This window comes from Amblyomma americanum, chromosome 10 (assembly GCF_052857255.1).
Source record: "Amblyomma americanum isolate KBUSLIRL-KWMA chromosome 10, ASM5285725v1, whole genome shotgun sequence".
Taxonomy (NCBI): domain Eukaryota; kingdom Metazoa; phylum Arthropoda; class Arachnida; order Ixodida; family Ixodidae; genus Amblyomma; species Amblyomma americanum.
Window position 1 is genome coordinate 32,347,949 of NC_135506.1, and position 70,449 is coordinate 32,418,397.

At 47.7% G+C, this 70,449-nt stretch overlaps 7 protein-coding genes across 7 annotated transcripts; all 7 read left to right on the forward strand.

Annotated features, from left to right (window-relative positions):
- Window positions 1–8,278: 8,278 nt before the first annotated feature.
- Window positions 8,279–33,032, forward strand: LOC144108829 (calcium-activated chloride channel regulator 1-like). The gene is made up of 14 exons (XM_077642013.1): window positions 8,279–8,528; window positions 11,342–11,504; window positions 13,778–14,075; window positions 15,060–15,166; window positions 15,710–15,883; window positions 16,967–17,088; window positions 18,336–18,450; window positions 19,627–19,854; window positions 21,288–21,587; window positions 22,956–23,177; window positions 24,841–25,117; window positions 26,811–26,972; window positions 28,816–29,127; window positions 31,257–33,032. The coding sequence occupies exons 2-14, from the start codon at window positions 11,343–11,345 to the stop codon at window positions 31,691–31,693; spliced, it is 2,916 nt and encodes a 971-aa protein (XP_077498139.1). The 5' UTR covers window positions 8,279–8,528; window position 11,342; the 3' UTR covers window positions 31,694–33,032.
- A 998-nt stretch (window positions 33,033–34,030) lies between these two features.
- Window positions 34,031–35,188, forward strand: LOC144108138 (kelch domain-containing protein 3-like). Its single transcript, XM_077641416.1, has one exon. The coding sequence runs from the start codon at window positions 34,031–34,033 to the stop codon at window positions 35,186–35,188; it is 1,158 nt and encodes a 385-aa protein (XP_077497542.1).
- Window positions 35,189–40,547: 5,359 nt separating this feature from the next.
- Window positions 40,548–41,705, forward strand: LOC144108140 (kelch domain-containing protein 3-like). The gene has a single exon (XM_077641417.1). The coding sequence runs from the start codon at window positions 40,548–40,550 to the stop codon at window positions 41,703–41,705; it is 1,158 nt and encodes a 385-aa protein (XP_077497543.1).
- Window positions 41,706–46,082: 4,377 nt separating this feature from the next.
- Window positions 46,083–47,240, forward strand: LOC144108141 (kelch domain-containing protein 3-like). The gene has a single exon (XM_077641418.1). The coding sequence runs from the start codon at window positions 46,083–46,085 to the stop codon at window positions 47,238–47,240; it is 1,158 nt and encodes a 385-aa protein (XP_077497544.1).
- A 4,373-nt stretch (window positions 47,241–51,613) lies between these two features.
- LOC144108142 (kelch domain-containing protein 3-like) lies at window positions 51,614–52,771 on the forward strand. The gene has a single exon (XM_077641419.1). It carries the CDS (start codon window positions 51,614–51,616, stop codon window positions 52,769–52,771), a length of 1,158 nt encoding a protein of 385 aa, XP_077497545.1.
- A 7,566-nt stretch (window positions 52,772–60,337) lies between these two features.
- Window positions 60,338–61,495, forward strand: LOC144108143 (kelch domain-containing protein 3-like). Its single transcript, XM_077641421.1, has one exon. It carries the CDS (start codon window positions 60,338–60,340, stop codon window positions 61,493–61,495), a length of 1,158 nt encoding a protein of 385 aa, XP_077497547.1.
- A 5,987-nt stretch (window positions 61,496–67,482) lies between these two features.
- Window positions 67,483–68,610, forward strand: LOC144108144 (kelch domain-containing protein 3-like). The gene has a single exon (XM_077641422.1). The coding sequence runs from the start codon at window positions 67,483–67,485 to the stop codon at window positions 68,608–68,610; it is 1,128 nt and encodes a 375-aa protein (XP_077497548.1).
- Window positions 68,611–70,449: the final 1,839 nt, after the last annotated feature.

The following is a 70,449-nucleotide window of genomic DNA, read 5'->3' on the forward strand; positions in this document are numbered from 1 at the left end:
CTTTCTGGAACTAGCACCGATAACAACAGCACGCTCCCCTATAGGCTATCTTTAGATGACTCCATAACTGGTCCACATTGTTCGTTATCAGACTTCCCTTCCCTCGAAGACGATCTGTGGCTTGCATCGGTGATACTTACACATGCGTGTGCCGCTTAACTGTGTATCTAGTGCTGATAAATAATGTCATATGCATTGATTCAAATTAACATTAACTGATATAATGTTGTGTACACTCGAATAAAGGCCGCACTTTTTTTTTTTGGTGCTGGGTTCGATCAACAGTAACTGATATAATGATGTATACAGTCGAATAAAGGCCGCACTTATTTTTTTGGTGCGGGATTCGATCCCCGGTGCCGCTAAGTACCCATCAGCTTTCTAAAGGGCTAACGGGTTGATTCGTACTGCACTGCGCCCGAACCTGCACATAGAAGTTCCCTACTGTGTACCTGATCCATAGATCAATGCCCAGCAAAGCGATGTGCAAGCTGTCCATCGCGTTGTCGCTTCTCTGTCGTAAGACGCAGCATCGGAGTCGTTTTATTTTAGTGTGCGAGTAGATGTAGCAGTTCACGACAATTACCTACGACATATATCAGCCGTGCAATTGTTGTAATCTTAATGGGGAAAACTGTGTTCTGAGGATGGACAGTTTGTGCAGCAGTATACAAGTGCAGAGTAAACGACCGAATTGAACTGCCGGTGTGCATCGCATTGAGCCCATTTAAATGTCAGTGACTGGTTAGTCAGATGAAGGAACCGGTTGGTAACAGCCGTGGCTGACAATGCAGAACGCATATTTTGAGGCTGTAGCCTCATCCTCATTTCCGGAGCGGTTTTTGCGTAACTAAAACTTGCTTTGTTCCAAGTGAATAAGCAGAGCAGAAATAACTAAGTTAACACAGCATCAAAGATAGCAGAGATAACACTGCGATAACTGCATTGAGCAAATAATACGGTAGTCAACTAAAGTCTCCGCACGATGAAAGACTCCTAAACTTTTCGTTTTCTTCCGGGTTGAAAAAGCGGGCGCAATTACCGTGCTGCACCTCTGTGTACAGTCGCACTCACATTTACTTGCAACAAGCGAGATTTGGTCAGAGATTCCTTCGCGGAGCATTGGGAGCCTGCGTGGTGGTAGTCTAAATCGTCGCATGTGGCACTGAGTCGAAAGAATTGAGCTTTTTACACTGAGCATCGGGACAAATTCAACTGCTATGCAGTGCGAATCGCACTACGGTTACCGCTGGTACGTTGCAGGCTGTACTGAGCGTAGCTGTACATGGGCCTTGGCAACTGAAATTAAATTATCCACACAGACCACACCCGCCGCGGTGGCTCAGTGGCTAAGGCGCTCGTCTACTGATCCGGAGTTCCCGGGTTCGAACCCGACCGCGGCGGCTGCGTTTTTATGGAGGAAATACGCTAAGGCGCCCGTGTGCTGTGCGATGTCAGTGCACGTTAAATATCCCCAGGCGGTCGAAATTATTCCGGAGCCCTCCACTACGGCACCTCTCTCTTCTTTCACTCCCTGCTTTATCCCTCCCCTTACGGCGCGGTTCAGGTGTCCAACGATATATGAGACAGATGCTGCGCCATTTCTTTTCCCCAAAAACCAATTATTATTATTATTATTATTATTATTATTATTATTATTATTATTATTATTATTATTATTATTATTATTATTATTATTATTACACAGACCACACTTTCGGGAGCACAAACATGGTGGCTCATGAACCTGAAGCAGCATCCCCATTGACCAACAGGCAGGTGAGAGAGTACTTGAACGATGTGCTGGATGTACCTGATGTACTTGAACGATGTACATGAACGCTGGCTCTACGGAGCCGCTCACATCGGAGTAAGTCCCAAAACGCTATTGTTTTTAGCGAAAATTAACGACACAGTAAACATTGCTTTCCTGGGAAGCTGCGCAATCGTATTAAATTCAGCACCGTTTTCGAGGAACCTGCAACCGATCTCGCGTGCCAAGCTATTTCGATGATGCTTTGAAAAGAGCTGAGTGAAAGAATGGATTTTGGAAGAAGGGAGCTAAAAGCGTGACGTCACCACGCTGCGCTTTCGCTTGACCATTCTTTGGTGATGAGCAACGTGAAAATTGGAGTTACACGGACAATTGAGCTAGTTGGTACATCTTTGAAAACTTTCGAAAGCGCTGCGACAGGACAGGACAAGCGCTTGTCCTTCGTGTCTTTCTCTTTGTGTCCCTTGTCGCAAAGGACAAGCGCTTGTCTTTCGTGTCTTTCTCTTTGTGTCCTCTGTCGCAGCGCTTTCGAAAGTTTCCAAACGTGAAAATTGCGAACGCGATTACCTTTCCCGATTGCGACAAGAAGAAGCAGTTATTGTAGTCGTCAGTAGGCTATTCCCACGCACCGCTATAAGATGAATACGGTGACGGTAGTGCTTGTGACTCAACCAGAGGCCGAGAAAAACCCACAGAACGCGCACGTTGCGATCCACAGTTATGCTATTTTCAGCCTGACTTCCGGTAACGTGTGAGCACAACCGCTATCTTCTACGCGTGTCTGCAAGGTCGCGCGGAAGAAATGTGCTCCGTATATCTCTACAGCTCTGTGGGCCGACGGCGATTGTGCTAACCCTTGCGGGGCCTGCTCGTTATGAAGCCATAATGCGTTGGACAACCCGTACAGCTCGCTTCAGCCAATCAGAGGGCTGAAATGACGAGGTTAGTCGCACGTAGGAAGAGTTTGCAATTTGCCCGGAGCCCTGGTTATTGTCTCGTTGTTGAGAGAAAACTGGCGCCAACCAATACTTTATTTTTGCCCAACTTTTTCTCTCAACTATCTCAAGAACCCAACCAGATAGAGTTCCGTCGAAGATGATTTCGTTCAAATTACTGTCTCGTTGGTTGGCCAACAAGCGGTTGCTTTGACCTTGACAATAGATATGACCCTGAACTTTTTTAAAACCTTGGAAGGTGTCTGGTTGGTAGACTTTGTTTCCCAAAGTTGGAAACGTCGGCACTGCAGTGCTTGAAAACAGTCTACTGACTTTTATGGACCATATTTTTTTTTATGTCAATGGAAGGCATATTATACAAATAAACGAATACCCGGCTGTAAAAGAAAAAAAGAATTCACGCCATCGGGGGGGGGGGGGGGGGGGAGCTTTTAATCGCAGAAGCCCAGCGTTGGCTGCAAATTCCGGCGCATTAGCAGAAGCTGGTGGCCGGCCAAAGGGTGAAGGGGGGGGGGGGGGGGCTCCATTGGTCCCACAAGGTCCTTGAAGAGTTGCGGATGGGAGGTTGGGGGGGGGGGGGGGGCAAGGGGGGGGGGGGGTACATGCGGTGGCTTTCACGGCACCCGCGTACATACTCTGCGTATGCAAACTGCACACCTTACAAACCTGCCCCTGCCCTGCAGTCTGCATCGAACCGCTAACTGTCCCCGCGGCAAATTGGCTCTTTTGCTCGCAGGGGAGAGCGGATTAATTGGAGGGCCCCGAAGTTTTAACATCGGCTCTGGCCTGACTTTCTTTAGAGTTTAAAGTATAAATTCCTGTCAAAACCTCGAGTTCTGCCCACGCTCTTGTCATCATCGAGGAATATCTGCAAGAATAAGCCAATTTCTTTAATACTCCCCTACGGTTGTAGACTGTCTCTTTAAGTGGAGAGGGCAGAGGGCCTGGAATCCTGGAGGCCTGGAATCGAACAGGCCTGGACGCGAAACAGGGAGATCGGGTGCTTAGAGATGAATTTGGTGGGTTTATTTAAGGCAGGGATTCTGAGTACGACTTCACTAACACGTGCCTTTGCGCTTGATTAGCGATAGATTCTCGCATACTTGAATCGTCGCCCCACCAGGGTCAAGGGACCCACATCGGTTAGAGGCTTGGAGCCACTTTTCATGAGGAGACTACTTGAGGCGCCTGTTTCTGTTTTTCGCGATTCATAACATCGAGATACTGGACTTGCCACGTCATCTCATCTTTGCTTTAAAACCGACATGAAAAACAGTGCTACTTCAAGAACACTGCTATTAAATTTGCCCAAATTATAAAGTAGTCAGTGAAAAAAAATAATTACCTCACGTTATGCATACTAATGTATACACATACTCAAAAGCTAGGAGCAAAATTGTTTTTAGCTCCGCTAAAACGTGCGAAATCGTAATGTCACCAATTCGTAACCGTTAACGTCGCGAGTGCATTTTGTGCGGCTAGCACGGCTCACATGAAATACCACATCGAAGGATTCGAACTAACTTGAAGGGCCTAACACTTGAGAAAAAAATCTCTGGCTATTTTCCTCGCAACATTTTTCAGAGAACGAGAGACGAGGGATTTTTGTGCGCTGTCTGTGTGTAGCACATGCGTACTCCTTTCTCAGCACAGATCGCTCCAAATCAAGCCAAACATTTTGAGCAGAACACCCTGGCTGCTTACAACACCTTGAAATCAAACTTAGCATACAATCTCCACGCAGTAACGAGTACACGACGTGCAAACGGTATGTCGCGAATGCGAGAAATTGGGTAGCAACGGGTTAAGTTGTCGGCAATATCATCGCTAGTCACGTCACGGTTGACCGTTGATGGCTTAATTTTCTTGTTGCCTTTCTTAATAATGCGGAAGCATTACTTTAGTCGGATACAACGTAAGTCTGCAGTGAAGCTCCGCCCACATTCAGGACCACCGCACAGAATTCTTCCACGACACAAAAAAGTAGTCCGTAGTTGAAAGTTTTCTCGTTACGCAAACAAGAAACTGATCACCAGAAAAAAAAAATGATAAGGTCTAGAATTTTGATACCGGGCTCGTTTAATAAAGCCAAAGATTAAAAAGCCAATTTCATTTACTCGTGTGTTTGGCTAGCAGAGTAATACAGGGCGCCGTGGACCGTGGCCCAGTGTTAGCAACTGCTCTTTTTTTTTTTTAAGTTGTATCCTACTATAGGCTATGTTCTGTCCGCAAAATGTGTCTCCGGATGTGACGTCATCAGCTGGTGACGTCATCAGCCATGATCTGAAGAGAGGTTTGGTGAAGTATATAAATTCTATGGTTAAACAATATCGAGTCAGAGTTGTTTGTCATCGGTGATTAGCGTGATTTATTAATTTATGATCACAATTAATGACTACAAATTATTGTTATACCCATTGATGAAACGAATTACCGGTACTGATTAATGATCAAAATAATGAGAGCCGCTAACCGGTATAATTAATGAGGCTAATTAGAGAGACCATTGGACGTCGTAAGAGTGTGACGTCACGCCTACAACCAATCAGAGTACAGCAACAAAAAAGTACACATCGTTGAGTGGCGGAGATCGAAGAGTGGCGGTCGTATCTTAACGGTGTGGGTAAGAAGTAGGTGTAGAAAGGCGTCGACTAGGAGCCACCAACGTCGCGGCAAACGCTAATGCTGTCGCATTTCTCCAATGCAGTCTCTGCAGCGATCCCTAAGTGTTCCCCCTTTTCATCGATGCACGTGCTTTCCTGGTGAAGTACAAGAGATATCACATCGAAGAGGTGACTGTTGTTGTGGCGGGAGCTATAGGTATGCGACACAACGACGGCCCCTCCCGCAGATACAAAAAGAAAGGTCTCGGCATTTCTCTCGCGGACGTTCGCACTGAGTTTATCGCCTTTCTTTAGCTGCACGATACGGCAGCTTTCTTTCCTACAACACTTTTTTTTTTTCGCATCCAGAGGCAGGCTAAATGTCCGGTTTCTTCGTGTTCCTATTCTTTAGCCTGAAGGAAAGAAAAAAAATTCTTTACTCGCCACTCTTTCCAGTGGTCAATAACAAGTGGCAGGGATAGCCTTACCTTCTCCCACCTCCACAGCTGCCCTCATTCTAAGCCACACGTGTATACACTCCATTTGGAGTGTTTGAGAACGAGGCACTTTTCATTTACCGTACAATGCTCCGACAGAGATGCCCCTGGAAAGAGGCCCCGCCGCACAACCACTAGCTGTTGCAGAGAAGCAAGCAACGAGGAAAAGCTCGGAGCATTCTGTAATAGCCAAAGGTCACTAATCGGACGAGGACCCCTGGTCCGGGACAGCGCATAGGAGGCTACCGTCACAGCACTTGTCTTACCTATTTTGACGCGCACTTCTTATCTGGGCTTGCTGCTGCGAGCTGCTGAAATCAAGCTGCCACTTTGGAAGAACCGCCCCTCTGGAAACCCCATACGTGCATCCGCAGCGCAATACCTGCGCGACGCCCGAAGCGCCACCGTCTCAAGGCAGGACGTGGAATAACCAGGGCCGGTATAATACAATTTATTTTTGATTCTAATGCATTTTTTTTATTTTTTTGCTCACTCTGATTGGCTTGAGCCAATGTCGAAAACGGGCCATGGGGTGTGGCGTCTCATAAGCCAATCACAGTGAGCGCAAAAAAACAAAGAAAATTGACGGAAATAAAAGGGAGCCGAAGGAAAGAGAAAAACCCCTCTGACTTCGGACCTGACCTGCGAGGCCGACTCTAGCGACTTCAGCTCGCGAGCTCATTTTCGTGAAATCTGCAAGCCAAGCATAAAAGCTGCACCGAAACCACGCTGACCGAGACTAAAAACAACGGAGACAAAAGACGCTAGACGCTACACACAGCGTCGCCCTATACACTCTTCTTCGACTATCGTTCTGTTCTTGCTTTGCGATCATTTCCTGTGAAGTATGCACAGTCTTAAGGTCAAAGAAAGGCTTTTGGGTTCAGCCACATAACAATGCCATTACGGCACTATTAAAGATTGAATGGACTTGAAATGCTAGCGGAAGGTTTCTTCTTGTAGTAGAGAAACTTTCTGTTTGACTTGTGTTTTGAATGGTCCGCCACACCGAGCATTCTAGGAACATTAATTTGGCTGCTGCTGAACAATATTGCAGTTCTAAACGGAATGACACGGTGCCATGGCATTTCCGCAGTAGGTCAGGTGGTTTTGTGCGGGATTCTTAAAAGACTGTTTTAAGATAAATGTGGTCATATTTGCGAGAAGCAGCATGAAGCATTTTGGTCTCAAAAGAAAGAAGTACAGCCATACTGAACTTCACTGCTTCAATTTATTTAATTTTGTGTTAAATCGTAAAATGAAAGCCATTCAAGCTTGTCAAGCTCTGCTGACAGCTGTTTGCCGAGGCAGCCAACAACGCTGTACGGGATACTGAAAATGAAGTTGATTTTATTAGATCGTGACCACGCGTTATGCATCCGTTTAGGATGCAATCGAATTTCTCGTAATTCGACCGCTTCCCATGGTACGCGCAATTCACAGAACCGTTGACTTCTGAGCTTTGTTGATGCGCAAGCATTGCGTGGTTATGTGTAGTAGAATGGAAAGTTGGGCGAGTTGGTATGCGTTCATTTTGGGTGGAAAAAAAACAGCGCGTGTGGTTTCCTTCTTCTTTGTCTTCCGTCCTTTTCGCGCTGTTTTTTTCCACCCAAAGTGGTTATGTGTGCGGTTTTGTGTCATCACGAGCTTTTGATAACGATAACGTTCGTACGAAATGAGTGACGTGAAAAAGAATGGTTGCATTAGATACAGCATCAAAAACTCTCACGGGGGGAATCATGAAGTGCATGTCCGGTAATTAGTTAATTAATTAGAGACAAAATTGTGCAAAAACTGGGCGGGGCAGGAGCAAAAGTGACGCCAAATTTGAAAACACCGGAAGTGGGCGGAGCTAAAGCGTAGCGCCAAATTTGAAAAACCGGAAGTGTGGACGGAGCATAGCGTGGCGTCAAATTTTAAAACTAAGCGTGGCGCCAAGTTTGAAAACTCAAAACGGGCAATGGTGGAACTTGATTAATTTAGGAAAAGAAGGGCGAGGAGGCGCCAATGCTTACGCATTCCTCCAATGCGGGTGCCGCAGTGATCTAATAATTTTTTAAAGAGTAGTCCCGCTATTTGTAATGCCCCCCCCCCCGCCCCCCCCCCCCCCATCTACAGCGGAGCCAACAATTAATGTTGCTTAACTTGCTGCCAATGAATGACGTTCCGGTGTAACCTCGATGAAGTCACCTTTTTCCACCTCGTGCGATACACTGAGACAATAGGAAGACTTGCCACACTGAGTGGGAGGTGTAGTGAGTAAAGCAGCTGTCTTATCATCTTATTTCTTTTCCAATTCCAAATTAAGCCGATAACTCTGCGCGGCTAACCACGTATTGTACTTGACGCTCCTGGCCTTTCTTCGGCTTCGCTTATCTTATCTGACCCTGGTGAACTGTCGAGCCGTCGCCGCTGCTGCTGCCGCCTGGTGGCGGTGGCCGAAGATTCGAGCACTTTCGCAACGTGCAGTAACTGCGCCGGCATGCGTGCCGTGTGTTTTGCTATCGGATATAAAGTGAACGGCCCGCGCTGTGACACACGGCCAGTGCCAGCCGTGAGAGTGTTTCGGCGTTCATCTGTCGGCGACGCGGGGTGAGCACTGTCCACCGAAGGCGGCTGGAAGAAGACGGAATCGCCAGAGCCGCTGACGAGCCCGGCTAATTCCTCGCATTTTTAGCCAGCTGAACGAAACCATAAGGTAAGCAAACTCGGTTGCACTGCAGTGCCCCACCTGAACGAAGTTTCGTGTAGGTCTCGTCCACAATAACGACGTCACCTGTGAATACTTAAACAGCTTCATTATACTAATAACTCAGTGTAGATCATAAATATGGTCAAATAAGCGCATCAGTCAACCATTATAATAACGCAGACGGGGGCATTATGGCAGGCTAGGCTGACAGGCGCAGCGGCTTGGGGTTTCTAATTCGAGCACGCTGATTGGCAGCAGCAAAAACTATAGGCAGTGCTGACGAAATAGAGAGAAGCCAGGCACAGCGCTAATACGAGATGCGAATATGACGCAACTAAACGCTGACCGACCAAGAATAAGAAAGTTGAATAGGAGAGTTGGCAAAAAAGCCACATGCGTTGATTGCTGCCATCTTTTAACCGTAAAATAATGCCAAGTTGCTACAAGCTCGTTTGATGGGACAGAATTCGTTTTTATTGCAATGAATGCGTTATGCTTGCTGCCTATCTGTGTCCGTCCTCTTTCCCTGTTTAACTGAGAATGCAGGAGTAGGGTCGCAATGCGAAAATCCGGCGTTTTGTTTGTCGCTTCATAGAGTGAAGCTGTAGCAGCAGCGCCGGTCGCTGCAGCATAGGTGGCACGTGCCGTCAACGACAACGATCGATGACGAGGAACATATCCGAGTTGGGCTTGTGCCTCGCGCTAGACTGTTCTGGTTGGCTCAAGGCAGCCTATCGCTCTCTCTCACTGATGCCATTAAACCAGCCATTGTTTCCCTTGTTCCGTTTTAAGACTGGGTGACGCGACACAGCTTCCATCCTCTAAAAGCAGCACACACCAGCGATCTGCCCAGCCAAGTTCACTAGCTAGGGAGCTTCCCACTCATCCAACGCCTCCCTCGATTCACTTCTCTCTCTCTCTCTCTCCCCCCCCTTACTCCTCCGCCTGCCTTTACCCTGCGGAAATATTTTGTCGCGTGTGTTGACCCTCAGAGTAGAAGCATTCGTAAAAGTAAAAGCATCAAAGGAATCATCGAGGGTAAATCCAACTACTTGCGCAGAATTGTCGCAGCGAATGTCTGATCATCCTGTAAATTCTTTTTTTTTCTCATTCTCATAAGGTTTGCTCTGTTGTCAGTACTTTGCGCACTGCAGATGCATGAATCGCCGGTGCATGACTTTGCACTCTACAGGCGAACGCGAGACACGAGTGGGATCGCGTGCCAGGTTCGTCTGGGGCGACCGTAACATTACGTGGAAGCAGATATGCGAAGGCTGAAGAAGGCGGAAGGCCGTGGCGGCTCTTAGGCAGCTCCTTTTACGACCCTCACTGTGCGGTCGCTTGGGCGGCGTTCCGCAGTCCGTTCTTTCTGTTTGGGTATCTCGAGCAAAAGCGAAAGAAGTGGTGGTGGTGGAGGGGGAGGGGGGGCGCACGCGGTAAAGACGCTGCGCATGTGATGACTTTGTGCCTTTTGTTGGCACTCCTGAAGCTGTGCTGCGGTCTTTACGTCTAACCGGCATCTGAGCGCATAACGACATCGCTGAGCCCTTTCCTAACATCCTGAAACAGACTATAAACAAGGAAGCTATTGTGCATGGCAGGGTTTTAACGTATTTAAACTCAGTAATCGTGCGAAAGCATGTGTTTAGCCTAGCTGGCTCAGGTTTTGCTTGGGGGGTCCTCGGCACGTCTGGCGACGATATTAGACTCAGGTAAAGCTCTGATCGAGGTTAAGCTCATCTGATCTGATCTGTTCACGCCCCAGATTGAAGTTGATGATGACGACGATGTGCAATGCACGCGCGAGACTATGTCGCAGTTTAACATGTCACCAAGGGCAACAACAACAGGAGGCGTGTTCGGCTGCGGCTACATATAGCATAGTGCTCTCGAGGCAGTGGCCAGCGAGACTGGTCTCATCAAGTTTCTTATCCAGTGGCGACAGAATTTATCCCATTTATGTATATATTCAAGGTCAAGGCTTCCAGCGGTGAATCGGCTTTTTGCAGCTTTGGTCGTGCAGTAGAACGTTCGTAGGACAGTCGCGTTCTGTGCGACCTTTTCGTGTTTATAGGACCGTGCGGGCTCTGGAAGATACCGCTATGCACTGGCACTTCGGTCGACAACGTCTCTTTCTCGATAGCAGTGTTCTCTTTAGCGTGACGTAGTACGTCTATTACGAAATTAACCTGCTGAAATGTGACACCTTCATAGCGCACAAAAGCGTCTTAAAGGATTTCGATAAGCCTAATTTGAACCCAGTAGGTTCAATTTAGGCTTATAGAAATGGGTTCTGGTTGGCATTGCAGTACTGAAGACCAGTTGAGCAAAAGCGAATGGTCTTGCAGGTGAAAGGGGAAATAATGTTTTGTGTAATACAAATCCTCCGCGACTTAACTGCTAGAATGCCCATCTCCAAGGCAGGAAGGGACGACTTACTGCACAGGTTCGAAACCAGCTGCGTACAGAAGCATTTTTTACAGTAAATGGTGGTTTGAGAAACTTTCAATATATATACTGAACTCACTGTGAAAGAGTAGATATTGGTCCAGCGTTAGCGCAATTTGATGATTCGATGAATTCCTGTTTATCTTGATTAGTTAAGCACTAAGCACAGTGGAAAGGAGCCACTGCTGGCGGCGGCTACGCAACTGAGAAATGCGTGCGACGATTACTTTTTCTCACGTACATCGAATTCGATTACAAAACCCATTCAAAAGCCCCGACTCTGGAATTATACTGATTTCACTATTGTGGGTAAGAGAATAAAAGTTGGAGACTTTTGGAAATGAACCCGGCCTGTTTTTGCCGTTTTGCAGGATGCGGCCGACTGCCCTTCTGCTCGTCGCGGCCGCGTCGCTGTTGTGCAGCTCTCCCAGCCACGGCCTCCGCATCGACCGTGCCATCGGATCCTACGAGGACATCGTGGTCGCCATCCACCCTTCTGTTAAGCCCGATGACCGCATTATCGAGAACATCAAGGTGAGATGTACCTTTTAGCTCGTATACAGCAGTCAACCTCTGTTTGTATGGTCGTAAACGTTGTTTCTTGTCCATCCGAAACAGCCTTCTAAGTCGAAAATAGTGAGTGTTCATAAATGTTTTTGCTGACTACACTTTGGAACTAAATCGTGCCCGCATAGATTCGCGATGTGTGCGTAAAAAAAAGAAACGCGCTGTTTGTAAAAAAGGACGGCGGTGGCTCCGACGCGAGCTCTAGTTCCCAGCGCTGCCGCTAGGGGCACTGCAGCTGCATGCCCTCTCTCTCTCTCCTCTCTCTCCCGCACTTCGCTCCGACACAGCAACCACAGCGGCGCGCACTTACGGAAACGTGGGCTATACTGCTGACGCAGTGAAACCGCTTGTTAGTGCGCGAATTTGAGCACATGACAGTTACTAAAGCGAAAGCTTTACTAGGCTAAGTCGGCGGGGATCGTGTCCGCAAAATATGTCGGCAGCAGTTGTGGGCAACTCAGAAGAGGTAGCGTCAGACGAGTGGTTGTAATCGAAAGAGGCTGATGTGACGATGCTGCCCGAAAAAAAACATTTTTGAGATCGGATGAATAGTTATTTATTAGAGGTATAAATGTCCAAAAAGTGGGTGGGGCAAGAGCAGAGGTGTCGCGAAGTTTGAAAACACCGGAAGTAGGCGGAGCTACAGCGTAGCGCCAAATTTGAAAAAAAAAACAACAGAAGTGTGGACGAACCCAAAGCATGGCGTAAGGTTTGAAAACTCGAACTGGGCAATCATGTGACCTGTGATAAATGATCAATACGTAACCAGGAGATAGAACGGGAAAGAATGATAGAGTAGAGGCAATTAGGTAATTAATGAGAAGCAAAAGGTAATGGACGGGTAAATAGACTGGACGGGTATATAGTGAGTGGGCGGGAACGAAATGCGGCGGAAAATTTGAAAACTCGAAATGGTTACCGGGATCAAACGGGGGTATAATCAGAGTTAATCGATAACCAATCAATCTAGTGAACGAGAAAAGAACCATGGCGCCAAATATGAAAGGCGACCAGTGTCGAGGAGGCGTCAACGCTTTCGGATTCTTCCAATGCGGGTAGCCGCAGGGATCTCTAATTTTTATTTTAGGAGTCCGGTGAGCGAGTCGAATTTCGTAATGTTACCCCAGAACCGCCACCTCCGCCCCGTCTACACACCTCAGCGAACTGTACTGTGTCAAGACACGTCATCCTATCCGGCAGAAACAGCAGGCTCAGTAAGGAACTGTGCTCATCCAAGTTGAGTTGCGACGGCAAAGAGGCACGTGCTTTAAGCCAGTGTTCGAGGCGGCTCACATTCATCAGTATGAAATCTCACTCTTCACTCTGCTTCCGAAAGTCAAAACTAATTATGGCAAACAGTCGCTTTATTTTCAACAATCACTGTGGAGAACTCGCTACCCGCATTCATTAAATCACCCCGTACCGAAGCATATATTGCATAAAAACTAAAAAAAGCTATGTACCGTTTAATTACCTTCAGTTACCACGCCAATGAACTTTGTAAATATTGTGTACGACTTCTATTCCTTGTGTGCTTGCGTATAGTACTGTTCCCTTTTTGTGTTTGTATAATGTGTTTGTAAAATTTAGCCTATTAATCAAGCTGTTTGCTGTGATTATTAATTTCCACTGCACCCGTTGTCCGCTAAGTAGTTGCTTTCTGCCATACGTTTATCTTGCTTCATATATAGAATAATTACAGGAGGTCCCCCTGACAGTTTCCACTTTGGCAACTCCTTCCGTAATAATTAATTTGTGTACCTCTTACCTGTACTCCTTTTTTTTTTGTCAATAAAGCCTTTCAAACTTATTTCTTTTTCAATAAAACCGCTCAGACACACATTTCTGCTTGGGGCTGTGCGTCTGAATATAGACGTGTTCGCGTATAATAATGATTGGTTTTTGGGGACAGTAAATGGCGCAGTATCTGTCTCATATATCGCTGGACACCTGAGCCGCGCCGTAAGGGAAGGGATAAAGGAGGGAGTGAAAGAAGAAAGGAAGAGAGAGGTGCCGTAGTGGACGGCTCCGGAATAATTTCGACCTCCTGGGGCTCTTTAACGTGCACTGACATCGCACAGCACATGGGCGCCTTAGCATTTTTCCTCCATAAAAACGCAGCCGCCGCGGTCGGGTTCGAACCCGGGAACTCCGGATCAGTAGTCGATATACACTGAGCCAGAATCGTCGCTCCTGGTCGTACGTTGTTCTCTAACCTGGGTGTCCCTCGCTTCATCAAGGCCCTGTTCCGATCTGCATCGACGTTCCTCCATCGGGCTACCCGCGGATTGGTGCACTTCGGCAGCGTGACCATCGCCATTCCGGAGACGTGGCCTATGAGGTCCACCGCCAGCAACACCACGGCCAGTCTGTTCCCGGTGGCCGACGTGCATGTGGAGCCCGAGAACCCGCAGTACGGCGACAGGCCGTACACGCTGCAGCCCCGCGGGTGCGGCGAGCGCGGGGAGTACATACACCTGACGCCCCGCTTTCTGGCTGACATGAACGGATCCATCGCTGACACCTACGGGAGTCCAGGTGAGGATTCTAGTTGGAACGAAGATAGGGCCCACATAATGGAGCTCGTAGACTTTGCGGTCTCCGAACAGTTTGCGTCAAAAACTGAGAGGGAGCAATGAGTGTGCAATCGACTCCCATGTGAGCCTTGGAGTAGGCTCTTTTTTGAAGGGGAGAGAGAGAAAGAAGGGTATAGATATCGATGTCACTTCAACGCTCTAAAGAGGGGCATGCAGTCTGAGGGAATGGATTTTACGGAGTGCACGTTAAAGATTTTCAGGTGGTCGAAAATATTCCGGAGCCCTCCACTACAGCACCTCTTTCTTTCTTTCTTCTTTCACTCCCTCCTTTATCCCTAAGGGCCCCTTACGGCGTGGTTCAGGTGTCCAACGGTATATGACACAGATACTGCGCCATTTCCTTTCTCCAAAAATCAATTATTATTATTATTATTATTATTATTAATATTATTATTACGGCTCATATTCTGCGCATTACATTCTGTTCAAATGCCGTCAGGCTATAAAGCAGTTACTTCTCTCATTATGTTTTGAGAATTCAGAGTATACGGCGTATACCGTTGAAAGGTTTCTTCGGAAAATTTTCATGAAATGTTGTTTTGAGCTCTATTTGGCATCCTATCTCGAGCTATGAATTAGCAACAACAGGTATGTCTCCATGGGCGCGCAAGATGCCGCCACTCTCGCGGTATAAATGGTCAAAGATAATGCATGCATGCTTCGGTTATCTTTGATCATAATAGATCGACCGGCGACTGAAAAGTTTTGAATTTGGCTTCCGTCCATACGCGGCCGACGCGGTTAGGTTTACAGCCCACGACTTCATTCTCAATGGCACTAAGCTGTAACTACTGGACCACATTTGCGAGAAGCAGTAAAACAGGGATGACTGTTTGGCCAACTAACGCTTTTGGGTGTGATCCCCGCCACCATCTAACCGGATGGAACACGGGAGTGGGCGTTTAAAAGAAGCTGTTCCTCTCAGCGTACCAGCTGGTGCACGAGTGGGCCCACTACCGGTACGGCGTGTTCGACGAGTACGGAGACCCCGAAAGCCACCGGTACCCGAGCCTATATTGCGAGTTCGGCATGGTGAGACTTTCCACTACTATGTAGTATACTACTGCATTGGACGGTATCAATAATTAGGAGCTATACGGGCTTTCCGGATTTTTCTAGAGACGAATAAAAACTCGTCCTCTGCAAAGGTTTGAACTCGGGACAACAGCAAACTCAACGTAGACGCTTCGTGAACTGAGCTTGGGGTATTGCTGCCAGATTGCATTAAGAAGGCAAGCCACTCAACAGCTTCAAGCGACAATAATGTTAGTCGTTTAGGCTGGACACGTAGCCAGCAATGTTCTTCTGGAGAGGCCGAAGTTAATTTCTTCTAGCTAGGGGGGTGAGGCCCCCTCGGGCTCCCCTGGGATACGTGCCCGGTTTAGGCCGATATCGCTTCAAGGAAGCTTGACAAAATTATAACAATTCATAAATTCAATTATTAATCAAGTGGCTTCAGTGCAACAATTCATGAATTCAATTACTCATCGAGTAGATTCAGTGCCACTGCGGCAAGGGTTACGCATCGGAAAGTTACGCTCCGAATGACGCAGCCCTTTCCGTTCCACCGAATAGGTTCGTGCCAGCACCTGCTCGCAAAGGATCAAGTTCACAGCGTCCACCGACTCGGGCGCACCGTGCCGCATCTACAAGGGCTGCCGCGTCTCGTCCGACTGCAAGACTCGTTTCTCGCAGAACGACAAGAACCCAGTGACGTCGTCCATCATGTTCATGCCGTACCTCAAGGGCGTAAGTGTCGCGCTCAGCGCGGCGCTCCATTTCACTTGTTTTAGAATTGTCCTTTGCGTCTGCGACTTGTTACTGGTTTTTGAAGCGAAAAGTTTCACTACGCTGGGTTATGCAGTCGTCGCGTGGGCCGGAGAATGACCTTGAACTACCTTCAGCCCAACCACGTCAGCCGTGTAGGACCATGTGTGGGTAGTTATGGTGCCGAAGCCTTTACCCCTGACATAGACCCATGACCTTTAGTTGACCTTTGACCTTGAGTTGACCTCTGACTTTTGACATGGGTGACCTTCGGTTTGACCTTTGACCTTAAGAACATCCGATGGGGTGATGTGAAGCCACGTGAGTGATGACATCCGATGCGGGTCTCGTAAGACTATGCGATAGCACGTCCTAGCCACGGGGTCGTGTGGGTATGTATAGAACCGCGACTGTCTTCAGCGTTTAGCGGAGCTGCCTTGGACGAGCCTCAGACGCTTAGCAAGCGTCCTTGCTTTTCGCTGAATTCCAGGGTTAGCCAAGTTAAGTCACTGCCAATTTTTGTTTGGTGTGGTACGCTGGAAATTGTTACATCTTCACTCAGCTGACGGTCCACCCGCGGATGAACAAAGGCTGGACTGATAGCCCTCTTCGAGCAGTTCTGTTTAAAATATCTTGGGTCACCTGGTATTTGAGAGGGACAGCCACAGAACCAGGCGTTGGCCTTGTCTTCCCTTGCGTTCCCGATGCGGTCTAGTCGTCCGAGGCTGTGATAGTTACTGATACCTTGACTTCAAAGAAAAAAGTCTACAGAGCTCCAGGTGGACACTACAGAAACCCCACAGCATGCAGCTTGAGGGCTGTTTTGAAGTAGGCTCGGAATTTTCAATGTCTAGTCCAAGCGCCTTACACCTACTAGTGCCACACGCATTACTATATGCAAGATTGCTGGCGCGACAGATTATGGCACTCACTGATGACACTCGCGACTGGTGGCATCGACTGGTGCTACCTCACTAACCAATCCGTGTCACCAGTCAATATACGGGGGTACGTGCAATACGGGGGTGCGTGCATGTAGCCCCAGTGATCCCCTCGCCTCGACAGGTGACCGAATTCTGTGACCGCGGGGACAAGAAGCACAACGCCTACGCTCCTAACAAGCACAACCACCTCTGCGACCGCAAGTCCACATGGGAAGTGATCAGCGCCAACGACGATTTCAAGGGGTGAGCAGGACGCCTTTGTTTACATTCGTTTCTGGATCAGTGAGGTCACGCTATCCTCTCTTACGTAATAGTGCCGGTCCTTTCTTGCGTGTCTGGTTTCATTGCTCTGAGATTTCTCCAAAGCTTAATATTAAAAATGGCCTGAGCACCCGTTCATTTGTTTATGCCCGTTAGTATCGAAGTTACAAAGGGCATCTAAGCTTGTGCTCTCTGGTACGAGACACCTCAGCACAGGTTCTTTCACAAGTTCTTTCTAAGCACAAGCACAAGTTCAGCACAAGTTCTTTCTAATCGCTGGGAATTCGTATCGGCCTGAAACGAAATAGATAATAAATAAAATACATGGCGTAGGCCCAAATCTGATGTTGCATTGAAAAGCGTTCAGCGTTTATGGGCATTGCGTCAGTGGAAAAAAAAAATTGTTGGATCGCTGTCTGGGCAAATATAAAATGGAGCATGAGGTACTAGTATGTGCCTAAAATCTGGAGCTAACGAGGTAAAAAAAAGACGCTGCTCAGTTAAGCCGTTTATTGATTAAATTATGAAGGAATCAAGGGAAAAAAAAACTGCTACCTCCACATTATGCTAGTTAATGTATCCACATTCAAAAACCAGTATCAAAACTTATGACGCAGTCAACATAAAAAAAAATAAAGGAGACACATAAGCTCCATTCTTAAGTATATGACACGATAGCGTAATGGGTTAATTCCAATATATGCGGAATGTCATTGTCTTCTTTACATTCATAGATCCCTGGGAGTCCTCATACCCCTCCTGGCGCAGTGGTGCAGATCTGTTAAGCGATGCACCACTGCCCTGCGATGGCAGGTGCTCCCAGCGGTGGGCCTTGTGCGGCACAGGTTGATCTTCCCGAGCGACCAATCATTAACTGCCACCTGCCACGGTGGGCAGGTTCTCATGACGTCGCAAGGTCACGTGACCTAGGTGGCCCACCTGCCTCCGAGGTTGCTCTTTAGGCACCACCTGCCAGAGTCATGTTCGTGATTTTTTTGCTCACAACGCCGACAACGGGGCCTTTAACGCGTTAAAGAAACTATTACGAATAGAAATAGAACAAGGATAGAAACAGAATCGGATCAGAATCAAAATTGAAATAGATTGGCAAGTGAAAGAAAGCTGGCGCATTATCTCCGTTTCAATCCGGTTGAACGCCTCCAATTTTTTTATTTGTAACATTTCCGCCATTGCTGTGCTAAGGTTTTGCTGCTGTCTGCTCCTCGCAGGCTGGCTCCAGCTGATCCGGAAAGGGAAATCGAGGTGAAGTTCAAGGAAGTGCAGAAACAAAAAGGCACCGTGGGTCGGGTGATTTTGGCCCTGGATATTTCGGCGAGCATGAACGTAAGTCACCTTCAAGACAAACCGTGAAACAAGTCTGGTCTTTTTTATGTCAGGTAGATGTATAGTACAGCCCCCGTCAAAAGTGTGCAGGCCAAGAGGTTTGCTTCTAAGCTGTTTAGCGGGGCTCCCAGGCACATCTATAGCATTTAAAAGCTTGGGAGGATTGAGGATATGAAGGCATTCCTCTTTGGAGATATTACGGTCGCTGAGTACGCTCAAGGAGGCACGCTGCAGGCCTCGCAAGCGAACCCCTTGGGCCGTATACTTTTGACGGGGGCTGTACTTCCTTTGTACGCCGCGCATGGAGAAGTCACAAAGGATTCGGCCCAACCTTCGTGCTTGCGATTGGTTTCGGAAGCGTTATCATTGACAGAATCCTCGACCTTACGTCACAAGTTATTGTAGATGTCTTTGGGAAATGCTTGCCTGACGTACCTGAAGTAAAGCATTGTCACAAGAAAAGAGGAGGAACGAGGCGGGACGCCTAAGCTGTGCGCACTTGCTCATCGGTCCCACTGCGCTCTGATTGGTTGATGGCACCAACAACGCTGGTGATGTCATGACGAAAACGATGACGCCAAGAGCGTCGACGACGGTAACTACGGGCGCGGCAGATGTGCCGAAGTTTAACTCTAGATAAGCGGTGACGTGACACCCTTTCAAACTTGTGTCGTATAAACCTAAAAAATTGGAGGCCATCTCTGTGGTCCGTAGGATGCTCTGCAACAATAGATTACGCGCATAGAGACAACGCGTTGTTCACTTCGAAGGAGGGGTCCCTCGCTAAGTCTATCAGCACCTTTAATGCGATAGCATTGAAGCTCCATGGTGCTGAAAGGCATCGTCTGTGATAAAATACGCCAATTGGCTGGAGGGATGTGACGTAATCAGCCTATTGGGTGAAGGGAAGTGAGGTCACAAGCCCGGAGGATTCTCATTGGCTAGGGGAAGTGATGTCACCAAATGGGAGCACTTTCATTGGCTGTAAAGAAATGGTGTCACCATACCTAAAGTGACGTCACGTCCGGTAAAGCCATCAACAGAAGCCAATGCTATCGCATTGAGCATAATGGGATTGGGTGCCCCTGTGAATTTCTTCGTTCGACTTTGAATACTTTGCTGACTCACTCGATACCCTAAGAATACCATTTCCACCACGTGTTTTGTGTGTTTCAGGACAACAATCGCTTGGACAACCTCAAGGCAGCGGCCACTCAGTTCATTCAGGCGCTCGTCCCGGACGGACTGGAACTGGGAATAGTCGTGTTCGATGACTACGCCTACGAGAAGTCTCCTCTGGTGCCCGTGAATGCGTCGACGCGGACGATGTTCGCGGATATCGTGAAGCACCTGAATGCCGGGACCATGACATGCATCGGATGCGCTCTGAAGAAGGCGCTCGAGGTGAGGATAGTTGATCGTGTTTGCACAGAAGCTGCCGGGAGTGAGGTAGGAAGAGGAGATTTGCTGAGAGTGGATGATAGTCGCGACGGGAACTGGAGAAGGCCAACTGGGGAATATGTGCGAGATGAATTTGTCCTGTATCGGACGTAACCCTTTGAAGGATGGCGGAGATATTGGCTATAAAAGATTGCGCACCCTGTACACAGACTGCTCCACGTTCTCAAGCCTATCGCAATTACTGAAGAGCACCATCGTCACATTAGCCTTACTAGATGCGCTGCAGGACGAATACCACCTATCCCACTGACCGCAATTTTTTTTATTGTGAACATTACAGCATTAACCAGCGAAAAAAAGGGTAATGCCGAGGACAACAAATTATAGACTGATTAGCTTACTTCCCACAGCTTGTAAGTCAATAAATAAAACAGAATCAGGGCAACGTTAGAATTCAGTCAACCGAAGAAACAGGCAGGATTTCGGTAAGGGCATTGAAAAATCGGACTATAATCACAGCATTAAAAAGCAGAAATTAGCAGAATATATTCAGCCCTTCCATATATACTTTAGAGACTATGCAAAAAACTCACAGGATGGTTACGAGTGTGTAACGCGATGTTCAGCGATAGCTGTTTAGAGGTTTAGTTTTGGGGATATATTCCTGGCGCACTGGTTTTGGCGCACTGGTCCACGTCTAAAGGTCCTTCTTCGAGGGTATTAGATAGCGGGGGTAAGTGTAAAACATGTACAAAGAACATCATTAACAAGCAAGGGAACAATAAACAGGCTAGGTAAAACGTGTAAAAAATAATTAAGCACCAGAGAGTAAATAAAGAAGCGGGCGATAAAAACAATATAATACAAATTATAGGTTGAAAGAAAACGAATAGGCACAACGGAGATGAAAAATACTACAGTGTACGTATTAGGCACGAAAAGAACAGAAGTAATCGCAAACGTACAGCAACTGAAAAAAAACATTAAAAACTACGAACATTTCAAACATTTCAGATGCCAACGTCGCTGCGGATGAGAGCAAGAAATGTGGAGGCGCTAGATTCAATCGCAATGTGCGCTGGTAAATTGTTCTACTCTATGATAGTGCGGGGTATGAATGACTTCACAAATGCAGATGAATGACACGCGATGCGTTTGACTTTGTGCGGATGGTCGAGCCGCGGAAAGAAGGCTGATGGTGATAGGAAAATATCTTCGTTGTTGCTGATGGTGGTTTCAGATGGCACAGGACAGGGCTGCTGAGCAGACATTAGTGAGAGACGCCTTTGTCTCGCAGTTCCCGTAACTGGGCTGACCATAACGATTATGGCGGAGCTGGTCGGCTTAACGTAACCGATGACGATCGGGATGAACTGGCACGAACCGCTTGGTTTCCTCTCCTGCAGTGTCTCAGTGTGGTTCATTGTCTGTCCCAGATGTTCCAAAGCAAGAAGAGCACCGAGGGCTCGGTCATCATCCTCATGACGGACGGGATGGAAAACTCGAGTCCCAACATTGCACAAGTCGCGGATGACTTGGTCTCCTCCCAAGTGGTAGTCAACACGATCGCCTTCGGCACCGATGCAGACAAGAGTCTGGAAGACCTCGCCCTGCGCTCTGGCGGCAGGTCCTTCGCCCTCATGGACGGCCAGTCCAACGTCGCGGCCGCCCTGGAGTCTGCCTTCCTAGACTCGGTCACCGCCTTTCTACAGGATGACGACAGGCGGCGGGTCGTGGTGAGCTGGGTCCTCTTTCTACGACGACAGTCCCGTGGCCTAAACGCTCCCGTGATTTCTCTCCGCTCGCGTCTTTTCACTTGAGGACTTTGGGGTACCCCGACCTGTGTCTAGGCGTCGAGGCACACAAGTTGTCAAGTTGTCTAGGTCACTCCAGTTGACGCTAACAGCAGCGTCTCTAGCAGTCAGACCGAGAACAACTAAGCGAGGAAGGACAACACACTTCTCACCACTCTCCTTTTCTTTGATTCGCGCCTTTCCTCTCCTCGCAACCCCCTCCTTCTCCTTCTTGTAATGCTAAGTGCGCACCAGCAACAGTGTTTCAGTGTGTAGGTGAGGTCTTGGGATCAAAATGGCGTGGCTACCATGACAATCATGCGGAGGCAACATTGACCTGCAGCGAGTGGTGCATCAGAGGCTTAGACCACCCTACGCCTGGTGGAAGCGCGGCTGGCTTGGCTCTTTAGAGCGATTAGCATCGCGAGATGTTTCACAACGGTTACCAAAGCGGTACGCAGCTATTTCAGAAGGATGCCCTGCGTATTATGTTGGAGGTGTCTGACTCTTAACTCCCCGCTAAGTGTGCAACCCAGTTTGAAGCCGGGAATTGCCATATCGAGTAATTGTTAAACATCCCAGATCTACAGCTTAGAACGTAACAATGATTGTATTGAGATCTATTTAGAGAATGCATGACCTTGCGCTCGGGAAAGCGAATGTTTTGCAGGGACGAAGGCATCCTTCACTATCGGTGAACAGTTGCGCATGCTGGATCACTTAATGGAACTTATGTTAAGTTCAGCGCTTTTCTCAGGGGCACTGAAGAAACTAATTGTCTATACACACGCGCAAAGCTGCTGCAGAATTGCATTGCCACCGACAGCCTTTAGAAGCCCTTGTGCATTTTGTCGAGGTTGTCTTTATCCTCATTCTCCGTCCTCTTCATCTTCTTACTCCTCCATATGCAACTGGATAACTTGGCCATCCTATCTTTTCTATCTGCGTGGCTATGGGCGTAGTCGACACAAAGCGTTGCTGTGAACGGTGTTAACGACATCGGCGGTTTTTATGGTTATACGGACGAGCTTGGAATATGATTGCCAGATGGAAACGTGTTTCTGCACAAATGCAGCCGGGAAGTATGGACGGAGAAGTGTGTCGAAATATGGTTTAGAAGCCCTGGAATGCATTTCGGCATTGAAGTAAACTACAGAGAGAGAGAGAGAGACAAAGTTGGATGAGGAGATCAAAGAGAGGAACGATGGTTTGTCGTAGTCGAGGTTTGGTTGAAGAATCGAACTGTTCTACTTTACGTGATTTTAAATTTGGGCTGGAACTGACTTAAGCTTCGCTCTTCCTGTTGCGGAGATCTTCGACCGATCTGTGAAGCTGTCGGACAAGAAGGAGTTCGAGATCCTCGTGGACGCCGACGTGGGCAACCAGACCACCATCGCGGTGCAGTGCAGCGACGCGGCCAACCTCAAGGCGGAGCTGCGCTACCCGGACGGCAAGGCGTGCGACGACTGCCTGGTGGCCGGCCCTGCTGTAGCTGCCAGCTACATAACATTCAAGATCCCCGGAATCGCAACGGTATAGCAACACCAGCCGAGCTAATTACTCGCGATGACTCCAGACCACCTGCCATGGTGTAGACTGTGTCTCGTATTATTTACGTTTTTTGTGCTTTTTGTGATATTGCGTGTGATCTAGACTACTAGTTTCGTTTGTAATTTGTTCCATTAATGTTTGTGTTGTTTCTATTGGTAGTAATATATGCCCCTACTTTCCATAATGCGAGTGCCACGGTGGGGTGGAAGGGGAACAAAGAGTCAATCAATCAATCAATCAATCAATCAATCAAACAATCAATCAAACAAACACAAAAACAAACAAGCAAACAAAATCAAACAAGCAAACAAAAAGACAAACAAAAATCAATCAAACGAACAAGCAAACAAACAAGCAAACAAACACGCAAACAAACAAGCAAACAAACGAACAAGCTAATATTATAATAGTCACGATGACATTTGTAACCAGTGGGGGAACAAGCTTAAAGGAATAATAGTGCAATATACAATAAGATCGTCTTTTCAGATTTAGTTTCATCCGAAGGAATAGTTTGAACTAATGTCTATTAAAAAAGTAAGACGTCTGAGGCCACGCTTTTAACGATGCTCATCTCGATGCTTTTTTTTCCCCTCTTTTCTAATTATCAGACACGCCTTTGGTAGGGGAGGCGTTGAAGGATATTACTTGCTATCAATTTTGACGCCACAGCTTGAACTTACCAATGTCAAATAGGCCGAACATTGAATTTGGAAGTTAATAATTACAAAATGCGCCACGTTTCTGTTGTGGAGCGAGCGGTTCATAAAAAGCAAAATTTTAAGATTATAAAATTTTGGAATTAGAATGATTTCTGCCAGTGAGATGAAGCGAGAATTGTGAAAATTTTTGCTGGGACAAAGTTGCCAGGGCTTGCGTAGGACAAGGGCAACTGGAGATCTTTGTAAACGCCTTTGTCCTGGAGGTAGGCTCAACTTTATTCATATTGAGGATTCTGGAGATTTATTTGCAAATCATAAGCACTATAACCTGGGCTCGCCTTCTTCGTTAATGTGCTGGAGGTAGGCTCAACTTTGTATATACTGAGGATTCTAGAGATTTATTAGCAAATCGTAAGCACTATAATCTGGGCTCGCCTTTTTTGTTTATGTCCTGGAGGTGGGCTCAACTTTGTTCATACTGAGTATTCTAGAGATTTATTAGCAAATCGTAAGCACTATAATCTGGGCTCGCCTTTTTTGTTAATGTCCTGAAGGTGAGCTCAACTTTGTTCATACTGGGGATTCTAGAGATTTATTAGCAAATTGTAAGCACTATAATCTGGACTCGCCTTTTTTGTTAATGTCCTGAAGGTGGGCTCAACTTTGTTCATACTGAGGATTCTAGAGATTTATTAGCAAATTGGAAGCACTATAATTTGGGCTCGCCTTTTTCGTTAATATGCTGGAGGTAGGCTCAACTTTGTTCATACTGAGGATTCTAGAGATTTATTAGCAAATCGTAAGCACTATAATCTGGGCTCGCCTTTTTCGTTAATGTGCTGGAGGTAGGCTTAAATTCGTTCATTCTGAGCATTCTAGAGATCTATTATCAAATCGTAAGCACTATAATCTGGGCTCGCCTTTTTTGTGAATGTGCTTAAAGCATGTGTCCTTTATTATCGGTCGATCTTACTGATCCACAGCCGGGCACCTGGACGCTGGTGGTGACTCGAAGCGTTTCGTACCCCGATGTGGACGTTCACGTGCGTGCCACGTCCCTGGTCAGCGGACAGGACGTGGAGCCCGTGTTCGTGCGCGCCTTCCTCAAGAAGGCCGAGGTGAGCAGCGCGGCCGAGGCGGCCATCTACGCCGAGGTCACCAAGGGCAGTCACGTGGTGCTGCACGCCAGGGTCACGGCCACGGTCATCCCGCCCAAGGGCAACGAAGAGTTCGAAGTGCAACTCTTCGACGATGGCCTCGGTGCGTCTGTGGCTACGCTTGTCTGGTGTTCACGAGCATGGCATGTATTAGTGTGGGTAGAGAAAACGAAAGAAAAATAATGTCGCCCAGCCCGCTCACGAGCATGACACTCGTCTTGTGAGGCACGGGATCGCTTTGCCCTGCTAAGGTAAACAAACATGCTGAAGTCCAACTTTTTCTGGCTCACGCCGCATGCGGCGTACATACAAGTAGAGGGATGAGACACTAGGGTGCCGTTGTGTTCCGTCGCTCTTGCTGAAAGCCGTTGTTTCGTTCTTCTTCTACCCTTGCTGAGTCACTCAGGCGATGAACTGCAAATTGTGATCAATGAGTTAGACAGGCAGATCAGAACGGTGGGTCTAAAAATCAACATGCACAAAACCAAAGTAATGTTCAACAGTCTGGCAAGGGAACAGCAGTTCACAATTCGCAGTGAGGTGCTGGAAGTGGCAGGCAGTGACAGGGCAGGTAGTGACAGCTGATCCGTATCGTGAGAGTGAAGAAACAAGAAGAATAACAATGGGGTGGAGCGCATATGGCAGGTTCTCTCAGATCATGAATGGCAGTTTACCAATTTCCCTCAAGAGGAAAGTGTACAACAGCTTAATCTTACCGGTACTCACCTACGGGGCAGAAACGTGGAGGCTAACGAAAAGGGTTCAGCTTAACTTAAGGACAACGCAGCGAGCCATGGAAAGAAAAATGATAGGTGTAACTTTAAGGGACCGGAAGCGGGCAGAGTGGGTGAGAGAACAAAAGCGGGTTAATGACATCCTAGTCGAAATCAAGAGGAAGAAATGGGCTTGGGAACGGCATGTAATATGAAGGCAAGGTAACCGCTGGTCCTTAAGGGTAACGGAGTGTATTCCAAGAGAATGTAAGCGTAGCAGGGGTCGGCAAGGGGCGTAGTAAGGCTGATGATGGTGATAATCATCATATTGCTTGATAATGATTATATGCGCAGTGAACTGTTATAACAGGGCGTTTCGGCGTCGCAGTACCAGTGATATGCAATCTTGCAAGCGCATGCCATTGCCCTGTGGTTCAGACCAAGAATGAGAAGAGTTAGACTTCCGCAGTGAGGTATTAATTTGTCTTGCGATACTTTTGCGCGGGTGAGTTAATTATAGCTCTCTCATAGACAGTGTGAACAGACGCAGCAAAATACCGACAGTCGTAATCTTCCATTGATTCGATTCTGCATATGCACCGTACTCCGCATTTTGTATAAACCTACAGTAGGATACAATTAAAAAAAAACAGCAATTGTTAACACTAGGCCATGGTTCGCGGCTTCCTGTATTACTTCTCTAACAAGTCACCACAGAAAACGAAATCAACTTTTTAACGTTTGGCTAGATTGAACAAGTCAGGAATAAAAAATAATGGGCCCATAAACTTTTTATTATTAACTTCTTACTTAGGTAACAAGAACAGTTTCACCTACGTACTACTTTGTTATCGCGGAGGAATTCTTTGCGCCAGTCCTGAATGAACGCGGAGCCTCACCGGAGCCTCACGGCGCCGGTCCTGAATGAAAGCGGAGCCTATAGCAGGTATGCCTGCGGAATCCCGACAGTTCAGCAAGAATGCACACCATCCAAAGTAGCACAGACGCGCTCCGCCCACGAAAAGGCTTCTTCACTCCGAATGTAAGCATTTTTTACGAGCGCGCTAATTTTTCTCCTCGCAGGCGCCGATGTGACTGCAAACGACGGGATATACAGCGGCTACTTCACGCAGTTCAACGGTACCGGCCGCTACTCTGTGTCGGCTCGCGTCGTCAGCGCCGACGACTCCGTCATTGTCAAAGGTCGCAAGGCCTCTGGAAGCCTGCCTGCTCTGGATCCGTCAGGTATGTGTGGGAGTACAGCGAAGCCTTACTGAACATGGCAGGAGTTTGCTGAGTTTACTTTGCTTCTAAAGGGTTTTTTTTTATCGCACTACTGAACAGACAGAAGTGATGCACACATCTTGCAGTGCACAGATCCCACAATGTACAGAACGAGCACAGATTTGTGGCAGAGTTATGCAAAGCTTTTAGTGATTTTCGAGGCTAAATATCTCAGCTATTCCGACTTTATGGTTGCCAAGTTCTGCAACATAAGTTCATTAGATGCCTGAAGGCAACGACTTGCAGCGTAAAGGTTGCTCTCACTTATAACGTAGACGGCAATGCTGTTACCATAGAAGGTACGAGATGTATGGGCTGCAGACGCAATTCGCGGCGTGCAGCGCTGGAAGACAATGGACAAGTACAAGGATGGGACGCAACGGTGTCGTCGTGTTCTGTCGTTCTTGCTCAGAGCCGTTGTTTCGTTCTTGTTCTACCCAGCGTTGTTTGTCGTGGCTCATATATTTGTGCGTTGGCGTCGAGCGCTTCACAACAAGCAAAAACCCAGCCCCATATATTCGACGGGCTCAGACAGGAAAAACTGAAAATTGAAAGTTGCTTTTTGCCCCGCCGCGGTGGCTCAGTGGTTAGGGCGCTCGACTACTGATCCGGAGTTCCCGGGTTCGAACCCGATCGCGGCGGCTGCGTTTTTATGGAGGAAAAACTCTAAGGCGCCCGTGTGCTGTGCGATGTCAGTGCACGTTAAAGATCCCCAGGTGGTCGAAATTATTCCGGAGCCCTCCACTACGGCACCTATTCTTCCTTTCTTCTTTCACTCCCTCCTTTATCCCTTCCCTTACGGCGCGGTTCAGGTGTCCAAAGATATATGAGACAGATACTGCGCCATTTCCTTTCCCCAAAAAACCAATTATTATTAAAAGTTGCTTTTGAGGACAGGAAATGAAGCGACAACTGTCTCACTTCTCGGTGGACACATCAACCGCGCCGTGAGATAAGGGAGAAAGGTGGCAATGAAAGAAGGAAGAAAGAAAGAGGCGTCGAAACGGAGGGTTCCGCAATAATTTCTACCACCTGGGGATCTTTAACGTGCACTGACATCGCACAGCACATGAGCGCCTTTGTGTTCCGTCTCCATCTAAACGCGGCCGCATCGGTCGGCTTCGAACCCGGGTACTGCGGGTCAGTAGCCGAGCGCCCTAACCAATGAGCCACCGCGGCTCCCAATCCGGTTCCGGTGCAGCAGCTTTTCTCTTCAGCTGCCGCAAGTAGGAGGCTCCATGGTATCTCTATCTCACCTGGTCCTCAGTACCGTGTACAGGTCACGGAAGCTTCCAGTAGGAAGTCAGGCATTTTAAAGTAAAGTACTGGTTCAGATGGGTGCATAATTAAGTGTTAACTGTTGGGCTAGTTGGTACTGCAGTTGGGACACATTCGTAGAAAAACAGCGCCACGGCTCCAGTCCAAATAAGACACACATAAAGCAGGGCGGAAAGGACCTTTCGTCTTTCGACCTTCGTTTTCCGCCCTTCCTTCTGTGTGTCTCCTTATACCTGGAGCCATGGCGCTGCTGTTTTACGAATATGTTCAAACATCAGAAGGGTGCGTTTACAGCGGCACCAATCGTCTCTCATAAACATAACCAACCTATGGCGTGCAGAAAGCTCCACGTTTTGCTTATTACGTTACCCGTATATAGGGCTGTCGTTTAGAACAACTGAGGGCAGCCAGAGATACGTGAGGTACAAACGCGTTACTGCGTGTCACGTGTGGTCACAGTCGGTCGTTTTACTGCCACGTGAGGAAGATCTGCGAAAGCCTTTCCCGCTGTTTCTTGGTCGTCCAGAAGCCCCCGTGACGAGTGAGGCCCCGGAATCGGCAGACGAGATGGAAGGCATTCCGCTCGACGATTTCGTCTACGTCGATGAAGACATCGAAGTGGCCGAACCGCACATCTTGGCTAGCGAAAAGGCTCCTCACTTCAGTCGCTACGCCGAAGCCGGCTCGTTCCGACTCACCGAAGAAATCGACGAGTCCAGGATTCCGCCGGGTGCCATCGATGACCTGGAGGTCGAGGATGCCTTTGTGGCAGACAACGGAACGCACGTCATCACCTTGGCCTGGACCTGCCCCGGAGCCCATTTGGACTCGGGCAAACGTAAGTTGCAACAGACTCAGTCACTTTCGCGAAATGTGCTAATGAGGACCAAATTTTGTGGGGCGCGAGTTCTAGGAAAAAATGCTCATTAATGCGAAAGCATTTCTAGGCTACGTCGACGGGGTCGTGTCACCAAAAGTGTCCGCAGCGATTGAGACGTTCTCAGCAGAGGTAGCATCAAACGAATGGTTGTGATCGATAGAGAACAATGTAACGATGATGCGCCAAAGTTTTGTTGTCCATAGGATGATTATTCAATTAATTAGAGCCAATAATGTAAAAACATCGAGATAGCGCGGAAATCGATATAGTGAGTGGACGGGAAAACACGCGTGGACGGCAAAATAGTGGAAAAATAGGCAAAGAAGTGAAAATAAAGTTTGAAACTGATTGAAATATGTTTGATGAGTGGTAATTTTTCGAACAAACGTTTGACATAGATTTATTAGTGAATTAATTAGAAGCAAACGTCAATCGACTGAAAGAGGGGAAAGAGAGGCAACGAGTGTCGAGGAGGCGCCAATGCTTTCGCATTCCTTCAATGTGGGTAGCCGCAGTGATCTCTAACGTTTTTGCAGCTCCACTTCGTTACCCATTCGCCTGATATTGTGAAGAGAGGAGGAGCATCTAGGCCCTTAATGCCTACATACATTATCGGGCGATAGGGTAGAGAGGTGGAGCTACAATAAACGTTTCCCCTATAACTGGCGTCCCGGAAGCTCTTGTCCCCAGTAGTACATTGTCTTTCGAAATTTACCTTTCTATAGTATAGTTAGTGTTTGGGTTCTCCAGTTAGAGCTGAAACGTAGCCAATCATCAATCGAGTCGCTTGGCGGAATTCCGGACTGACACATCTTCATTGTCAGGTCGTCCGTCCTAATGCTTCACTACGGGAGTCTCAACGCAAATCCGGTACATTTCATTGGCGCCCTATCGCTTATTTCTCCTTCAATGATAGTGATAACAGTTTATGCTTATATATGACAGAGTCACTAAATAAAATGCCCAAACTGTTCTTCCGAACCCGTTGACCCTTGGAATTTGAATGCCGTTCCTTCGTGAGCGTAAAACGAATACGACTGTTTTTTTTCATTAAATGCCTAATAAATAACATGTTTTGTATTCGAGAGGTTGTATCTCCGTAAGACTAACTTGGAGTGTCATAGCGAGATCCTGTTGTTATTTTGTGACTGCTCTGTCAGAATGAAATGGGCCTTATTCCCTTTACAGTTTCCCCGGTCTGAACGCCTAAAAGAACTATTAATTGTTACGATATTATGTAACCTTATTATCGATGGTAAGTATATGTAACGACTCCGGAGTTTGTTCAGTGTAATGAGCCAAAATGTGGAAAGTGTGAAACCAGGTTTTCCTTTATTTTTCTTTCGTCGGAGTTACATTTTTCTGCCTCTTCGGCCAGGTGAAAATAGTCTTGTAGAATTTTTGCTGCAGTACTAATTTCTTATCCTCATTTACTGCATCCTCAAGAAGAAGAAAATTGTCACAAACAAGGTGTCTTTCCAAAGCAAAAGTATTGTAACCGCTTAGGAGTTTAAAATAAGACGAGAAACACTGAGTCCTTTGCAGAATTTCGGGATCCGTAAACCTTCGAGCATCTAAGCAGAATGCTTTACTTTTTCCGTAGCGAGAGCTCTACTCCTTGGGGTACAACTTCTGATTTCGATGTGGATGAGACAATGACCTTCAATGCCTCACAAGGTCAAACCGAGCTTAACTGCGTTGTGGTATGGCCCAAGCTATGGTAGTATGACCACGCGATCATATCACTATGGCATAGGGTACCTGACCTTCACCCTTGGCCTTGACATTTGTTTTGAGACAGTGGGCACCACATCGGCGATGACCTTCAATGTCTCACAAGTTAAAGCCGAACTTAACTGCTTTTTTGGTATGGCTCAAGCTAAGGTATTATAACCACATGAACATACGACTATCGCCATTGGTACCCGACCTTGACCTTTGATCTTGACGGCGCCTGACCTTTAACCTTGACTCTTGACCTTGAAATTTTATTTGAGACAGTGGAGACAGTGCTTAAAAAGCTTTTACTCGTATGACTACGTTCAAGCCACGTTAAACTCAAGCCGCTTTTGTGTTCACTCATTCAGCGTCGAAAATCGAGCTGAGAGGAAGCACCCACGTGGACGACATCGTGAAGAAATTTGAGGCCGCTGTGGAGGTCACCCAAGACAACGCGACACAGGGCAGCCTGTCTGCAGAAGAGGTGCGTTCGAGGCAGCGACTGCGCTTCTCACTACCGGAACAACTACTCCAGGAGGCCCAGAAAGACTCTACGCACGACTTCTACTTCTCGGCCAGATCCTGGAACGACGACGGACTGTCTTCGCCACCCTCCAACGTGGCGAGGGTTACTTTCGACCGCCCCTCGCACAACTCGCCGAAAGGCGGCGGGACCCCGTGGTGGGTGATCTTCCTCAGCACTCTGGCCGTTATCCTTGTGGTAGGCGGACTCGTCGCGGCGGCGTTTTGGGTCGTGAAGCGGCGTAGGAATAACGGCGGAATGCTAGGTGGAGGCCAGTATTAGGCGAGGTGAGAGAATAGCGTTGTTTCTGGACTCCTTCCTCAAGAGTTCAACCTCCAGAACCTCAACCGTTGAGCTTAAAATGTAGAGAGGACAACTGGTGAGATGACCTTGTTTCGTGGCAAATCAAATCTCACAACACGTTAATTTATCAGTTCTACATTAGAGTACGCTACAAGCGCAGTCTGAGAGGTCATTAGGCGCTGTTGCTGATGGAACCAGTTATTCTCTGTCCTGTCGCCGGCTGAGGGTAACTGTCGAGAATAGCTGAGTATTTCAATCAGGTCACACAACGTATTCCCTCATTTCCTTCATATCCTCAAAGTCTCCACGTGGAGTTTCTGGCTAATAACGATTGAATTTCTGCCTTTGGCTTTTGTGGACCGTAACCAGCGCTGAGAAGAAAGCTGGCTTACTTGAGCAACAGGTAAGGCCAGGTTGAACTCCGTTCATTGAACTGTTAAACGAAATCGCCAAGGTACCAATTTTTCCTGTCTGTGATGAATTTTATTGCTGCTGAGCGACGAGCAATAAACCTGCTTTTGTTTTGTAAGCTGTCTGGCTTTTGACCTTTTGTTATTTTGACCAGAGATCAAAAGCTGCTTTTTACCACATCGCCCGCATACGTCAATGTCATTATAGGCCGTGTGCTGTATGCCTATTCTTCAGTACTACTTTCTGCTGGGCGAGTTGGTTCATGACGCTACTGTAAGTGCATGTAACGCGACAGAAAAAGCGTGGGACAGAGACGATAAGGACAAGTCCGTGTCCGTTTCGTCTCTGTTCCTTATGTTTTCTGTCACCCTACATGCGTGCTGTGTTGGGTTGGGTATTATGGTACATATGCAGCTAAGGCCATCATGCACCAAGCTCAAGGTATCGAATAAGTTTCCTGTAGAATGTTTAAAAATGTGAAATCTTATAAATGGTGTAGATGGCCTAAAAGATATTACTGTCTAGCAATAACACAGGAGAAGAAATTTTGAAATGGCTAACTGTGAAAGCCTTAAAGAAGGACAGGCAGCCTCAGCGGCTATCTTTGGCTGGGGAAGGATGCTGAGGCTCCCAACCAGTAAAATAAAAATCTCAGCCTTCTTCTCAGGAATGTGAAAGTGGCTGAGGTGTATAATGTAGTAAAGGGAGCCAGTGGTTAAAAATTTACTTTTTCGAGTCCGCCTGCTCTTTTTAAAAGCTAAAAAGAGGAGGTATTTAACAATGGCATTATCATCTGAGCGCAATGTTGGATGAAAAGGAATGTATTCATTATAAAATGGAGTAAAGTGCTTCTTTCTTAGTTTTTTCTGGTTTCACACAAGAGAATAAATAAAATGTGGTTAACCGCAAGTTCATCTCCCGATTCTTCGCAAACAGGTTTGTCTTATTTTTTTAGCACGAAGCTGTGCGTAAGGTGCGTGTGACTTATTAGGAGACGGCATAAGATCGCTTCGTTGAGTCGTTCGTTGTCACACATAAGGTATACAGGTCGGCTCAGAAGCACGCGAAAGTTTGTTTCCTCTTGCGCAGAATAAATCCCTACAGCGAGGGGAAAACGTTGGAAAAAAAACCTTAACCCTAACACCCAACTCAACAACACACGTTAAACAGTCGCTTTCTATTTCGTTTTTCATTCTTTTGATTTTGCCCATGGAACCAAAGCATGTCAGGGGCATTACGAAAGCTCATCCTGGTAGGCGTTTTGTTTAGGGAAGAAAATATTGAACGGCAGAGCCAAACTGACAACACACAATATACAGTCTCTTTCTATTTCATTTCTCTTGTTTCTTTTGATTTTGCCCATGGAAGCTACCTATGACAGTTCCTTCGGCGATAGAGACGCTGAATTATCGCTGTCACAAGTTGTTGTTTGTCTCATAAAATGGCACATACCGACAAGGGGGATTGGCCAGAACCAGGCGGTGGCTACCCCTATTGCAAATTGCATGCGGCGAACATGGGATGATCTAAAAAATTTGGGCAGCTCAGTTTTCGTGACAGAGGTGATTGAGGGTGGTAACGGGGGTCTGACATGCTTAAATTTATGCAAGAGAGTGATTACTAGAAAGAAGGAAAACGTGTAGGGTGATCGAGAAGGGAATGCCCAAAATAAAGCGTAAAAGGGGCATTGCGAAAGCTTATGATGGTAGGCGTTTTGTTTCGGGAAGAAAACATTGAACTGCAGAGCAAAAATTCCCATAATATTCCCATTCAAGCGCGAGTGTACGTACATCGAGGGTAATGAAGAAAGTGCTGAAGACAACGAAGAACTCCGTCGCGTGCTGCAGTGGTCTACGGCCAAAAGAAATCTGCGAGCCTTCCCGGGAGGATTTTACAGTGGCGAAGATGTGGACGGTGCGGCTGGGAGGCGTGCCGGAAGGCGCATACTACACGACGGTCTCCATTAATGGCAAGATCTACTCGTTCGACCCAGACCGCGAGGACGTGGACCGCACCACACGCGAGTCCGTCGAAGTCTACGTATTCGACCCTGCGGCCTGCCAGTGGAACCAGCTGCAGACGCAGTCCCTTCCGGACGGGAGCCCCTGGCATAATAATTACAGCCGCACGGTTGTCGCCTACGGTGACAGCGCCTACCTCTGGAGCAGCCGGGATTATCTCGAAGTGGGTAGCGTAGTTTACCGCTTCGACACCAGAACGATGGCATGGAGTGTTCTGGAAGTGTCTGGCCAATGGCCAGAATTGCGGTTCGGCCAAACTGCATGCTTGGTGGGCAGCCGAGTCTACCTCTATGGTGGATGGCCGGTGGATGACCCACCCACGCCGCAGATAGATTTCCTCGACCTGAAGACATTGCGCTGGCATACTGTGCCAACCAGGGGCGAGCTGCCGGAGAACACCGTGTACCATTCGGCGTCCGCCATTGGGGACCGTATGTACGTGTGGGGCGGAGCCCTTGTGCTCTCTGGCCGAGGCACAGCCTACAGCAGCTCTCTGGTGTATCTTGACACGTCCACCTCGACATGGGTGCGGCCCCGCGTCGATGGCTTTCCCCCCGAAGGGCGCGAAGATCACGCCACCTTCGTCTACAACGGAGAGCTGTATGTATTTGGAGGTTTGGACTTCAACCGGGACCGGTACTTTGGCATCATCCACAAGTACAACCCTGAGAGGTCCTCCTGGAGCGTAGTGACGCCGAAGCGGTCAGGCCCGTCGGCCAGGCGGTTCCCGGGCTGCTGCGTGATTGACAATTTGCTTTTCGTCTTCGGTGGTCGAGGATTGAAATCCTACGCAACGGTCGAGCAGTGGATGCAGTCCAGTGCAGAGGAGACTTCTGAACTATGCGAAGAGGCGCTGACGGATATGCACGTGCTAGACTTTTGTCCGACTTTGAAGACTATGTGCCTGATGGCTGTCATAGACGCACGCGTGCATGTCGGCCACCTGCCGCCTGCCATTAAAAAGGAGGTCAGTGCACTCACAAGCTACAGCAGCACTTCGCCGCCATCTCAGCCTGCAGGCTCAAGCTGCGCACCAGACTGACTGGACTCTTTCGATGTGGCCATAGACTGTGGGGACGGTAATCTACGCGACCGCTGGGGCGACGCTACAGCAAGAAAAAAAATCGCTTTCGAGTAATCGGCCCCCTGCTTCGTGCAATGCTTGCACACAAATGCGCGAATGTTCATGTGTCAATGCAGTTCGAATCCAAGTTTCCTTGCTATTATAACTCCGGAGAATAAATGAGAAACGGCTTCTTAAACTAAGGCATCTCTCTATTAAAGTTTACTTCATATCAGGTAATTTTTAGACCATTTCACTAACACAACTCTACCTTTGAGTATGAAGGAAGCAACCAGTGTAGAAACCCCACAAGTATTTCATCAATTTTTTGTCACCGTAAAATCTTCTGGCAATCACGCCTGGCTTAACTTTATCGACTGGAGCGGTTAGGGAATCATAGCGGATTTGAGCCTTGAGCCAGGATGAATTTTCAAACATTTGAGAAAATGGTGTCACTCTTCATTGCAGCCTTATGACATTATCTCCGGCATACAGCCTACGTGCTACACACGTTTATGTGTTAAAAGTTTGTTGTGCCAACTCTCTGCAAGTGCATACAGTTGCGTAGTTGTCAACATAACCCAATATAACCGGTCGTACGCATGACAGTTATTTGCATAAATGCACATAATTGCGATGTGACTTTGGAGAGCTTACCCATTCTGCGCGTGATTATTGGCACTACGAACATTCTTCGTTCCAAAACTACTGTAATTGTTTTCTTCACAGCCCTTGTTGAAGCTCATGCAGGCAGTGAATGTCGCCACCTCTTTCTTATGCGCTTAACCTGGCTGCTATCACAAATGGTGGATGGAATGTTCTGCTTTCGAAAAGAAGGTTGTGACATACCCGGAAATTCTTGAAAAATGCATTTTCAACGAGAAATTATTTATGAACGTGACGCAATTTTTCTTATATCGTAAAATAACGCTACAACAATCAATTTATCCTCCGATGACACATCGGCAGGCTCGAATTTTTTTGCTATCCTCCAAAGCATACCGAATTGATTATATGTGACAGTATTAACTAATCAGTACGAGCGATACTCAAATTTTAGAAGCAATTTTTTTCTGCGCAAAAACAATAAAAATTGCCAAAATATTCCAAAAACTTTGAATTAGAAACAGTATCCATAAAAAAAGGAATCCATTTTATTCAGTCTAAAAGTGGCCGTCAAAAACTTCAAATCTTTATCGGTAGCTTGTCGACAGCTAAAGCCAGAAGAGAATCCGAGCAACACTAACCATATTTTTCACACAGTCCAGGGAAAACTGCAAAGTCTCCAGCGTTACCAAATATTATTTATTTCATGGGGCACAGGGGAAACACTGGCAGTGAAACAACAGCTTCTCTAGCGAAGAAAGCGAAAGATACTGGAGAGGAGGAAAAGCTCCCGATAACTATGCAATTTATAAGAAAGCAACTGAAAATGGAACTTGCACATAAATGAGATAACATCTGGCACAACGAAGGAAAGAATACCTTTGCATTTCAGTGGGTTAAGAGCACTAAGCAAATGCCAGGAACATTTACTACAAATCACCACCAGTCAAAAGCCATCACAGGACACGGGCAATTTGCATTTTTCTTCCAGCGAGTCAACAATAGTGGGGAGCGCAGTTGCCGTTGTGATGCTGAAATACAAGGATTTGATCATTACGCGCAGAATTGCGTCTTAACGGAGCACGAGAGAAAAATATTGACAGGAAAGCTTGGAAAAAACACGCAAAGAGAAAACTGAGATAATAAAATATCAAAAGCTAGTTAAAATGTTACAGGACGTGGTAAAAATATACTGGAGAAATCATACGAAAAACAGTAGCCTGCGTTGACCGCCACTGTCACTCCTGTGGCAGCAAGGCAGAGGGCTAGCGTGCTTCCATGGTGGCAACATAGCAAAAAAAAACAACAAATCTGTTAACAAAACACAATCCGCAGACACCTGCCACACCACATTTGAAGACACCTGGCAGATCACATTTGAAGACAAAACCGAGAGACCACATATTAACACAGAAGGAGGGGTAAGAATGTTACAAATCAAGAAAACCAATCAAGAAGCTTCGGAGGTTTAAGGATTTCCAATAGTGTAGGCAGCAAACATTGACAATTAACCAGGATGTACCTAATGATTAGTAAATTTGCTCACGGAAAAGACATTATGTGAATCAACGATGACTTCGACAACCGAAGAGGAATAACAAGAAGGAACAGACAGACAGAAAAACTTTATTCAGCAAGTGAGTTTCAGACCCAGCTGGGTCGCTGGGCCACTGCGCGGTCCCGCACTGCATCACGTAGGTAATGCCGGGACATGACGTCGGCAGCCCGAGTCACCGCAGCAAGCTGCGATGTCGGTTCTGCAGACATAAGCAGGACCTCCCAGTCCTCCCAGCTCGAGATGGCGTGCTGTCCCTGCGGGGGAGGGTCAGCAGGGCAGCCGAAAAGGATATGGGAGAGTGTGGCGTGGGGGTCACCGCATAGGGAGCATGCAGGGGATGTGCCGCAATAGTGGGATAAAAGCTGAGGGGATGACAGAGAGCGGGTCTGGAGGCGTCTGAAGAGGATCTGTTGGGAGTGCGTAAGAGAGGGGTGGGGAGGAGGGTAAGTCCGATGGTCCAAACGGGGTATTTGCGTGAGCTCCGCAAAGGTGTGCGCCTGCTCCCTCGAGAATCCTGGATCGAGACTGTCCTGAGCCCGGCAAATCAGACCTCGGGCCAATTTATCGGCAGCCTCGTTTCCAGGGTTCCCAGAGTGAGCCGGCACCCACTGAAGCTCTACCCTGCGCGGTAAATTTTGGGCAGGGGTGTTCAACAATTGCCAGGCAGGGGCGTGAATCCTGCCCCTGGCAAAGTTGGACAGAGCCGTTTTGGAGTCGCTGAAGATGTATTGGGCGTCCGAATGTGCAAGGGCTAGGGCGATGGCGGTCTCCTCTGCCTCCTCAGGCGTAGAGCCCGAGGGAAGACGGTGAGTTAGGGGGTGAGGTAGGGTTAGATTGTAGGCAACTGCTACCGCTTCATGCGCTGTACATGCGGCATCTACCCAAACGGCATCGTGGGCTTGCCCATAATACTTATGGAGGGCATTAGCGCGAGCTACGCGGCGAGGGATGTGATATTGGGGATGGACGTTTCGAGGAAGGGGTTTCACAACGAGAGGTGTATGGATGTGTCGAGGGATGGCTATAAGGATTGACTGGTTAGCGGGTATGTTGATGCGAAGGGAGGAGAGTATATGGCGGCCAGTGGCGCTCGTGGCAAGTCTGGGTTCTGTGTCTGAAGGTGCGCGTCAACTAGTTCCTGAATGGTGTTATGCATGCCTAGTGCAAGAAGTTTGGCTATGCTAGTGCTACGAGGTAGGTTTAGGGCTGCCTTAGTCGCAAGGCGGATCATTGTGTTCCCGCGTTCGGGTTCCGTGCGGTTCAATTTGAGACAGGGGGTTGCGTATAGAATGCGGCTAAGCGTAAATGCGTGCACTACTTTCATGTTGTCCGCTTCGTCTAAACCCTTGTTAAGGGAGGACACACGGCGTAGAAGGTGCAACATGGATTGCGTGGAGGCCTTGAGTCTTTTAAGGGTGTGTTCATTTCGTCCAGAATGCTGCAAGTGGAGGCCAAGGATGCGGAGGGCGGGTGTGATGGGGATAGGGGATCCTTTTAGATTGATTTGGATGGGCGAGTTAGCGCTGGATTTTGGCCTAATTAGGAAGAGCGCGGACTTAGATGGGGAACCTTCGAGCCCGATGGATGACGCGTGAGAGGAGATGGTGGTCTGCTGCTAACTGAAGAGTTTCCTCAACTTCCCCGTCAGAGCCATGAGTGGTCCATGTGATAATATCATCAGCGTACAGGGTATGCTTTAGGTGTGGGATTAGAGCCAGTTTGTGAGCTAGGGGGATGAGAGCAACGTTAAAGAAAAGAGGAGAAAGGACCGCCCCTTGAGGGGTTCCGAGCTCTCCCAGTGTATAAGGGGATGTGGTAATCTGCTCTATGTGCAGGGAGGCAGTGCGGCCCGAGAGAAACGCGCGAGCGTAGTTGTAGGTTTTAGGGCCTACCTGTAGAGCCTGCAGTTCCCGTAAGATGGCATCGTGTCGAATTCTGTCAAATGCCTTGGTGAGGTCAACTGCCAGGATAGCTTTACTGTGGTGGGGGATGGTATCATCAAGCACGTCATGCGCAATTTGAAGTAGGGCGTCCTGCGCAGATAGATGCGCATGAAATCCGAGCATACTGTGGGGGAAAAGGTAGTTGTTTTCCATGTACGTTGTTAGCCGAGCAAGAATTATGTGCTCGAAGACCTTGCCTAGACAGGATGTAAGACTCTAGGGTGATAGACTTGTGGGGTTTTGGAATAAAAATAATTTTTCCATGCTTCCACGAGGCAGGAATAATTTTTCCATGCTTCCACAAGCGTGAACACAGCCATTTTTATGTCGTGTTTGGAGCGGCCGAATGAAAGCGCGCCTCGACGCCAGCGTTGGCATTCGTACAGCTCGCGCAGGTTTTAACTGGTACGCATCAAGTCACACTTTCTCTCTCCCTTTCAGTACATTCCAGCCTGCTGCTTAGGAGAATTTTGAGACGAAACAAAGCATTGTTTCCTGGATACCTCGTGCGTTTGTAAACACTTGACACCCCAGGCACATTTGGCGTTTCAGCAGAAGTTGACATTTCTGCGACAAACAGCGGTCTTTATGGAAGTGGGCCGAAGAACATTGTTGCGTGCATCTCAGAGGCATCGTCATCCTTTTGGTGGGTGACGCGGCATTCTCGAAAAACGCCTTGCCTATCTGCCAGCATTTCAATAGCGCATCTCATACTGGTCTTCACCACTTGGCAAAGTATAGATGGCTTTTGAATGCTGTTTGGCAACGTGGTTGAACACATTTTTTCAAAAAGGCGTCATGAAGGGGAACAGAGGAAATGTTAAATACACAGAAGACAGACACGCCGGCGCGCAAACACCTGGCAGCTAATTTAATTTTGCGCAGAATAAGTTACTGCGGCCAAGTGAAGGACACAGAAAAACCTGAAGGCCAACACGTAACTCTTCACAAAACAATGTACAGTCACTTTATATATTTTTTGTTATAATCTTATCATCATATATTGTTTTTGCCAATGCACCCAAGGTATGAAAGTTCGCCAGTAGGGGCACTGGAACATCCCTCACACAGGTGCACGTGCATAAAGGAGAACGAAGAAAGGGTTGAAGAAAACATTACTTGAGGAGAAGAAGAAGAAGAAGAAGAAAACGATCCCGCACGTGCACGTGCACATTCTACGACCGAAAAGAAACCTGCGCATCTTTCCCGGGAGGATTTTACAGTGGCGAAGATGTGGACGGTGCGGCTGGAAGGCGTGCCAGAAGGCGCAAACTACACGGCTGTCTCCATTAATGGCAAGATCTACTCGTTCGACCCCGACCGCGAGGACGTGGACCGCACCACACGCGAGTCCGTCGAAGTCTACGCATTCGACCCTGCGAGCTGCCAGTGGAACCAGCTGCAGACGCAGTCCCTTCCGGACGGGAGCCCCTGGCATAATAATTACAGCCGCACGGTCGTCGCCTACGGAGACTGCGCCTACCTCTGGAGCAGCCGGCATTATATCGACGTGGGTAGCGCAGTTTACCGCTTCGACACCAGAACGATGGCATGGAGTCGTCTGGAAGTGTCTGGCATATGGCCAGAATTTCGGTTCGGCCAAACTGCGTGCTTGGTGGGCAGCCGAGTCTACCTCTATGGTGGATGGCCGGTGGATGGCCCACCCACGCCGCAGATAGATTTCCTCGACCTGAAGACATTGCGCTGGCATACTGTGCCAACCAGAGGCGAGCTTCCGGAGAACACCATGTACCACTCGGCGTCCGCCATTGGGGGCCGTATGTACGTGTGGGGCGGAGCCATTGTCCTCTCTGGCCGAGGCACCGCCTACAGCAGCTCTCTGCTGTATCTGGACACGTCCACCTCGACATGGGTGCGGCCTCGCGTCGATGGCTTTCCCCCCGAAGGGCGCGAAGATCACGCCACCTTCGTCTACAACGGAGAGCTGTATGTATTTGGAGGTTTGGACTTCGACCGGGACCGATACTTTGGCATCATCCACAAGTACAACCCTGAGAGGTCCTCCTGGAGCGTAGTGACGCCGAAGCGATCAGGCCCGCCGGCCAGGCGGTTCCCGGGCTGCTGCGTGATTGACAATTTGCTTTTCGTCTTCGGTGGTCGAGGATTGAAATCCTACGCAACGGTCGAGCAGTGGATGCAGTCTAGTGCAGAGGAGACTTCTGAACTATGCGAAGAGGCGCTGACGGATATGCACGTGCTAGACTTTTGTCCGACTTTGAAGACTATGTGCCTGATGGCTGTCATAGACGCACGCGTGCATGTCGGCCACCTGCCGCCTGCCATTAAAAAGGAGGTCAGTGCACTCACAAGCTACAGCAGCACTTCGCCGTCATCTCAGCCTGCACGCTCAAGCTGCGCACCAGACTGACTGGACTATTTCGATGTGGCCATAGACTGTGGGGACGGTAATCTACGCGACCACTGTGGCGACGGTACAGAAAAAAAATATTACTTTCAAGTAAATTGCCCCCTGCTTCGTGCAAAGTTTGCACACAAATGCGCAAATGTTCATGTGTCCATGCAGACGACTCCAAGTTTCCTTGTTATTATACCTCCGGAGAATAAATGAGAAACGACTTCTTAAACTAAGACATCTCTATTAAAGTTTATTTCATAACAGGTATTTTTAGACCATTTCACTAACACAACTCTACCTTTGAGTATGAAGGAAGCAACCAGTGTGGAAACCCCACAAGTATTTCATCAATTTTTTGTCACCGCAACATCTTCTGGCAATCACGCCTAGCTTGACTATAGCGACTGCAACGGTTAGGGAATCATAGCTGAATTGAGCCTTGGGCCAGGGTAAATATTCAAACAATTTAGAAAATGGCGTCACTCTTCATTGCTGTCGTATGCTATTATTTCCGGCGTACAGTGTACGTGCTACGCATGTTTATGTGTTCAAATTTTATGTTGTGCTAACTCTCAGCGGGTGCATACAGTTGCGTAGTTTTGAACATCGCCAAATAAAACCGGCCGTACCAATGGCAGTAATGTTGCAGTACCCATGGGATACTCAGATATCCTAATTTATTATAAAGGGGTCAGGCTGAAGTATCCACCCCTACATATAGATCTAAGCATAGAGGATGCTGTTGCATGGCGACAGCTGCCGACGGCTACTTTCCCGAATCTAAACCTTCTTAATAAAATGTTCCCTACGCAGTATGAGGCTAGGTGCCCATGGTGCGGAGAGAAACCAGATTTATACCATATATCATGGGCCTTTCAAAAGATTGAGCCTCCAACTATTCGTAGAATGAAAAACGCCAGTGCGGAGCAGTGGGAGAGTATGCTTTCCAGCGTAAGCTTGAATGGTCTAAGGTGCCTAGTAGAGCGAGCTCGCGGGATGGCCATACTCTGTGGAGCCTCGGACTAAGGCACCAACCCTGTGAATGAAGACGGAAGACGCCATCGGAAGATGGAAGACGCCGTCTGAAGCCGCGAAGATCTCTTTTCTAGAGCTCAATAAATGTGTTTCCGATCCGATCCGATGTGAATTAATGCACATAATTGCGATGTGACTTTGGAGAGGTTACACATTATGCGCGTGATTATTGGCACTAGGAACATTCTTCGTTCCAAAAATACCGTCACTGCTTTACTCACAGCCTTGGTTAAAGCTAAAGCAAGCAGCGATTGTCGGCGCCTGATCTATGTGCGCTTAACCTGGCTGGTATCACAAACTGTGATTGCAATGTTCCGCTTCCGAAAGGAAGGTTGTGGCATACCCAGAAATGATCGAAAAACGCATTTTCAACGGGAAATTATTTATGAACTTGACGCGATTTTCCATATATCGTGAAATAACCCTACAACAATCAGTTTATCCTCACATATCCCCTCGGCAGGCTTGAGTTTTTTTTTCCTGTCCTCAGAAGCATCCGGAATTGATTATATGTGACAGTATTAAATAATCAGTACCAGCGATACCCATACTTTAGAAGAAATATTTTTCTGCGCAATGACAATAAAAATTGCCAAAATATTCATCTGACTATCAAGCAGAAACATTAGCCATATAAAAAGCAATACATTTTATTCAGTGTAAAAGTGGCCGTCAAGAACTTCAAATCTTTACCGGTAGCTTGTCGGCAGCTAAAGCCAGAAGAGAATCCGAGCAACACTAACCCTATTTTTCACTCAGTCAACGGAAAACGGCAAACTCTCCAGCGATACCAAATATTTTAAATTTATTTCAAGGGGCACAGTGGAAATACTGGCAGCGAAACAGCAGCTTCTCTAGCGAAGAAAGCGAAAGATACTGGAGAGGAGAGAAAAGCTGCCGACAACTACACAATTTATAAGAAAGCAACTGAAAATGGAACTTGCACATAAATGAAATAACATCTGGCACAACGAAGGAAAGAATACCTTTGCATTTCAGTGGGTTAAGAGCACTAAGCAAATGTCAGGAACATTTCCTACAAATCACCACTAGTCAATAGCCATCACAGGACACGGGCAATTTACATTTTTCTTCCAGCGAGTTAACATTAGTGGACAGCGCAGTTACCGTTGTGATCCTGAAGTACAAGATTTTGATCACTACGCGCATAATTGCGTCTTAACGGAGCACGAAAGAAAAATATTGGCAGGAAAGTTTGGAAAAAACACACAAAGAGAAAACCTGAGATAATAAAAGATCAAAAGCTAGTTAAAATGTTACAGGACGTGGCAAAATATACTGGAGAAATCATACGAAAAATAGTAGCCTGCGTTGACCGCCACTGTCACTCCTGTGGCAGCAAGGCAGAGGGCTAGCGTGCTTCCATGGTGGCAACATAGCAAAAAAAAAAACAATCAGTTAACAAAACACAATCCGCAGACACCTGCCACACCACATTTGAAGACACCTGGCAGATCACATTTGAAGACAAGACCTAGAGACCACATATTGGCACAGAAGGAGGGGCAAGAATCTACAAATCAAAAAAACCATTCAAGAAGCTTCGGAGGTTTAAGGATTTCCAATAGTGTAGGCAGCAAACATTGACAATTAACCAGGATGTACCTGATGATTAGTAAATTTACTTGCGGAAAAGATATTATGTGAATCAACGATGCCTTCGACAACCGAAAAGGAATAACAAGAAGGAAGGCAGAAGAAGAAAAACATGACATTGCTGGACGCCCGTGGGGAGTCTAGAGAGAAGGCAAACTTTACCTGTCTTCGCTGGGTTCACCTCCTGAACATTTTTCTGTTTTCAACATTATCAAAATGGTTTCTTTTATCGTCTTGGCACTATGCCCCTTTCTTTTGTTTTTAATTAGATTTTCATCAGCCGCGATGCATTAGTGTTGCGGGCGAGGTCTTTTATCGACATCAACCTAAAGTACGTATGCTGATGAAGCTGTTTTGTCTTAAACGAGGGAGAGAGAGAAAGGAATTTTAATGAGGTGGAAGGAGGAAAGGTCGGCGGTGGTGATATGACCCTGGCCTGCTGCTTCACACCTGGGAGAGGGGAAAGGGAGGAAAGGTAAACCGGGAATGAAGGTTGATATTGGCATAATACCATGAGTTTCATGGGTGATGTCCACACACGCACTGGCTGGCACTCGCATCGCGGTGAGTAGACGCACGTGAAATTCATGTCTTGAACACACGTATATGCCGAGGGAAGAGCAGCCTGCTCTCAAGTACGACTACAGCGCGGACTCCGCCGCAGGGACAGCTTTCATGGAATTGTGTTCAGCATAGCCTTAGGGAAGGAATTTTCCTTCAGTTTCGAGCACTCAACTGCGACAGCCTGAGTCCGAGTAGAGTGCGAGACGCGCATTTGTGTTGACGGAGAAATTAGAAAAAAGAATAGAAACAAATTGAATACTTTCATATTAGCTTTTCCCTAATTTACCAGTTATCACAACAAGCGTGAACACAGTCATTTTTATGTCGCGTTTGGAGCTGCCGAATGAAACCGTGCCTCGACGCTAGCGTTGGCATTCATACAGCTCGCGCAGCTCTTAACTGGTACGCATCAAATTGCTCTCTCTCTCTCTGCTTACTGCTGCTTACGAGAATTCCGACGGTTTTGCGTTCCGAGAGAATTCTGTGCGTTTGTAAACACTTGGCATCCCAGGCACATTTGGCCTTTCAGCAGAAGTTCACATTTCTGTGAGAAACACTGGCCTTTTGAGAAGTGGGCCGAAGAACATTGTTGCGTGCACCTCGGAGGCATCGTCATCCTTTTGGTGGGTGACGCGGCATTCGCCAAAAACGCCTTGCCTATGTGCCAGCATTTCAATAGAACATTTCATCCTCTTCTTCACCACTTGGCAAAGTATAGATGGCTTTTGATTACTGTTTGGCAACGTGGGTGAACACATTTTTACAAAAAAGGCGCCATGAAGGGGAACTGACGAAATGATAAATACACAGAAGACAGACACGCCGGCGCGCAAACACCTGGCAGCTAATTTAATTTTGCGCAGAATAAGTTACTGCTGCCAAGCGAAGGACACAGAAAAGCCTGAAAGCCAACACGTAACTCTTCACAAAACAATGTACAGTCACTTTATATATTTTTTGCTATTATCTTATCATTATATATAGTTTTTGCCAATGCACACAAGGTATGAAAGTTCGCCAGTAGGGGCACTGGAACATCCCTCACACAGGTGCACGTGCATAAAGGAGAAAGAAGAAAGGGTTGAAGAAGACGATCCCGCACGTGCACGTGCACGTTCTACGACCGAAAAGAAACCTGCGCATCTTTCCCGGGAGGATTTTACAGTGGCGAAGATGTGGACGGCGCGGCTGGGAGGCGTGCCGGAAGGCGCATGCTACACATCTGTCTCCATTAATGGCAAGATCTACTCGTTCGACCCCGACCGCGAGGACGTGGACCTCACCACACGCGAGTCCGTCGAAGTCTACGTATTCGACCCTGCGACCTGCCACTGGAACCAGCTGCAGACGCAGTCCCTTCCGGACGGGAGCCCCTGGCATAATAATTACAGCCGCACGGTCGTCGCCTACGGTGATAGCGCTTACCTCTGGAGCAGCCGGCATTATATCGACGTGGGTAGCGCAGTTTACCGCTTCGACACCAGAACGATGGCATGGAGTGTTCTGGAAGTGTCTGGCATATGGCCAGAATTTCGGTTCGGCCAAACTGCATGCTTGGTGGGCAGCCGAGTCTACCTCTATGGTGGATGGCCGGTGGATGACCAACCCACGCCGCAGATAGATTTCCTCGACCTGAAGACATTGCGCTGGCATACTGTGCCAACCAGGGGCGAGCTTCCGGAGAACACCGTGTACCATTCGGCGTCCGCCATTGGGGACCGTATGTACGTGTGGGGCGGAGCCATTGTGCTCTCTGGCCGAGGCACAGCCTACAGCAGCTCTCTGGCGTATCTGGACACGTCCACCTCGACATGGGTGCGGCCCCGCGTCGATGGCTTTCCCCCCGAAGGGCGCGAAGATCACGCCACCTTCGTCTACAACGGAGAGCTGTATGTATTTGGAGGTTTGGATTTCAACCGGGACCGATACTTTGGCATCATCCACAAGTACAACCCTGAGAGGTCCTCCTGGAGCGTAGTAACGCCGAAGCGATCAGGCCCGTCGGCCAGGCGGTTCCCGGGCTGCTGCGTGATTGACAATTTGCTTTTCGTCTTCGGTGGTCGAGGATTGAAATCCTACGCAACGGTCGAGCAGTGGATGCAGTCTAGTGCAGAGGAGACTTCTGAACTATGCGAAGAGGCGCTGACGGATATGCACGTGCTAGACTTTTGTCCGACTTTGAAGACTATGTGCCTGATGGCTGTCATAGATGCAAATGTGCATGTCGGCCACCTGCCGCCTGCCATTAAAAAGGAGGTCAGTGCACTCACAAGCTACAGCAGCACTTCACCCCCATCTCAGCCTGCAGGCTCAAGCTTCGCACCAGACTGACTGGACTCTTTCGATGTGGCCAGAGACTGTGGGGACGGTAATCTACGCGACCGCTGGGGTGACGCTACAACAAGAAAAAAATTGCTTTCGAGTAAACTGCCCCCTGCTTCGTGCAATGTTTGCACACTAACACGCAGATGTTCATGTGTTCATGCAGTTCTAATCCAAGTTTCCTTGCTATTATTATATCCGGAAAATAAATGAGAAACGGCTTCTTAAACTAAGGCATCTCTCCATTACAGTTTACTTCATATTAGGCATTTTTAGACCATTTCACTAACACAAATCTACCTCTGAGTATGAAGGAAGCATCCAGTGTAGAAACCCCACAAGCATTTCATCAATTTTTTGTCGCCGTAAAATCTTCTGGCAACAACATCTAGCTTGACTATAGCGACTGGAACGGTGGGGAATCGTAGTCGATTTGAGCCTTGGGCCAGGATGATATTTCAAACATTTTAGTAAATGGTGTCACTCCTTATTGTAGCCTTATGCTATTTCCGGCGTACAGCCTACGTGCTACGCGTGTGTGTGTGTTAAAGTTTTATGATGTGCTAACTATCTGCGGGTGCATACAGTTGCGTAGTTTTTAACATCGCCGAATAAAACAGGTCGTACCCATGGCAGTAGTGTGGAGTACCCATGGGCTACTCAGACATCTTAAATTATTATAAAGGGGTCAGACTGAAGTATCCACCCCTACATAAAGATCTAAGCATAGAGGATGCTGTTGCATGGCGACAGCCGCAGACGGGTACTTTCCCGAATCTAAACCTTCTTAATAAAATGTTCCCTACGCAGTATGAGGCTAGGTGCCCATGGTGCGGAGAGATACCAGACGTATACCATATATCATGGGCCTGTCAAAATATTGAGCCTCCAACTATTCGTAGAATGAAAAACCCGAGTGCGGAGCAGTGGGAGAGTATGCTTTCCAGCGTAAGCTTGAAAGGCCAAAGGTGCATAGTAGAGCGAGCTCGCGGGATGGCCATACTCTGTGGAGCCTCGGACTAAGGCACAAACCCTATGAATGAAGACGGAAGACGCTATCGGAAGATGGAAGACGCCACCTGAAGCCGTGAAGATCTCTTTTCTAGAGCTCAATAAATGTGATTCCGATCCGATCCGATGTGAATAAATGCACATATTTGCGATGTGACTTTGGAGAGGTTACACATTCTGCGCGTGATTATTGGCACTAGGAACATTCTTCGTTCCAAAAATGCCGTCATTGCTTTACTCACAGCCTTGGTTAAAGCTAAAGCAAGCAGCGATTGTCAGCACCTGATCTATGTGCGCTTAACCTGGCTGGTATCACAAACTGTGAATGCAATGTTCCGCTTCCGAAAGGAAGGTTGTGGCAAACCCAGAAATGATCGAAAAACGCATTTTCAACGGGAAAATATTTATGAACGTTGCGCGATTTTCCATATATCGTGAAATAACCCTACAACAATCAGTTTATCCTCACATATCCCCTCGGCAGGCTTGAGTTTTTTTTCCTGTCGTCAGAAGCATCCGGAATTGATTATATGTGACAGTATTATCTAATCAGTACGAGCGATACCCAAACTTTAGAAGAAATATTTTTCTGCGCAATGACAATAAAGATTGCCAAAATATTCATTTGACTTTCAAGCAGAAACATTAGCCATATAAAAAGCAGTACATTTTATTCAGTGTAAAAGTGGCCGTCAAGAACTTCAAATCTTTACCGGTAGCTTGTCGGCAGCTAAAGCCAGAGAGAATCCGAGCAACACTAACCCTATTTTCACACAGTCAAGGGAAAACTGCAAAGTCTCCAGCGATACCAAATATTTTTAATTTATTTCAAGGGGCACAGGGGAAATTCTGGCAGTGCAACAACAGCTTCTCTAGCGAAGAAAGCGAAAGATACTGGAGAGGAGGGAAAACTCCCGATAACTATGCAATTTATAAGAAAGCAACTGAAAACGGAACTTGCACATAAATGAAATAACATCTGGCACAACGAAGGAAAGAATACCTTTGCATTTCAGTGGGTTAAGAGCACTAAGCAAATGCCAGGAACATTTCCTACAAATCACCACCGGTCAAAGGCCATCACAGGTGACCGGCAATTTGCATTTTTCTTTCAGCGAGTCAACATTAGTGGGGAGCGCAGTTGCCGTTGTGATGCTGAATTGCAAGGACCTATCATTACGCGCAGAATTGCGTCTTAACGGAGCACGAAAGAAAAATATTGACAGGAAAGCTTGGAAAAAACACACAAAGAGAAAACCTGAGATAATAAAAGATCAAAGGCTAGTTAAAATGTTACAGGGCGTGGTAAAAAATATAGTGGAGAAATCAACGAAAAACAGCAGTCTGCGTTGACCGCCACTGTCACTCCTGTGGCAGCAAGGCAGAGGGCTAGTGTGCTTCTGTGGTGGCAACATAGCAACAAAAAAAAACAACAACAATCAGTTAACAAAACACAATCCGCAGACACCTGCCACACCACATTTGAATACACATTTGAAGACAAGACCGAGAGACCACATATTGGCACAGAAGGAGGGGCAAGAATATACAAATAAAAAAAACCACTCAAGAAGCTTCGGAGCTCTAAGGATTTCCTATAGTGTAGGCAGCAAACAGTGACAATTAACGGGGATCTACATGATATTTAGCAAATTTACTTGCGGAAAAGACATTATGTGAATCAACGATGACTTCGACAGCCGAAGAGGAATAACAAGAAGGAAGACAGAAGAAGAAAAACATGATATGACTGGACGCGCGTGGGGAGTCTAGAGAGAAGGCAAACTTTACCTGTCTTCGCTGGTTCCACCTCCTGAACATTTTTCTGTTTTCAACATTATTAAAATGGTTTCTTTTATCGTCTTGGCACTATGCCCCTTTCTTTTGTTTTTAATTAGATTTTCATCAGCCGCGATGCATTAGTGGTGCGGGCGAGGTATTCTTTAATCGACCTCAACCTAAAGTACGTATGCTGATGAAGCTGTTTTGTCTTAAACGAGGGAGAGAGAGAGAAAGGAATTTTAATGAGGTGGAAGGAGGAAAGGTCGGCCGGTGGTGACATGACCCTGGCCTGCTGTTTCACACCCGGGAGAGGGGAAAGGGAGGAAAGGTAAACCGGGAATGAAGGTTGATATTGGCATAATACCATGAGTTTCATGGGTGATGTCCACACACGCACTGGCTGGCACTCGCATCGCGGTGAGTAGACGCACGTGAAATTCATGTCTTGAACACACGTATATGTTGAGGGAAGAGCAGCCTGCTCTCAAGTCCGACAACAGCGCGGACTCCGCCGCAGGGACAGCTTTCATGGAATTGTGTTCAGCATAGCCTTAGGGAAGGAATTTTCCTTCAGTTTCGAGCACTCAACTGCGACAGCCTGAGTCCGAATAGAGTGCGAGACGCGCATTTGTGTTGACGGAGAAATTAGAAAAAAGAATAGAAACAAATTGAATACTTTCATATTAGCTTTTCCCTAATTTACCAGTTATCACAACAAGCGTGAACACAGTCATTTTTATGTCGCGTTTGGAGCTGCCGAATGAAAGCGTGCCTCGACGCTAGCGTTGGCATTCATACAGCTCGCGCAGGTCTTAACCGGTACGCATCAAATCGCTCTCTCTCTCTCTGCTTACTGCTGCTTACGAGAATTCCGACAGTTTTGCGTTCCGAGAGAATTCTGTGCGTTTGTAAACACTTGGAATCCCAGGCACATTTGGCCTTTCAGCAGAAGTTCACATTTCTGTGAAAAACAGTGGTCTTTAGGGAAGTGGGCCAAAGGGCATTGTTGCATGCACCTCAGAGGCATCGTCATCCGTTTGGTGGGCGACGCGGCATTCTCTAAAAACGCCTTGCCTCTTTGCCAGCATTTCAACAGCACATTTCATCCTTTTCTTCACCACTTGGCAAAGTATAGATGGGTTTTGATTACTGTTTGGCAAACGTGGGTGAACACATTTTTACAAAAAGGCGCCATGAAGGGGAACAGAGGAAATGACAAATACACAGAAGACAGACACGCCGGCGCGCAAACACCTGGCAGCTAATTTAATTTTGCGCAGAATAAGTCACTGCGACCAAGCGATGGACACAGAAAAACCTGAAGGCCAACACGTAACCCTTCACAAAACAATGTACAGTCACTTTATATATTTTTTGTTTTATCTTATAATTACATATAGCTTTTGCCAGTGCACCCAAGGTATGTAAGTTCGCCAGTAGGGGCACTGGAACATCCCTCACACAGGTGCACGTGCATAAAGGAGAACGAAGAAAGGGTTGAAGAAAACGATCCCGCACGTGCACGTGCACGTTCTACGACCGAAAAGAAACCTGCGCATCTTTCCCGGGAGGAATTTGCAGTAGCGAAGATGTGGACGGTGCGGCTGGGAGGCGTGCCGGAAGGCGCATGCTACACGTCTGTCTCCATTAATGGCAAGATCTACTCGTTCGAACCCGACCGCGAGGACGTGGACCGCACCACACGCGAGTCCGTCGAAGTCTACGCATTCGACCCTGCGACCTGCCAGTGGAACCAGCTGCAGACGCAGTCCCTTTCGGACGGGAGCCCCTGGCATAATAATTACAGCCGCACGGTCGTCGCCTACGGTGACAGCGCCTACCTCTGGAGCAGCCGGGATTATCTCGAAGTGGGTAGCGTAGTTTACCGCTTCGACACCAGAACGATGGCATGGAGTCTTCTGGAAGTGTCTGGCATATGGCCAGAATTTCGGTTCGGCCAAACTGCATGCTTGGTGGGCAGCCGAGTCTACCTCTATGGTGGATGGCCGGTGGATGGCCCACCCACGCCGCAGATAGATTTCCTCGACCTGAAGACATTGCGCTGGCATACTGTGCCAACCAGAGGCGAGCTTCCGGAGAACACCATGTACCACTCGGCGTCCGCCATTGGGGACCGTATGTACGTGTGGGGCGGAGCCATTGTGCTCTCTGGCCGAGGCACAGCCTACAGCAGCTCTCTGGTGTATCTGGACACGTCCACCTCGACATGGGTGCGGCCTCGCGTCGATGGCTTTCCCCCCGAAGGGCGCGAAGATCACGCCACCTTCGTCTACAACGGAGAGCTGTATGTATTTGGAGGTTTGGACTTCGACCGGGACCGATACTTTGGCATAATTCACAAGTACAGCCCTGAGAAGTCCTGCTGGAGCGTAGTGACGCCGAAGCGGTCAGGCCCGTCGGCCAGGCGGTTCCCGGGCTGCTGCGTGATTGACAATTTGCTTTTCGTCTTCGGTGGTCGAGGATTGAAATCCTACGCAACGGTCGAGCAGTGGATGCAGTCTAGTGCAGAGGAGACTTCTGAACTATGCGAAGAGGCGCTGACGGATATGCACGTGCTAGACTTTTGTCCGACTTTGAAGACTATGTGCCTGATGGCTGTCATAGATGCACGCGTGCATGTCGGCCACCTGCCGCCGGCCATTAAAAAGGAGGTCAGTGCACTCACAAGCTACAGCAGCACTTCGCCGTCATCTCAGCCTGCAGGCTCAAGCTGCGCACCAGACTGACTGGACTCTTTCGATGTGGCCATAGACTGTGGGGACGGTAATCTACGCGACCACTGTGGCGACGCTACAGAAAAAAATTGCTTTCGAGTAAACTGCCCCCTGCTTCGTGCAATGTTTGCACACAAATGCGCAAATGTTCATGTGTCCATGCAGTTCGAATCCAAGTTTCCTTGCTATTATACCTCCGGAGAATAAATGAGAAACGGCTTCTTACACTAAGGCATCTCTCTATTAAAGTTTACTTCATATCAGGCATTTTTTAGACCATTTCACTAACACAACTCTACCTTTGATTATGAAGGAAGCAACCAGTGTAGAAACCCCACAAGTATTTCATCAGTGTTTTCTCACCGTAAAATCTGGCAATCACGCCTAGCATGACTATAGCGACTGGAACGGTTAGGGAATCATAGCGGATTTGAGCCTTGGGCCAGGAGGAATTTTCAAACATTTTATAAAATGGTGTCACTCTTCATTGCAGCCTTATGCTATTATTTCCGGCGTACAGCCCACGTGCTACGCATGTTTATGTGTTAAAATTTTATGCTTTGCTAACTATCTGCGGGTGCATACAGTTGCGTAGTTTTTAACATCGCCGAATAAAACAGGTCTTACCCATGGCAGTAGTGTGGAGTACCCATGGGCTACTCAGACATCTTAAATTATTATAAAGGGGTCAGACTGAAGTATCCACCCCTACATAAAGATCTAAGCATAGAGGATGCTGTTGCATGGCGACAGCTGCAGACGGCTACTTTCCCGAATCTAAACCTTCTTAATAAAATGTTCCCTACGCAGTATGAGGCTAGGTGCCCATGGTGCGGAGAGAAACCAGACGTATACCATATATCATAGGCCTGTCAAAAGATTGAGGCTCCAACTATTCGTAGAATGAAAAACGCCAGTGCGGAGCAGTGGGAGAGTATGCTTTCCAGCGTAAGCTTGAAAGGCCAAAGGTGCATAGTAGAGCGAGCTCGCGGGATGGCCATACTCTGTGGAGCCTTGGACTAGGGCACGAACCTTATGAATGAAGACGAAAGACAACATCGGAAGATGGAAGACGCCACCTGAAGCCGCGAAGATCTCTTTTCTAGAGCTCAATAATTGTGTTTCCGATCCGATCCGATGTGAATAAATGCACATAACTGCGATGTGACTTTGGAGAGGTTACACATTCTGCGCGTGATTATTGGCACTAGGAACATTCTTCGTTCCAAAAATGCCGCCATTGCTTTACTAACACCCCTTGCTGAAGCTAAAGCAAGCAGAGATTGTCAGCACCTGATCTATATGCGCTTAACCTGGCTGGTATCACAAACTGTGAATGCAATGTTCCGCTTTCGAAAGGAAGGTTGGGGCATACCCGGAAATGCTCGAAAAACGCATTTTCAACAAGAAATTATTCATTAACGGCACGCGACTTTTCATATATCGTAAAAAAACAATACAACAATCAATTTATCCTCACATATCCCCTCGGCAGGCTTGAATTTTTTTCCTATCGTCAGAAGTATTCCGAATTGATTATATGTGACAGTATTAACTAATCAGTACGAGCAATACCCAAAGTTTAAAAGAAATATTTTTCTGTGCAAAAACAATAAAAATTGCCAAAATATTCCAAAAGCTTTGAAGCAGAAACAGTAGCCATAAAAAAAGCAATACATTTTATTCAGTCTAAAAGTGGCCGTCAAAAACTTCAAATCTTTACCGGTAGCTTGTCGGAAGCTAAAGCCAGAAGAGAATCCGAGCAACACTAACCCTATTTTTCGCACAGTCAAGGGAAAACTGCAAAGTGTCCAGCGATACCAAATATTTTTAATTTATTTCAAGGGGCACAGTGGAAATATTGGCACGGAAACAGCATCTTCTCTAGCGAAGAAAGCGAAAGATACTGGAGAGGAGGAAAAGCTCCCGATAACTACACAATTTATAAGAAAGCAACTGAAAATGAAACTTGCACATAAATGAAATAACATCTCGCACAACGAAGGAAAGGATACATTTGCATTTGAGTGGGTTAAAAGCACTAAGCAAATGTCAGTAACATTTCCTACAAATCACTACCAATCAAAAGCCATCACAGGACACGGGCGATTTGCATTTTTCTTCCAGCGAGTCAATATTAGTGGAGAGCGCAGTTGCCGTTGTGATGCTGAAGTACAAGATTTTGATCACTACGCGCATAATTGTGTCTTAAAAGAGCACGAAAGAAAAATATTGGCAGGAAAGCTTGGAGAAAACACACAAAGAGAAATTCTGAGATAATTAAAGATCGAAAGCTAGTTAAAATGTTACAGGACGTGGTAAAAAATATACTGGAGAAATCATACGAAAAACAGCAGCCTGCGTTGACCGCCACTGTCACTCATGTGGCAGCAAGACAGAGGGCTAGCGTGCTTCCATGGGGGCAACATAGCAAAAATATAAATAAAAATAGACGTAATCAGCCAAGAAAGCCCAATCGGCAGACATCTGCCAGTCACCATAGGCCTCATTGGCAGATCACATTTGAAGGCAAGACCGAGCGACCACATACTGTCACAGAAGGAGGGTCAAGAATCTACAAATCAAGAAAACCAATCAAGAAGGCTCAATAAGGCACAACAAATGCTTCTAGGGCACCGTCACTAGTAATGTCTGACACTGGAGCTCACGTGATATCATTAAGGCTTGGATGAATTGTCTATTCCCCGAGCGTCCCCAAGGAATCTTCTGATGGGCGTCCCCATGAGCAGGGAATCTTTCATTCTAACAAAATGATATCTTATAAAATGCTCCTTGTTCTTGCGGTCTTTATGAAGTTACGTTGAACATCGGCTAGCTTTAATTGGCCGGAAGAAACATCCTACATGAAAGAAAAATAAAGATCACATGATCATAGAACATCGGCGAGCTTTACTCAACCGGAATATACACACATGAAAATCGGCCAATTCTACTATACCGGAAATAAGCATAGAAAAGTACAGCAAGGCACCTTCTATAGCAGTCATACGACTGTGATTGAAATGATCATATTAATAGTTGGTTTTCGGGGAAAGGAAATGGCGCAGTATCTGTCTCATATATCGTTGAACACCTGAACCACGCCCTAAGCGAAGGGATAAATGAGGGAGTGAAAGAAGAAAGGAAGAAAGAGGTGCCGTAGTGGAGGGCTCTGGGATAATTTCGACCACCTGGGGATCTTTAACGTGCTCTGACATCGCACAGCACACGGGCGTCTTAGCGTTTTTCCTCCATAAAAACGCAGCCGCCGCGGTCGGGTTCGAACCCGGGAAATCCGGATCAGTAGCCGAGCGCCCTAACCACTGAGCCACCGCGGCGGGTGAGTGATTGAAATGATCGTACTCATTTAAGAGCTGTTGAGCATTATTTTCATCGCGTTAGAATGTCACTTAGAAGAATGTTCTTAATGGAAAATGCAACCTCATAACATTATACTGAATAATCTTGAGAATACAATGAAAGAAATATTAGAAATATCGAAACATGTGACATCATAACATCAGTAGAATATTATACACTGAAATATACCACAGAAATATCATATTCACTTCCCATACAATAACTACTGGGAAGAAGGAATGGCACACAAAAAAAAAGTCATTTAGATACATGTGAAACACCCGGATGCATTTCAATAGGAAAGTTATAATTATATTACCCAAGAATTGAAATCTCAATGTAATGCCCCTTCTTGGCCAAGAGAGAAGAATGCAAGATAAGTTATTGGGACACATAGTCCTTAAACCAGTATGGCTTGCGAGTGTTCCTTCTTGGTCGCTCCTGGGTCAAACTGGATTCTTGAGGAGACATCCTCAGTTCAGCTTCCGATGGCTGCCGTCGACGTAGGTTTCCAGGCGGAACAGCTGGGGCTGGCCCACTTTCATCAGGCAGCACTGAACGCTGGGCACGCAAGAGAGGAAGCACATCTTGCCTGCCTACAGATAAATCACGTGGACACTGAGCACTTGTGGCAGAAGGCACATCACACCCGTTCACACGTAAATCACTCGCATCACTGTGGAGGTGGGACGACATGGATTGTCCAGCTTGTTTCCGTGTAGAACTGGTGAAGCAAGTTCTTGCTTCTGAAGACTGAGGTACTGATGATGCATCAGGAGGCTGCCGAGGCAACACTGGGCCCGCCCAGCATTGATCGTGTGCATAACTTTTAGAATCGTACGGAAACAGTAGCTTAAATAAATCAAAATGTTTATCCTCTTCCCGATTCAGTTGTCTCGGTACCTTTGCCAGCTTGGAAGCATTCCATAGATTGCCACCAGTTAGGCGGTATGATGCTGGAACATGTTGTTGAATGACAATCCCGTGGTGCGGAGAAACGTCTGTCTCCTTTGAACTGAATGAGGGGTTTACGAACATTGACAAAGTCCCCTGGCTGAATTCTGGGCGTTCGTGATCCAAGTTTGTTACCTGCGTATTCTTTAATCGTCATCTGTTTCTTCTCCATTCTTTTCCTCAAATCTTGAATAGCTAGATATGGATTCTCAGCAAACAATGAGGGAAATGAAGGAAATACCACAATAGCCAGCTTTGTACGATGGCATCTGCCATGAAAAAAATTCCTGGTGCGACCCCTGCTGCGGATGAGGTGTAGAACTATATGTGCCAAAATACTGCGCAATTCTGGTTTTAAAAGGCCCACGTTCCAACGATGACAGCTGAACAAAATACTTGAAAGTTCTGTTAAATCTTTCGATTTGTCCGTTGGCCTGTGGTTGATATATTGAAGAATGAGTTAACTTGATAGCCCTGTTACTCAGAATTTGCTTAAATTCCTTCGACATGAAGTGAGGGCCTTGATCGGATACTATCTCTTCTCGATAGCCTTTATGGGCAAAAACGTAGAGTAATAAATCTGTAATATCTGTAGTGGTAGCATTATCTGCCATCTTCACCTGAGGCCATTTAGAAAAATAGTCAATTAAACTGAAGGCATAGCGACAACGCCGAGACACTCGCTCAAACGGGCCGATTATGTCGATTGCCAACTTTTGCCAAGGCTTATCTGGAAAAGGATCAGGGTGCGAAGGTGGCACAGATGTTTCCGCCGTTTTTACGTCATGAACGGTAGTAGTTGGAGTGATCTCTTCCTCCGACGCGTATGCCGCAGCTGGAATGTAATTTTCATGTGACGCATACTCTTGCACTTCTCTCACGAAGCTCGACGACGATTGCAGACTGACTGAAAATGTCCAACTCGTCCACAATAGAAACGAGTCCTTCTTTACACAGGACACGTAGGAGCCGACGCTATGTGACGATTCGGTCCACATCTGTAGCAGTAGAAATGCGCCATGTTATGTGTTGCGCGTCTGTGCGCGCTTATTGACGGAACCCTGTCGAAAAGTTGCGGTCGTTCGGAACGTTGCTGCTGAAGTTGCGTGTACTCGTAGACGGTGTTACGATGCCTTGTTGCTCCGGACGTCTTGAAGAACGGGCGTCTTGAAACGGAGGCAAGGTTTCTTGACGTCGGGGACGAGCTTGATGGAAATACGAAACTTCTCCTTGAATTTACGGAGGAACTCGTGGCAACGATGGCGTTGCTTGGCGCTGTGAACGAACTTGATGCAATGAGCACGTTGCTTCTTGTATTGGTGCTGCGGCTTCTTGAGCGTCGCGAGCAGTTTGCTCATACCGCAAAGCAATATTCGAAGCTGTGGCGGAGGAGATATCGGATCCTTCTAACAAAAGGCGTTCGCGAACACGTAGCGATGAGACGCCAGTCACGAACCTGCCTCTCATTGCTTCATCTGGGGACGCAAAACTGGACGCGTTCGCCAGATCCCGGAGTGCGGCTATGTATTCTGTGACCGACTCATCTGGCTGCTGCACGCGGTTGTAGAATTGACGTCGTTCAAATGTGTCAACACAGAAGACTCTTGGGCAAGTAATGTCACTGCAGTCATATACACATCTGGCGCAGTGTCTCCCATCTCTGTGGACGCTGACGCTGGAAGCGACGCAATATCCGGTTGCGTCATAGTACGTTCAAAATAAATTCTGCGCCCTTCGTTCCCTAAATTGTATATCAACAACAATTTCTTGCTTTCAGGTGATGCTGAAGAACCCCCAGTTAAGTTCTAATCAAGTTCAAATGTTTGTATCCACTGTGCCCAAGGCCCCGCCGGGCGTCCCGGTCTCTGAAGGAAAGGCTCTGGTGCATGAACGCCGGAGAACCCTTGCGTCGCGTTCGACTTTTTTTTTCGTTGAAAATCATGTTCACAGCTTGTATTTCTCTATTACAATCGTCCCTCAATTCAACTTTCAAACATCATCGCCAGAAATGACGCATGGCCTTCCGATGCAATACTTAATACGGCGGTTGGCTTCCTCAATAGTCGGTTACGAAAATGGCAGCGGCCTCCCGGTCTCTCAATGGCCAGTCATTAAAACGGTGACAGCTTCCCGGATCCTCCAATGGCCGGTTACGAAATGGCAGCGGCCTCCCGACCTCGTCACTGCCCGGCTATAAAACAACCGCGGCCTCCTCAATCGCTGAAAACAAGAATGCTGACCCAGTACAACGTACTTGCGGTTCATCATTCAGTCCGCATTAAATACTGAACATGAAAGTTGGCGGCCTCCCGTTCTTCGCGATTGCCGGTTACAGAAAATGGCGGCAAACGGTCTCCCTCCCTCCTCGTCTGCGCAGCAACAGGTTGCACGCAATGGCGGTAACTGCGTAGGTCCGCTAGGCTTAGCGACCTCCTCAACCGACTGAACTCGAGGCGTCTCAAAACGTAACCTCGCTCATTTTCACAAGAACGCTCTTCACACGTCTAAAAATGCCGGTGATGAACGCACTCACTCGCTTTCGACAGCTTCAGTAATACGGGCGAACGCAGCTCGTTGGCAGCGGTATGGTCTTCGATGACGAGGTAGGAGGAAGCAAGTAGCCGCCAAAGTCCTCCGATGAAGTTGAATTTGCCGCCGGAAATTGGCTTTGGAAAACAGAACTGAAGACAACGGGACGTCGTCCCATTTCAACTAAACCGTGACAGCCAATTAACTCACACTAGGCCAATGGGCCTAATGAATCCCATACTCGTCGCCAATGTGGTGTCGTCCAGGAGGGCCGTCCTAGAAGTGAGTCGAGACTAAGCAAAACATGACGAATGACGTTTTATTAATGGAGGGGTGGGCTTTCATGTGGAACCATCACATGACAATCCAAACTACCGATGCACATCGATAAGGCCAAATCCAATCCATGGAGAGCAAACTGAAACTGCAAGCCAGGACACAACAGGAGTGAGTACAAGAAAGAAGGAAAAAATGAGGACTGGCCAGAAGGGAATACCCAAATAAAGAGTAAAATGGGCATTACGAAGGCTTATGATGGTAGGCGTTTTGTTTGTAGAAGAAAATTTTGAACGGCAGAGCAAACATTACCATTGGTATGCCGAAGTACTTGTGTACGGACATCGAGAAGAAAGAAGAAGGAATTGAAGACAGTGAAGAACCTCGTCGCGTGCTGCAGCTGTCGACAGCCAAAAGAAAACTACGCAGCCTTCCCGGGAGGAATTTGCAGGGGCGACGATGTGGACGGCGCGGCTGGGAGGCGTGCCGGAAGGCGCAAACTACACGGCTGTCTCCATTAATGGCAAGATCTACTCGTTCGACCCCGACCGCGAGGACGTGGACCGCACCACACGCGAGTCCGTCGAAGTCTACGCATTCGACCCTGCGACCTGCCAGTGGAACCAGCTGCAGACGCAGTCCCTTCCGGACGGAAGCCCCTGGCATAATAATTACAGCCGCACGGTCGTCGCCTACGGTGACAGCGCCTACCTCTGGAGCACCCGGGATTATCTCGAAGTGGGTAGCGTAGTTTACCGCTTCGACATCAGAACGATGGCATGGAGTCTTCTGGAAGTGTCTGGCCAATGGCCAGAATTGCGGTTCGGCCAAACTGCATGCTTGGTGGGCAGCCGAGTCTACCTCTATGGTGGATGGCCGGTGGATGGCCCACCCACGCCGCAGATAGATTTCCTCGACCTGAAGACATTGCGCTGGCATACTGTGCCAACCAGGGGCGAGCTGCCGGAGAACACCGTGTACCATTCGGCGTCCGCCATTGGGGACCGTATGTACGTGTGGGGCGGAGCCATTGTGCTCTCTGGCCGAGGCACAGCCTACAGCAGCTCTCTGGTGTATCTGGACACATCCACCTCGACATGGGTGCGGCCTCGCGCCGATGGCTTTCCCCCCGAAGGGCGCGAAGATCACGCCACCTTCGTCTACAACGGAGAGCTGCACGTATTTGGAGGTTTGGACTTCGACCGGGACCGATACTTTGGCATCATCCACAAGTACAACCCTGAGGAGTCCTCCTGGAGCGTAGTGACGCCGAAGCGGTCAGGCCCGTCGGCCAGGCGGTTCCCGGGCTGCTGCGTGATTGACAATTTGCTTTTCGTCTTCGGTGGTCGAGGATTGAAATCCTACGCAACGGTCGAGCAGTGGATGCAGTCTAGTGCAGAGGAGACTTCTGAACTATGCGAAGAGGCGCTGACGGATATGCACGTCCTAGACTTTTGTCCGACTTTGAAGACTATGTGCCTGATGGCGGTCATAGATGCAAATGTGCATGTCGGCCACCTGCCGCCTGCCATTAAAAAGGAGGTCAGTGCACTCACAAGCTACAGGAGCACTTCGCCGTCATCTCAGCCTGCAGGCTCAAGCTGCGCACCAGACTGACAGGACTATTTCGATGTGGCCATAGACTGTGGGGACGGTAATCTACGCGACCACTGTGGCGACGCTACAGAAAAAAAATATTGCTTTCAAGTAAATTGCCCCCTGCTTCGTGCAAAGTTTGCACACAAATGCGCAAATGTTCATGTGTCCATGCAGACGACTCCAAGTTTCCTTGTTATTATACCTCCGGAGAATAAATGAGAAACGACTTCTTAAACTAAGACATCTCTCTATTAAAGTTTATTTCATAACAGGTATTTTTAGACCATTTCACTAACACAACTCTACCTTTGAGTATGAAGGAAGCAACCAGTGTAGAAACCCCACAAGTATTTCATCAATTTTTTGTCACCGCAACATCTTCTGGCAATCACGCCTAGCTTGACTATAGCGACTGCAACTGTTAGGGAATCATAGCTGATTTGAGCCTTGGGCAAGGGTAAATATTCATACCTTTTAGAAAATGGCGTCACTCTTCATTGCTGCCGTATGCTATTATTTCCGGCGTACAGCCTACGTGCTACGCATGTTTATGTGTTCAAATTTTATGTTGTGCTAACTCTCAGCGGGTACATACAGTTGCGTAGTTTTGAACATCGCCTAATAAAACCGGCCGTACCAATGGCAGTAATGTTGCAGTACCCATGGGATACTCAGATATCCTAAATTATTATAAAGGGGTCAGACAAGTATCCACCCCTATATAAGGATCTAAGTAGAGAGGATGCTGTTGCATGGCGACAGCTGCAGACGGGTACTTTTCCGAATCTAAACCTTCTTAATAAAATGTTCCCTACGCAGTATGAGGCTAGGTGCCCATGGTGCGGAGAGAAACCAGATTTATACCATATATCATAGGCCTGTCAAAAGATTGAGCCTCCAACTATTCGTAGAATGAAAAACGCCAGTGCGGAGCAGTGGGAGAGTATGCTTTCCAGCGTAAGCTTGAAAGGCCAAAGGTGCATAGTAGAGCGAGCTCGCGAGATGGCCATATTCAGTTGAGCCTTGGACTAAGGCACAATCCCTATGAATGAAGACGGAAGACGCCATCGGAAGATGGAAGACGCCGTCTGAAGCCGCGAAGATCTCTTTTCTAGAGCTCATTAAATGTGTTTCCGATCCGATCCGTTGTGAATAAATGCCCATAATTGCGATGTGACTTTGGAGAGGTTACACATTCTGCGCGTGATTAATGGCACTAGGAACATTCTTCGTTCCAAAAATGCTGTCATTGCTTTACTCACACCCCTTGCTGAAGCTAAAGCAAGCAGCGATTGTCAGCACCTGATCTATGTGCGCTTAACCTGGCTGGTATCACAAACTGTGAATGCAATGTTCCGCTTTCGAAAGGAAGGTTGTGGCATACCCAGAAATGCTCGAAAAACGCATTTTCAACGGGAAATTATTTATGAACGTGACGCGACTTTTCATATATCGTAAAATAACACTACAACAATCAGTTTATCCTCTCATATCCCCTCGGCAGGCTTGAATTTTGTTTCTATCGTCAGAAGCATCCCGAATTTATTATATGGGACAGTATTAACTAATCAGTACGAGCAATACCCAAACTTTAGAAGAAATTTTTTTCTGCACAAAAACAATAAAAATTGCCAAAATATTCCAAAAACTTTCAATTAGAAACAGTAGCTATAGAAAAAGGAATACATTTTATTCAGTCTAAAAGTGGCCGTCAAAAACTTCAAATCTTTACCGGTAGCTTGTTGGCAGCTAAAGCCAGAAGAGAATCCGAGCAACACTAACCCTATTTTTCACACAGTCAAGGGAAAACTGCAAAGTCTCCAGCGATACCAAATATTTTTAATTTATTTCAAGGGACACAGGGGAAATACTGGCAGTGAAACAACTGCATCTCTAGCGACGAAAGCGAAAGATACTAGAGAGGAGGAAAAGCTGCCGACAACTACACAATTTATAAGAAAGCAACTGAAAATGGAACTTGCACCTAAATGAAAGAACATCTGGCACAACGAGCGAAAGAATACCTTCGCATTTCAGTGGGTTAAGAGCACTAAGCAAATGCCAGGAACATTTACTACAAATCACCACCAGTCAATAGCCATCACAGGACACGGGCAATTTGCATTTTTCTTCCAGCGAGTCAAAATTAGTGGGGAGCGCAGCTGCCGTTGTGATGCTGAAGTACAAGGAGTTGATAATTACGCGCAGAATTGCGTCTTAACGGAGCACGAAAGAAAAATATTGACAGGATAGCTTGGAAAAAACACACAAAGAGAAAACCGGAGATAATAAAAGATCAAAAGCTAGTTAAAATGTTACAGGACGTGGTAACAATATACTGGAGAAATCATACGAAAAACAGTAGCCTGCGTTGACCGCCACTGTCACTCCTTTGGCAGCAAGGTAGAGGGCTAGCGTGCTTCCATGGTGGCAACATAGAAAAAAAAAACAAAAAAGAAATCAGTTAGCAAAACACAATCCGCAGACACCTGCGACACCACATTTGAATACACCTGGCAGATCACATTTGAAGACGAGACCGAGAGACCACATATTGGCACAGAAAGAGGGGCAAGAATCTTACAAATCAAGAAAACCAATCAAGAAGCTTCGGAGGTTTAAGGATTTCCAATAGTGTAGGCAGCAAACATTGACAATTAACCAGGATGTACCTTATGATTAGTAAATTTGCTCGCGGAAAAGGCATTATGTGAATCAACGATGACTTCGACAACCGAAGAGGAATAACAAGAAGGAACAGACAGACAGAAAAACTTTATTCAGCAAGTGAGTTTTAGACCCAGCTGGGTCCCTGGGCCACTGCGCGGTCCCGCACTGCATCAAGTAGGTCATGCCGGGACATGACGTCGGCAGCCCGAGTCACCGCAGCAAGCTGTGATGTCGGGTCTGCAGACATAAGCAGGACCTCCCAGTCCTCCCAGTTCGAGATGGCATGCTGTCCCCGCAGGGGAGGGTCAGCAGGGCAGCCGAAAAGGATATGGGAGAGTGTGGCGTGGGGGTCACCGCATAGGGAGCATGCAGGGGATGTGCCGCAATAGTGGGATAAAAGCTGAGGGGATGACAGAGAGCGGGTCTGGAGGCGTCTGAAGAGGATCTGTTGGCAGTGCGTAAGAGAGGGGTGGAGAGGAGGGTAAGTCCGACGGTCCAAACGGGGTATTTGCGTGAGCTCCGCAAAGGTGTGCGCCTGCTCCCTCGAGAATCCTGGATCGAGACTGTCCTGAGCCCGGCAAATCAGACCTCGGGCCAATTTATCGGCAGCCTCGTTTCCAGGGTTCCCAGAGTGAGCCGGCACCCACTGAAGCTCTACCCTGCGCGGTAAATTTTGGGTAGGGGTGTTCAACAATTGCCAGGCAGGGGCGTGAATACTGCCCCGGGCAAAGTTGGACAGAGGCGTTTTGGAGTCGCTGAAGATGTATTGGGCGTCCGAATGTGCAAGAGCTAGGGCGATGGCGGTCTCCTCTGCCTCCTCAGGCGTAGAGCCCGAGGGAAGACAGTGAGTTAGGGTTAGATTGTGGGCAACTGCTACCGCATCATGCGCTGTACATGCGGCATCTACCCAAACGGCATGGTGGGCTTGCCCATAATACTTATGGAGGGCATTAGCGCGAGCTACGCGGCGAGGGATGTGATATTGGGGATGGACGTTTCGAAGAAGGGGTTTCACAACGAGAGGTGTATGGATGTGTCGAGGAATGGCTATAAGGGTTGACTGGTTAGCGGGTATGTTGCTGCGAAGGGAGGAGAGTATATGGCGGCCAGTGGCGCTCGTGGCAAGTCTAAGGTACTGTGTCTGAAGGTGCGCGTCAACTAGTTCCTGAATGGTGTTATGCATGCCTAGTGCAATAAGTTTGGCTGTGCTAGTGCTACGAGGTAGGTTTAGGGCTGCCTTAGTCGCAAGGCGGATCATTGCGTTCACGCGTTCGGTTTCCGTGCGGTTCAATTTGAGATATAGGGTTGCGTATAGAATGCGGCTAAGCGTAAATGCGTGCACTACTTTCATGTTGTCCGCTTCGTCTAAACCCTTGTTAAGGGAGGACACTCGGCGTAGAAGGTGCAACACGGATTGCGTGGAGGCCTTGAGCCTTTTAAGGGTATGTTCATTTCTTCCAGAATCCTGCAAGTGGAGGCCAAGGATGCGGAGGGCGGGTGTGATGGGGATAGGGGATCCTTTTAAATTGATTTGGATGGGCGAGTTGGCGCTAGATTTTGGCCTAATTAGGAAGAGCGCGGACTTAGATGGGGAACTTTCGAGCCCGATGGATGACGCGTGAGAGGAGATGGTGTCTGCTGCTAACTGAAGAGTTTCCTCAATTTCCCCGTCAGAGCCATGAGTGGTCCATGTGGTAATATCATCAGCGTACAGGGTATGCTTAGGTGTGGGATTAGAGCCAGTTTGTGAGCTAGGGGGATGAGAGCAACGTTAAAGAAAAGAGGAGAAAGGACCGCCCCTTGAGGTGTTCCGAGCTCTCCGAGTGTATAAGGGGATGTGGTAATCTGATCTATGTGCAGGGAGGCAGTGCGGCCCGAGAGAAACGCGCGAGCGTGATTGTAGGTTTTAGGGCCTACCTGTAGAGCCTGCAGTTCCCGTAAGATGGCATCGTGTCGAATTCTGTCAAATGCCTTGGTGAGGTCAACTGTCAGGATAGCTTTAGTGTGGTGGGGGATGGTATCATCAAGCACGTCATGCGCAATTTGAAGTAGGGCGTCCTGCGCAGATAGATGCGCACGAAATCCGAGCATACTGTGGGGGAAAAGGTGGTTGTCTTCCATGTACGTTGTTAGCCGAGCAAGAATTATGTGCTCGAAGACCTTGCCTAGACAGGATGTAAGAGAAATGGGGCGGATGTTGTTTAGGGTGGTGATAGACTTGTGGGGTCTTGGAATAAAAATAATTTTTCCATGCTTCCACGAGGCAGGAATAAATTTTCCATGCTTCCACAAGCGTGAACACAGCCATTTTTATATATGTCGTGTTTGGAGCGGCCGAATGAAAGCGCGCCTCGACGCCAGCATTGGCATTCATACAGTTCGCGCAGGTCTTAACCGGTACGCATCAAGTCACACTTTCTCTCTCCCTCTCAGTACATTCCAGCCTGCTGCTTACGAGAATTTTGAGACGAAACAAAGCATCGTTTCCTGGATACCTCGTGCGTTTGTAAACACTTGGCACCCCAGGCACATTTGACGTTTCAGCAGAAGTTGACATTTCTGCGACAAACAGCGGTTTTTATGGAAGTGGGCCGAAGAACATTGTTGCGTGCATCTCAGATGCATCGTCATCCTTTTGGTGGGTGGCGCGGCATTCTCGAAAAACGCCTTGCCTTTCTGCCAGCATTTCAATAGCGCATCTCATACTGGTCTTCACCACTTGGCAAAGTATAGATGGCTTTTGAATGCTGTTTGGCAACGTGGTTGAACACATTTTTTCAAAAAGGCGCCATGAAGGGGAACAGAGGAAATGATAAATACACAGAAGACAGACACGCCGGCGCGCAAACACCTGGCAGCTAATTTAATTTTGCGCAGAATAAGTTACTGCGCCCAAGCGAAGGACACAGAAAAACCTGAAGGCCAACACGTAACTCTTCACAAAACAATGTACAGTCACTTTATATATTTTTTTGTTATTATCTTATTATTATATATAGTTTTTGCCAATGCACCCAAGGTATGAAAGTTCGCCTGTAGGGGCACTGGAACATCCCTCACACAGGTGCACGTGCATAAAGGGGAACGAAGAAAGGGGCATTCTACTCTATACCTTGGCCAATCCCCCCCACGTGGGTATGTGCCATATTACTTGAGGAGAAGAAGAAGAAGAAGAAGAAGAAGAAGAAGAAGAAGAAGAAGAAGAAGAAGAAGAAGAAGAAGAAGAAGAAGAAGAAGAAGAAGAAGAAAAAAACGATCCCGCACGTGCACGTGCACATTCTACGACCGAAAAGAAACCTGCGCATCTTTCCCGGGAGGATTTTACAGTGGCGAAGATGTGGACGGTGCGGCTGGAAGGCGTGCCAGAAGGCGCAAACTACACGGCTGTCTCCATTAATGGCAAGATCTACTCGTTCGACCCCGACCGCGAGGACGTGGACCGCACCACACGCGAGTCCGTCGAAGTCTACGCATTCGACCCTGCGAGCTGCCAGTGGAACCAGCTGCAGACGCAGTCCCTTCCGGACGGGAGCCCCTGGCATAATAATTACAGCCGCACGGTCGTCGCCTACGGAGACTGCGCCTACCTCTGGAGCAGCCGGGATTATATCGAAGTGGGTAGCGTAGTTTACCGCTTCGACACCAGGACGATGGCATGGAGTCTCCTGGAAGTGTCTGGCCAATGGCCAGAATTTCGGTTCGGCCAAACTGCATGCTTGGTGGGCAGCCGAGTCTACCTCTATGGTGGATGGCCGGTGGATGGCCCACCCACGCCGCAGATAGATTTCCTCGACCTGAAGACATTGCGCTGGCATACTGTGCCAACCAGGGGCGAGCTGCCGGAGAACACCATGTACCATTCGGCGTCCGCCATTGGGGACCGTATGTACGTGTGGGGCGGAGCCCTTGTGCTCTCTGGCCGAGGCACAGCCTACAGCAGCTCTCTGGTGTATCTGGACACGTCCACCTCGACATGGGTGCGGCCCCGCGTCGATGGCTTTCCCCCCGAAGGGCGCGAAGATCACGCCACCTTCGTCTACAACGGAGAGCTGTATGTATTTGGAGGTTTGGACTTCGACCGGGACCGATACTTTGGCATCATCCACAAGTACAGCCCTGAGAGGTCCTCCTGGAGCGTAGTGACGCCGAAGCGGTCAGGCCCGTCGGCCAGGCGGTTCCCGGGCTGCTGCGTGATTGACAATTTGCTTTTCGTCTTCGGTGGTCGAGGATTGAAATCCTACGCAACGGTCGAGCAGTGGATGCAGTCTAGTGCAGAGGAGACTTCTGAACTATGCGAAGAGGCGCTGACGGATATGCACGTGCTAGACTTTTGTCCTACATTGAAGACTATGTGTCTGATGGCTGTCATAGATGCACGCGTGCATGTCGGCCACCTGCCGCCTGCCATTAAAAAGGAGGTCAGTGCACTCACAAGGTACAGCAGCACTTCGCCGTCATCTTAGCCTGCAGGCTCAAGCTGAGCACTAGACTGCCAGGAATCTTTTGATGAAGCCATAGAAGATGGGGACGATAATCTACGCGACCGCTGTAGCAACGCTCCAGCAAAAAAAAAAACCTTTCGAGTAAATTACCGCCTCCTTCGTGCAATGTTCGCACACAAACGCACAGATGTTCATGCTTCCTGTTTGTTCCAAATATATTTGCTGTTCGCTTCATTTCTCCGGAACAGAAATGAGGACCAGCTTCTTAAACCAAGTCAGTCTCTTCTTATATACTTCATTTTAGGCGTTTTCTTTAGGGTATTTTTCATCATCATCATCGTAATCAGCCTGACTACACCTACTGCAGGGCAAACTCCTCTCGCATGTCTCTCAATTAATCCTGTCCTTTGCCAGCTGCGCCCAACTAATGCCTGCGAACTTCCTAATCCCATCCGCCCACCTAGCTTTCTGCCGCCCCCTGCTACGCTTGCCTTCTCTTGAAATCCACTCCGTTACCCTTAAGGACCAGCGGTTATCTTGCCTTCGCATCACATGCCCGGCCCAACCTCCTTTATTCCTCTTGGTTTCGACTAGGATGTCATTAACCCGCGTTTGTTCCCTCACCCACTCTGCCCGCTTCCCGGTCTCTTAACGTTACACCTATCACTTTCTCGTGTATAGCTCGTTGCGTTGTCCTTAACTTGAGCTGAAAACTTTTCGTTAGCCTCCCTGTTTCTGCCCCTAGGTGCGTACCGGTAAGATACAGCTGCTGTACGTTTTTCTCTTGAGTAATATTGGTAAACTGCGGTTAATAATCTGAATGGCAGTTTATACTATTGCAGTAACTTTACTAACTCTGAGTATGTACGGTAGCAGCCGTTGTCGAAACCAGAGAAGTATTTCATCAGTTATTTGTCGCCGTAAATCTTCTGGCAATCAAGCTTTACTGAATGGCTTAAGCGACTGGAACGATTTGGTAGCGATTCCGGTTTGGAGCCCTGGTGCAAGCGCGAGTTTGCAAACATTATTTCAAAATGCGGTATTGCTATTTATGGCAGTCCTATGCCATGATTTCCGGTATACGGCCTACGTGCTATGCATGTTATAGGGGATATACCATACCCAGCAATCGTGGACAAAAGCAATTTTAAACGGGAAACTGTTTATGAACGCAATTTTTTCATAAAATGAAACTTTCACTACAACAATCACTATATCCGCAGGTCAACCGACAGCAGTCATTTTTTTTTTCTATTCGCGTTTTCGCTATCGTCAAAAGCGTCCCCCAGTGGTTTTTTATGGCAGTCTTAACTGCTCGATGCGGGCGATGGAAACAATTTAAAAGAAAGATTTTGCTACATATCCGAATAATGGACTATTACCTTTGCGGCGAGGACTTGGCCCTCGCTGCACGGTAAAAAGAAACGTACTGACAGCGTGGAGATCCCGAGCAGATTCCTGAACAATGCAGGCTGCAGCCGCTTCCTTCCAAGGAAGAACTTGAAGACCGACGCACCACACAACGGCTGCACCTTGTTATTTTTAAGCAGACAGTACTGTTTACTTCGACGCCTCTGCCTTTTCGCGCGGCGGTTAATTTCATGAACACCGGAGGATGTTGTCAGTACGTTCACGTGCTTTAGTTATGCGGAACGATGTGTTGTGTGAGGGGACCTCTTTCGATAAAGCGCCCCGCGAGCATTCGCCTCGTCTCAAGTGAATGGAGGAAATCGCAGCTGGCACCGTGAAGAACGCATTTAATCTTGGGAGCACGAAAGCATTTTATTCTGTTACCACTTCTGGCAGTTCTGTTACCACGGTCTCATTTAAATTGTTACGCACCAAGTTTCATGATCTCCG

What these genes read in the sequence shown, in the direction of transcription:
- LOC144108829 (XM_077642013.1), top strand. Translation starts at nt 11,343, where the DNA reads ATGCGGCCGACTGCCCTTCTGCTCGTCGCGGCCGCGTCGCTGTTGTGC. An exon ending in TCATGCCGTACCTCAAGGGC is followed by an intron (nt 15,884 to 16,966) that starts GTAAGTGTCGCG and finishes TCGCCTCGACAG; the next exon opens with GTGACCGAATTCTGTGACCG. An exon ending in AGATCCCCGGAATCGCAACG is followed by an intron (nt 23,178 to 24,840) that starts GTATAGCAACAC and finishes ACTGATCCACAG; the next exon opens with CCGGGCACCTGGACGCTGGT.
- LOC144108138 (XM_077641416.1), top strand. Translation starts at nt 34,031, where the DNA reads ATGTGGACGGTGCGGCTGGGAGGCGTGCCGGAAGGCGCATACTACACG.
- LOC144108140 (XM_077641417.1), top strand. Translation starts at nt 40,548, where the DNA reads ATGTGGACGGTGCGGCTGGAAGGCGTGCCAGAAGGCGCAAACTACACG.
- LOC144108141 (XM_077641418.1), top strand. Translation starts at nt 46,083, where the DNA reads ATGTGGACGGCGCGGCTGGGAGGCGTGCCGGAAGGCGCATGCTACACA.
- LOC144108142 (XM_077641419.1), top strand. Translation starts at nt 51,614, where the DNA reads ATGTGGACGGTGCGGCTGGGAGGCGTGCCGGAAGGCGCATGCTACACG.
- LOC144108143 (XM_077641421.1), top strand. Translation starts at nt 60,338, where the DNA reads ATGTGGACGGCGCGGCTGGGAGGCGTGCCGGAAGGCGCAAACTACACG.
- LOC144108144 (XM_077641422.1), top strand. Translation starts at nt 67,483, where the DNA reads ATGTGGACGGTGCGGCTGGAAGGCGTGCCAGAAGGCGCAAACTACACG.